The 70,678-nt window shown below is 45.7% G+C and overlaps 5 protein-coding genes across 12 annotated transcripts in view; 2 read left to right on the top strand and 3 right to left on the bottom strand.

The window, feature by feature from the left end:
• The window catches only part of helq (helicase, POLQ like), an 11,565-nt gene extending 7,839 nt beyond the window's left edge, over positions 1-3,726 (bottom strand). The window contains exons 1-7 of the mRNA XM_080476287.1: positions 2,998-3,726; positions 2,142-2,694; positions 1,078-1,256; positions 773-973; positions 482-554; positions 207-304; positions 33-131 (exon numbers count right to left, since the gene is read on the bottom strand). Coding sequence (XP_080332413.1) covers positions 33-131; positions 207-304; positions 482-554; positions 773-973; positions 1,078-1,256; positions 2,142-2,694; positions 2,998-3,159 — 1,365 coding nt within the window. The 5' untranslated portion in view covers positions 3,160-3,726. The remainder of the gene's footprint in view (positions 1-32; positions 132-206; positions 305-481; positions 555-772; positions 974-1,077; positions 1,257-2,141; positions 2,695-2,997) is intronic.
• A 201-nt stretch (positions 3,727-3,927) lies between these two features.
• On the top strand, positions 3,928-6,429 carry mrps18c (mitochondrial ribosomal protein S18C). The gene is made up of 6 exons (XM_080476484.1): positions 3,928-4,283; positions 4,448-4,491; positions 4,644-4,727; positions 4,853-4,910; positions 4,989-5,048; positions 6,321-6,429. The coding sequence occupies exons 1-6, from the start codon at positions 4,223-4,225 to the stop codon at positions 6,395-6,397; spliced, it is 384 nt and encodes a 127-aa protein (XP_080332610.1). The 5' UTR covers positions 3,928-4,222; the 3' UTR covers positions 6,398-6,429.
• A 12,907-nt stretch (positions 6,430-19,336) lies between these two features.
• LOC308117487 (uncharacterized protein) lies at positions 19,337-23,510 on the bottom strand. 4 transcript variants are annotated; one of them, XM_080476393.1, is made up of 2 exons: positions 23,438-23,510; positions 19,337-22,996 (listed from the first exon to the last, which is right to left on the bottom strand). In XM_080476393.1, the coding sequence occupies exon 2, from the start codon at positions 22,949-22,951 to the stop codon at positions 22,253-22,255; it is 699 nt and encodes a 232-aa protein (XP_080332519.1). In that variant the 5' UTR covers positions 22,952-22,996; positions 23,438-23,510; the 3' UTR covers positions 19,337-22,252. The 4 variants fall into 4 exon arrangements, with proteins under 4 accessions (XP_080332519.1, XP_080332522.1, XP_080332521.1 ...); XM_080476396.1 differs by having other exon boundaries at positions 21,231-22,960; positions 23,438-23,500; XM_080476395.1 differs by having other exon boundaries at positions 21,231-22,996; positions 23,300-23,484.
• Positions 23,511-29,247: 5,737 nt separating this feature from the next.
• Positions 29,248-39,221, bottom strand: abraxas1 (abraxas 1, BRCA1 A complex subunit). Its single transcript, XM_080477075.1, has 9 exons — positions 39,002-39,221; positions 36,554-36,644; positions 36,381-36,417; positions 36,053-36,119; positions 35,403-35,599; positions 35,149-35,268; positions 34,995-35,079; positions 34,583-34,694; positions 29,248-29,562 (listed from the first exon to the last, which is right to left on the bottom strand). Exons 1-9 carry the CDS (start codon positions 39,083-39,085, stop codon positions 29,306-29,308), a joined length of 1,050 nt encoding a protein of 349 aa, XP_080333201.1. The 5' UTR covers positions 39,086-39,221; the 3' UTR covers positions 29,248-29,305.
• A 679-nt stretch (positions 39,222-39,900) lies between these two features.
• Positions 39,901-55,139, top strand: gpat3 (glycerol-3-phosphate acyltransferase 3). 5 transcript variants are annotated; one of them, XM_080476265.1, is made up of 13 exons: positions 39,901-40,088; positions 44,511-44,669; positions 44,783-44,849; positions 50,187-50,472; positions 50,586-50,660; positions 50,770-50,859; positions 51,181-51,274; positions 51,346-51,461; positions 51,816-51,871; positions 51,946-52,031; positions 52,115-52,243; positions 52,619-52,698; positions 53,520-55,139. In XM_080476265.1, exons 2-13 carry the CDS (start codon positions 44,526-44,528, stop codon positions 53,620-53,622), a joined length of 1,326 nt encoding a protein of 441 aa, XP_080332391.1. In that variant the 5' UTR covers positions 39,901-40,088; positions 44,511-44,525; the 3' UTR covers positions 53,623-55,139. The 5 variants fall into 5 exon arrangements, with proteins under 5 accessions (XP_080332391.1, XP_080332392.1, XP_080332395.1 ...); XM_080476266.1 differs by having other exon boundaries at positions 39,947-40,121; XM_080476269.1 differs by having other exon boundaries at positions 39,976-40,088; positions 51,970-52,031; positions 52,115-52,165; positions 53,520-55,132.
• The last annotated feature ends 15,539 nt before the right edge of the window (positions 55,140-70,678 follow it).

Genomic DNA, 70,678 nt, shown 5'->3' with positions numbered 1-70,678 from the left:
TGTGTGTGTGTGTGTGTGTGTGCTGCCCTCACTTTGACCCTGAGCTGGCGGGAGAAGGTCAAGCCGCTCTCCTCCGTCGGCTCCACCTGGTAGATGGAGTCTCCCAGCTTGACGAACTCCTTGAGCTGCACCTGAGAACAGAATCACACGCCATCGAGTCGCCGTCGTTCTGTGGGACGAAGACGAGGCGACGCAGCGAAACTCACCGGACGGAAGTCGTTGGTGAAGTTCTCTGCTCTCAGAAACTTCTGGAGGTCTTTGATGTTTCCTAACGTGGCGCTCATCCCGATGATCTGAGTAGATTCTGAGAGGAAGAGGACGAAGAAGAGGAGAGGGAGAGGAAGATCAGAAGGGGGAAGAGGAGGAGGAGGAAGAGAAGGTCAATGACAATCAGACAGAATTTACATTAAAATAACAAAAACAACGTAACAGGTGAGGAAGATGAAGGTGAGAGGCTGGTGGTGTGTTCAAGGACACTCACTGCTCACGTACTGAACTTTGGCCAAAGTCATTTCAATGAGAGCTCCTCGACTGCCTTCACCCAGCATGTGGAGCTGCAACACACACACATTACACACACATTACACACACACACACACACACACATTACACACACACACACACACACACACACACACACACACACACACACACACACACACACACACACACACACACACACACACACACACACACACACACACACACACACACACACACACACACACACACACACACACACACACACACACACACACACACACACACACACCTCGTCCACCACCAGCAGGCCCAGCTGCTCCAGGCGTCCGGCCTCCAGCAGTGAGTTGACGAGGCTGTGAGCCTTCTCGATGGTCGCCACGTACAGAGACCTGCGGCTCCGCCTCCTCAGCGGCGGGAACCGCCCCTTACTGCCGGCGTACTCCTCCACCAAGAAGTCCAGCTCCAGACCTAGACCTGCCAGGCCGCGCACCTACACACACACACACACACACACAGTATTCCTCAGCTCTGTGCAGTGTCTCAGCCTGCAGTGTGTGTGTGTGTGTGTGTGTGTGTGTGTGTGTGTGTGTGTACCTTCTCCTGCACCAGAGAGACGTAGGGCAGGATGAACAGACAGTCCTTCTTCCTACACAGCAGCTCTTTCAGCAGCAGGATCTCAGCCACCAGAGTCTTTCCTCCTCCGGTGGGCAGAGAGTAGATCAGGTTCCTCCGCTGGGCGACGCAGTCCAGGTTCAGACACGTCTCCTGCCACTCTGGACACACACACACACACACACACACACACACACACACACACACACACACACACACACACACACACACACACACACACACACACACACACACACACACACACACACACACACACACACACACACACACACACACACACACACACACACACACACACACACACACACACACACACACACACGTGAAAAAACTGAACTTTTGTAGCATTTTGAACATGTGATAAATGAAAACTACACTCAGAAAAAGAAACTTTGTGAAAGCGATGTCTCTCCGAGGAGACGACAGAAACACTGCTCCTGGTGTCTCAGCATGCTAACTACATCATTATAAGTGCTACTGCTGTTTCCGTAGAAACAGACATCGGGTTCAGATCGCTGCTGAGTGAGGGTGAAACTTATCTGAAACAGAAATGCGAACACGAAGCGTTTTCTCATCAACCGTTGTCGTGGAAACAGGAACTGAAAGGTTCCTCTCCCAGAATCCAGATGGGAAAAATGAACATTTTTAGAAACCAGTTGTAGTCGTTGACGTTCGTCTTTAACGCGTCGTCAAAACCTTCCTGAAGGAAATTCCTCCTCACAAACTGGTATTTTCCAGCATTTGAATTTGGCGGGACGTCCCTGGTGTGTCTGTTGCTTTATTCTCACCCGTATGGAAAGGAGAGTTTAAAGATTCTTTCTGGGAGAATAATTCTTTTATTTTATTATCAATGTTTCGAGATGCTTGTTGTAGGACGTCTTCGCAAATAAATGTTACATCTCAAGCGGTTATCCTGTCAATCAAACAATCAATCAATCACTCCATCAATGGATAAACAAACAAACAAACAAACAAACAAACAAACAAACAAACATACTTTAAACCGAGCGAGCGTTCCATCTCACCGTACAGGGTCTCGATCCCTCTCAGTCGGTGCAGCAGCTCCTTCACTCGGCTCGGCAGGCCGAAGAACGGCCCGAGGTCGGTGGAGTCGTTGGACTCGGCCGCCGCCGCTTCCACGGCCCGCACGGCCTCGCTGATCTCCTCGGACACCACCGCCTCCTTCAGCACCTCCGCCCGGGAGATGCTACGGGGTGCCGCTGCGTTCCCCAGCATCGTCCTCTTCAGCTGCTCTGCCACGCTCAACCGGCCGCCGCTGCTCGCCGCCCGTGGCCCGGCTTCGACATGTCGAGAAGGCGTGGAGGTTTTCCCCCCGTCCTGCAGGCGGCTCCTCTTCTCCTCCACCTCCTCCTGGAACTGCAGCTGGCTGGGCGGGAGCTCCTCCAAGGGCTCCGGGTCATCACCAAGGTCGTCGCCACGGGACCGTCTGCCGTCGCCTTCCCGCCAATCGGCGGCATCTCTCTGGTCCCGCTCTGCGCGGTCCAGCTTGACGAGGATAGAGCTGTCCTCCAGGATGCTGTCATAGTCGCCGAACAAATCTTCAACGTCGCTGCAAAACTGTTGAACATTGATTAGTAAAATCACCACCAAACACAACGCTACCTGTTAGCATTCAGCGGCGCCAACATGAAAACGTTAGCATTAAAGCCGCTGACAAACAGTATTTTTTAATCATGTTTAGTTTCGGCCCATAACGTGTCCAGCAGCACTGACTCACTACTGCCCCCTAACGCACTGGAGGGGCATTACTTCAATTTGACATATGACCCTTTAAAATTAATCTTACAAGAGCAGAAGCATCACATTACTGATATTAGCAACGATTTAAGGCTGAAACAGTCGGGTTTTCCACGGACTGACCTCCTGACGTGAGCCCCGGTCCTCCACCATGACGCCCCGGGGACATGTCAGTGCCCCTCCTCTCTTCGGGTCAGGTGTCAGGTGAGACCTCGGTCCCTCTCTGGATCTTTTCCTGGCGCAAACCCGCTTAACTTTCAGCTTCAGTCCCCCGGAGCTCATCATCTCCCCCGGCCGGCGCTCCGGTCCATCATTACCGGCTAACACTGGACAAACCACCTGGTACACCAGCCGCTAGCTGCCTTTACAGACTGTCGGACCGGTGTTTCGGATTAACTGATTCCCCGGTTAACTGGTGAATTCCTTTGGCGTGCGTCGTCGCTCAAGCGAAAGCAAATGTTAAAATAAGTCTCACAAATCGCATAATACCTTAAACTTTATAGTGGTTAACCGGAGTTTATAAAGACAGCTACGGATCCCAGTTGCTTTTTTACATCTGCATGTAGTTACGAGCGGCAAATTGCGACGCAAGAGGACGACCTTCACCAGTTACCAGGGGAACCACTGAATCCAAAACACCCACTAAGTTAGACGTACAGTAACCTTTGTTAGCTTGCTGTTTACCACCGAGTCGATAAAATAGGAATCCCGCGTGTGTCCGGTTCATTTTTACAGGTGTTCACATAAACAATTACACTGAAAAAAACCCGATTTTTTTTTAACCGGCAAACTCCGCGCGACGCACATTCAAACCAACCGAAGCAGCAGCACAGGACTCTCGAGAACCGAGACGCCCCGCCCCCTCACTTCCGGCTTCATCTGAGCACAAAGCGGACCAAACTGCACAGAAACGAGCCAAAACATTAAAAACACGAAACTAACTCAGTTTATTACAAGTCTTCATGTTGTGTTTTCCTTCCTTATGCTCTTGATAAATCATCGTGCTGAATAAAGAAATTACGGTTAATCAAGACGTCGCAGTTGCTTCACTGTTCCGGTAGAGGAGGGAGGATTCATCTTGTCCTGGTTTAGCTTTGACACGGCGACTCGTTTCATAAGTAAAGCGTCACATTTTATCATTGTCTTAACGTTTAAATGATTTAAAAAAAGTTTATGTTAATATTAACGTTAATTTTAAAATGCAACAATAAGTTGACTTTTGATAAATGTTAACAAATAAATACAAATTTTGGTGTTGGAACTATGGTTGGAACTATTCGTGTGTGGTCGGAACTGTTGTTGCGAGCGGAGGCCGGACTGGTTAGTGGGTGCTCCGCTTCAGGTCAAAATGTTGTTAGCAGGATGTTTTCGGAAGATTAAAACTCTTTTTATCCAGCACACACACTTGGGTGAGTCCTGATAGGTCTGTGTTTGTGTGTGTCGGTCACAACGAGACAAACAACTGTGTTTGTTTGTTTCATCAAAGCGATTCTGTTGGAATGTCCTGCTAATGCTAACCGGAGCGGCTAATTTATGAGTGTGTGTGCGCACGCGTGTGTGTGTGTGTTTGTAGGTCTGAGGAGCCTCAAAACTACAACAACCCACAAAGAAGACATGGTGAGACAGAGTATTTGTTTGTTTATGTCTGTGTCTGTGTCTGTGTAAGTGTGTGTGTGTGTGTGTGTGTGTGTGTGTGTGTGTGTGTGTGTGTGTGTGTGTGTGTGTGTGTGTGTGTGTGTGTGTGTGATTTATTGTTTTGGTCTTTTCAGTTGCTGAAGATGGATAATCCGTACAAGCAGCCACAGAAAGGCTGCACGCTCTGTAACATCCGCGTGGACTACAGAAATATCCAGGTCAATTATTCATCTCACACACACACACACACACACACACACACACACACACACACACACACACACACACACACACACACACACACCCCTACCTACCTACCTGAGTGTGTCCTGTCTCCCTGCAGATGCTGTCTCAGTTCATCTCTCCACACACCGGGCGGATCTACGGCCGACACATCACCGGTGAGCGTCCGACAGAAAGCACTCAGCTTGAATCGTCTCTACGACGTCTCGTCTTTAACTTCTTACGGTTTGTTTCAGGTCTGTGTGGAATCAAACAGAAGGAAGTGTCCAAAGCCATAAAGAAAGCTCACAGCATGGGTACGTTCACAGGAAGTGTACTAGAAGTTTATTGGTAGTGTACTTTGAGAAAAAGCTGTTGATGACAGAAAGAGGGAGACCGTCATCAGGGACAAAGAGAGCCGTGGGAAACAATGTAGATAGAAAGAACCAGCAGATGGTGGGAATGCAAATTTATGGATGAAAACTGCTGTTAAACCCAAAAGAAGGCAAAGAAGAAATGTACTAGAAGTATGCAGGAAGTGTACTAGACCTTCACAGGAACTTCACAGGAAGTATACTTGACGTTCACAGGAAGTATACAGAAAGTTCACAGAAAGTATACGAGAAGTTTACAGGAAGTATGCTAGAAGTTCACAGGAAGTATACTAGAAGTTCACAGGAAGTAAACTAGAAGTTCACAGGAAATTCACAGGAAGTATACAGGAAGTTCACAGGAAGTATACTAGAAGTTCACAGGAAGTATACTAGAAGTTCACAGAAAGTGTACGTGAAGTTCACAGGAAGTTCACAGGAAGTATACTAGAAGTTCACAGAAAGTATACAAGAAGTTCACAGGAAGTGTACGAGAAGTTCACAGGAAGTGTACAGGAAGTTCACAGGAAGTATACGAGAAGTTCACAGGAAGTATACTAGAAGTTCACAGAAAGTATACGAGAAGTTCACAGGAAGTATACAGGAAGTTCACAGGAAGTATACTAGAAGTTCACAGGAAGTGTACGAGAAGTTCACAGGAAGTGTACGAGAAGTTCACAGGAAGTTCACAGGAAGTATACTAGAAGTTCACAGAAAGTATACAAGAAGTTCACAGGAAGTGTACGAGAAGTTCACAGGAAGTGTACAGGAAGTTCACAGGAAGTATACGAGAAGTTCACAGGAAGTATACTAGAAGTTCACAGAAAGTATACGAGAAGTTCACAGGAAGTATACAGGAAGTTCACAGGAAGTGTACGAGAAGTTCACAGGAAGTATACTAGAAGTTCACAGGAAGTGTACGAGAAGTTCACAGGAAGTGTACGAGAAGTTCACAGGAAGTATACAAGAAGTTCACAGGAAGTGTACGAGAAGTTCACAGGAAGTATACTAGAAGTTCACAGGAAGTTCACAGGAAGTGTACGAGAAGTTCACAGGAAGTATACTAGAAGTTCACAGGAAGTATACTAGAAGTTCACAGGCAGTGTTCAAACTGTAAAATCTGCCACCGATTAATTCCATAAGTCTTTTTCTTCCCAGTGAGAGAAGCAGTTGTTATGAATCGGTGTGAAAACAGAGGTTTGTCTGTCTCCTCTCCAGGTTTCATGTCAGTGACTCACAAACATCCTCAGTTCATGAAGGACCCCAACATCTGTGGACTCAAACATGTGGATTAAAGCTGTGCTACAATAAACCTTCTCTGCTCTCACTGCGCTTCCTGTTTGTTTGTAACACACACACACACACACACACACACACACACACACACACACACACACACACACACACACACACACAGGCAATTTTATGGGGGTATTAGTATAGCAAAACTATTTGTCTATGCGTATGGAGAGTTGTCTGTCTGTACCTCTGTCTGTCTGTACCTCAAACTGTCTGTCTATACCTCAGTCTGTACCTCTGTCTGTCTGTACCTCTGTCTGTCTGTCTGTCTGTACCTCAGTCTGTCTGTCTGTCTGTCTGTACCTCTGTCTGTCTGTCTGTAGCTCAGTCTGTCTGTCTGTACCTCAGTCTGTCTGTCTGTAGCTCAGTCTGTCTGTACCTCAGTCTGTACCTCAGTCTGTCTGTCTACCTCAGTCTGTCTGTCTGTAGCTCTGTCTGTACCTCAGTCTGTCTGTCTGAAGTCAGAGTTGTCAACGTGAACCTGAATCTGAAAAGTCAAATACAAGTTCTGTAAATCCAGACAACTCACCAGTTACGAGTCGCTCAGTTTCACAATTGACTTTTTTTACACGTGACTTTTGCTACACTTCTGCTGTCTGAAGGATTGGAAGTTGTAAAGGTTGGGTTTTGCTGCCCTGAGCTCAGGCTCACAGGCTCCTTCATGCTGCCCTGCGCCTGCCAGCCATCAGGAGGCGCTATGCCCCAGGCTCATTGAGCGTATGTGACACTGGGGACGGGGCGAAGACAACGATGGAATCCCGACCGCATGCTGTGAGTACATATCAACAATTTTACACTTTTTTTATAATTAGTGAAGCGATTGCTGGGCCGTCTCTAAATATCATATTCCAGGTGAATGTAAAAAGGTAAGTTGTTTGCGGTGTTTCCTTATTTAACTTAATATGTGAAGGTTTGGGAAACACATGCAACTCCATTACAAAAAAAGTGAGAAAAGACCAATAAGAATTGTCCCTAAGGTTAACTTCTGGGACTATTTCTACAACCAGGAACATTACTTTTAATTAAGTTTACTTCGGACGTGTGGGTACATAAAACAACAAAACAAAGATAAACACAAACCAACATAACAGCAAAGCAAAGAAGGCAAATAAAAAAGTAACATAACTAATAAATAATGGATCTGGTAGAGTTCAAAACTATTCCAGTTTTGTACGAAGCAAAGACCAACTTATTAGCAGGTAACATCCAGAAAGTGTTCAAGGATGAGGGATTCTTTCTTCACAAGCACAGCAGTCAGGGTGGTGGTGCGAAGGATTGAAGCACCGACAGGACGAGGAAGGTCGTTTGGGAGAGGATTCACTAGTGATTTCTCCAGTGATCCTCGCAGAGCGGCGCTCACCAGGACTGCACAGGAGAATAAAGGTTAGATAACTCAGAGTATCTTTAAACACAAAGTGAAGAACTTTCACAAGAACCTCGAGGGGCCGAGTCAAGGTACCGTGGGGTAACCATGACGATCTGGTGATGAGAACCTGGAATCCTGGTTCCTAAATACTGGATTCACTCATCAGCTTCAGGTGTGCATCCTGCTCCGTCCGCTCCACCCACGCTCCACCTACGCTCTCACACGCTCTCACACGCTCTCACACGCTCTCACACGCTCTCACACGCTCTCACACGCTCACACACAAAAACAAGAACCCAGCAGAAGACGTCTGTGGACTGTGACATGACCCCCCCCCCCCCCCCCCCCCCCCCCCCCCTAACGGGCGCCTCCTGGCGTCCCACCAGGCTCGTCCAGATGCTCCCGGAAAGTCGACCAACAGATTCCTTTCCTAGATGTGGCCCCTCGGCACCCACACCGCTCCTCAGGCCCGTAACCCTCAGAATCACTGTAGCTCCTCACACTAGTGAAGCTCCTCACACTAGTGTAGCTCCTCACACTGTAGGTCTTTACACGAGTGTAGCTCCTCACACTAGTGTAGCTCCTCACACTGTAGGTCTTTACACGAGTGTAGCTCCTCACACTAGTGTAGCTCCTCACATTGTAGGTCTTTACAGGAGTGAAGCTCCTCACACTAGTGAAGCTTCTCAAACTGTAGGTCTTTACACGAGTGAAGCTCCTCACACTACTGAAGCTCCTCACACTGTAGGTCTTTACACTAGTGTAGCTCCTCACATTAGTGTAGCTCATCACACTAGTGTAGCTCCTCACACTGTAGGTCTTTACACGAGTGAAGCTCCTCACACTAGTGAAGCTTCTCACACTGTAGGTCTTTACACGAGTGAAGCTCCTCACACTAGTGTAGCTCATCACACTGTAGGTCTTTACACGAGTGAAGCTCCTCACACTAGTGAAGCTTCTCACACTGTAGGTCTTTACACGAGTGAAGCTCCTCACACTACTGAAGCTCCTCACACTAGTGAAGCTTCTCACACTGTAGGTCTTTACACGAGTGAAGCTCCTCACACTAGTGTAGCTCCTCACACTGTAGGTCTTTACACGAGTGAAGCTCCTCACACTACTGAAGCTCCTCACACTAGTGTAGCTCCTCACACTGTAGGTCTTTACACGAGTGAAGCTCCTCACACTAGTGTAGCTCCTCACACTGTAGGTCTTTACACTAGTGTAGCTCCTCACACTATTGAAGCTCCTCACACTAGTGTAGCTCCTCACACTGTAGGTCTTTACATGAGTGAAGCTCCTCACACTAGTGTAGCTCCTCACACTGTAGGTCTTTACACGAGTGAAGCTCCTCACACTACTGAAGCTCCTCACACTGTAGGCCTTTACACGAGTGAAGCTCCTCACACTGGTGAAGCTCCTCACACTGTAGGTCTTTACAGGAGTGAAGCTCCTCACACTAGTGAAGCTCCTCACACTGTAGGTCTTTACACGAGTGAAGCTCCTCACACTAGTGTAGCTCCTCACACTGTAGGTCTTTACATGAGTGAAGCTCCTCACACTACTGAAGCTCCTCACACTATTGAAGCTCCTCACACTAGTGAAGCTCCTCACACTGTAGGTCTTTACACGAGTGAAGCTCCTCACACTAGTGTAGCTCCTCACACTGTAGGTCTTTACATGAGTGAAGCTCCTCACACTACTGAAGCTCCTCACACTATTGAAGCTCCTCACACTAGTGTAGCTCCTCACACTGTAGGTCTTTACAGGAGTGAAGCTCCTCACACTAGTGTAGCTCCTCACACTGTAGGTCTTTACATGAGTGAAGCTCCTCACACTAGTGTAGCTCCTCACACTGTAGGTCTTTACAGGAGTGAAGCTCCTCACACTAGTGTAGCTCCTCACACTGTAAGTCTTTACACGAGTGAAGCTCCTCACACTAGTGAAGGCGACCTCATCCAGTCACACAACTTAAAGCGCGAAGGTTCTTTGTGTTACAGACTGCAGACGTGTGAATGAAGCACTCATATGAAGATCATCACCAGATTAATAAGTGGTACAAATGTTGTGTAACAACACGTTTTGCCAGCACTTAGTGAAAAACGTGACTGGTTTAGAAAATAAAAGCCAAAGTTAATTTTATTTCTCTCAATCTAAAATTACAATACGCTCATTTTAAAAGCAGTCCTGGAGGAAGCAGAAGTTATGTGAAGCAGCCGACACTCCCCGACTTCTTGTCGTTACAGGTTGGTTGGTTGTTTTTTCTGGAACGTTGCCCGTTACCATAATTACCATCACTTTTGTTTTCTCTGTCTTCAGGACAAGCCTCAACTCCTGCCAGTGACATTGAGCAACATTGACTACAGAAGTAAAAAATAGGGACGTCCCGATCCGATCGGTAGATATCGGCTCGGGCTGATATTAGTGATTTGTGACTGATCGGGAATCGGCAAATCCAGCCGATCACCCCGCCGATCTAAAAAAAACAACAACAAAAAAAACACGGTCCGCTACGTCACCTAATAACCAGAACAATCAGGGACTAGAAGCTCGGGTGGAGCTGCAGAAGCTAGAAGCAGGCGGAGCGGGGCCATAGACCTATAAAACTAGAGTTATATATAGTGGGTTATGTGTTTATGTGCAGAAGTCTACTTCTAAATTTCTATGTGGTCTGTCTTCTTCTGTGTTTTTGTTGTGTTTGGTGAGTCACAGCGCCCCTAAAGGCCTGGCATGTGTACTACATGTCCTGAAGCCTCGTGTTGAGCCGTGTTCATAGTGAGGTGTGGACGGAGGTTCTTTGGGAGAAGGACAGGGAGGACAAAGATCGGTTCTTCATCGTGTGGATGTTCCTCAGTTTATAACAACAACTGAAGAGAAAGAAGAATTATGATTCAATAAGTGAGTTTTACAATAATTTCTAGGTAAACAAAGCTTCTGCCTATAGTACTTTTAGCTTCAGACGTCTTAGTTGATCCAAAAATACACTATTGAGTATATTTGCAATAGTAATGTGAGTATCGGATCGGGAAAGTATCGGTATCGGCCGATACTCAATTCTGAAAAATCGGATCGGTATCGGGGGCAGAAAGTGTGATCAGGACGTCCCTAGTAAAAACCCAAACGCCTGAACCAGGGATGAAGGACAACAGTAAATGACAGGATCATCAGCGTAGAGCTGGTATGATGCATTTGGCAGATTTTCACTCAAGTCATTCCCATAAATAGTAAACAAAAGAATTCCTGGGACAGAGCCCTGCGGCTTACCTTACCTGAGCTCTAAGAAGGAACAAATGGATCATTTGGATCGACTGGGATCTGCTGGACAGGAAGTCGACAAACCAGCGGACAGCTTGATCAAAGGTTCTGGTCTTTTTAATCCGCAGTCTTCAAACGGTCAATAAAGATATCGAGGGGCAACAGAAGTTTGCCAATCCAGTCTACGTGTGTTTTGTGGACAAGGCCGAGGACCGGGTCCCCCGAGATGCCTTGTGGGAGGAGCTTAGAGAGTATAAAGAACCGGAACCACGGCTGCTGGCGATCCGGTCTTTGTACTTGTAGACTTTTTAAGAGGGACTTGTTACTTGTTCAGGATGGACCTGGACTCATTGTCAGAGATTATGTCTCTGGTTTGGTCTGGAGCAGCTCAGGATTAGGTATTTAAAGACCGCAGCCGTTCGGCCGTTTAGAATCCGATTCGTGATCCACATGTTGGTCAGTGACGCACTGCGTCTTACCCAGAAAATATGCATTTTGATTGGATAGCGTGGCATAATTCCTCGGGATTCCCTCGAAATACGTAGTCGGGAAACTCCTCGTCGTCCGCCATTTTGAATTTTTCCCTTCCGTCAAGATTCTCTGGAAAGTACTATAAATGTATAAATCTCACTGGACTTCAACACATAAAAACTACATCAGTGGAATAAGTGACACTTTTGAAAGGTGAAGCAACGTATTTTTGACTATTTTGACTTTCCAATTCCGAAGTTTCATAACTTTCTATGGTTCAGTAAAGAAGTTGACTGAACAGGAGGAGGAGGAGGAAGAGGAAGAGGAAGAGGAAGAGGAAGAGGAAGAGGAGGAGGAAGAGGAAGAGGAAGAGGAGGAGGAGGAGGAAGAGGAGGAGGAGAAATAAGTGACAGGATTTGATTTGTTATTGACCAATTTTAATAAAAATACATGACACACGTTTTACCAAGTTATTAAAAAAAACATGTATATGGATAAAAAGTGACTAATACAATAAATATGGTGTGGTAGTAGGTAGTTGGTAGTAGGTAGTTGGTAGTAGGTAGTATGCAGTAGGTAGTATGCAGTAGTCTGGTAGTAGAGTGTGGCAGCTCCAATCTTAATAATATCAAATTTATTTCAGACCAGGAACAAACTGAAAATATATATTATTATTCCTTCAGATTGAAGAATATGAAGCGATACACCTTCCCTGAAAGCTTCATTGAGGTATCTTGATTATTAAAGAAACTACAAGTGTTTTTATGTAAAGAGTTTTTGGTCACAGATCTTTGCACCAATTACCTTTAAAAAAAAAAAAATTGCACTATAAATTCCTCATTCGTTAAGATATCTGAATGGTTTTGGTCTCATTTTCTTTGTTTCTTCCTGCTCTTTCCAGTGGGACCAGTGGTTCCCATTCTATTTGGTTAACCTTTTGATTTTTATTCACATACCTATCAGGGTCCCAGGTTCCAGGGTTCCCCCGGTTCCCCCGGTTGCAGGGACAGAGATCTCTGGTTTGTCTTTGCTCTCTGCACTGCCGCTGCAGTGGATTCCACTTATACAACCCCTGGCAAAAATGATGGAATCAACAGTCTTGGAGGATGTTCAGTCAGTTGTTTAATTTTGAAGAAAAAAAGCAGATCACAGACATGCAACAAAACTAAAGTCATTTAAAATGACAACTTTCTGGCTTTAAGAAACACCAAAAGAAATCAAGGAAAAAAATTGTGGTCGTCAATAACAATTTCTTCTTTAGATCAAGCAGAGGGAAAACATGATGGAATCACCCTGTACATTTCCATTGCCAAAACCAACACCAGCATAAGATCCAATCTGCTCATTAATCTGCACGACGAGAAAGAAGACATGAGACAGAAAACTTAAAGCATTATGTCTTGAAAACAGAAAAGGCACAGCAAAACCAATGAGGAACAAATGGGTGTCAGAAACCGTCAGGAAAAGCAGTGGTGGACTGGGGATGACTGGGTGAAGGTCCTATTCAGTCATGAATCGGAATCTGCACTGGGCAAGGTGTTGATACCGGAACTTTAGTTTGCTGCCGTTCCAATGAGATTCATGAAGACGACTGCCTGAAGATTTCCACAGTCATTGCTGGTATGAGGCTGCATGTCAGGTCCAGGCACTGGGGACATGGCAGTCAGTACATCCTCACTAAGTTCACAAGTTGACCTTGACATTTTGGACACTTTTCTTATTCCATCAATTGAAAGGATGTTTGCAAGATAATGCATCTTGCCATAGAGCAAAAACTGTGAAAACTTTCACCCTGCGCCTCAGTAGTTCCCTACTGCCGGCCATCAGGAGGCGCTATGCCCCAGGCTCATTGAGCGAATGTGACACTGGGGACGGGGAGAAGACGATGGAATCCCGACCGCATGCTGTGAGTACATATCAACAGATTTTGCACTTTTTTTATAATTAGTGAGGCGATCGCTCGGCCGTCTCTAAATATCATATTCCAGGTGTATGTAAAAATGTAAGTTGCATTTTCTTACATTTTACATTTACAGAATGAAGAAGCCCGTGAGTCTGAGCTCAGGGCAGCAAAACCCAGGCTTTACAGCGTAAGTGTAACAAAAGTCACGTGTAAAAAATAACAGCCAATTGTGAAACTGCGCAACTCGTAACTGCTGAGTTTTCCGTATTTTCAGCACTTGTATTGGAATACGTAGACTTTTTTTGTTATTTTTTTTGCACATTTTAAAACTATTTACTGACAGACAACTTTTGCAGATTCAGGTTCACATTGACAAATTGTTTTACACATTGGCAACTCTAACTTTAGACAGAGTTTGAGCTTGAGCTTATTTATTTAAAACAGGGACAACATATATTAATGAACATACACATGTAAATATGCAAGATTATAGCCAACGGCTAATTTCCACCTTTAGTCCCTTTGGCAGGTTGGTGTCAACAACATAAGGTCATAAAATCAACAAAACAACAGGAACAGGAACAGTTTGCCTTCATGGCCAGAATGAGCAGGAGGAGGAATTCCAGAGAGAAATCGTTCCTTGAGAACACGATAGGACAGAAAGGTAAAAAGAGAAAGAGGCAAAACAATGAAACAGTGCAGTCGAGTGGGTGGTATTCTCTCTGGGGGCAGTTGCTTTGAGTCCGTTCTTTAACTGAGTCTATGAAGTCGTTGTTCAATGTCCCTTGGATGTTGGTTGACTTCCTCCTCTAGCTGCAGCGCCTTCATTTCTCTGGGCACTGGACTCCTTCCTGTCAGTTTATTAATATTTGTCTCTTTTGCATTTCCTCTTAATAAAAAAAATTGCTTTTGCAAATTGAATTTCCTTTACCACTTTATTTCTAAGAGAAGTACATGTCTGTCTCTCAGTCACCCTTTTTGTTTAAAGCGATATTTTAAGAGCATAATCAGTTTTTTTCAGTAATGTCCGTATGGTTTCATCCAACCACGGGAGGGGATTCTTTAATGATGGTTTTGCTTTAACTCTTCTAGTAGGTGCAGACACTGTCTGGATAATAGTCATGAAGACATTCCAGTTCACTAACATGATTGGAGGTGAGATAATTATCCCAGTTGATATTGTTTAGCGCCTGTCTCAAGTTTGGAATCTCCCTCCTTGGTACTCTCATCTGCTCTGATATTGTTTTCTGAGTACAAGAGTACATCTAGTTTAGATAGCTTTCTAGAGAACAGAATGAAGTTATGCTCTGACAGACCTGTGATCATATTGAACGTCTTTTGAATTCTCTCACACTGATTGGAAAAGACCAGATCTCTGCATGTTTCAGAGGAAGTAGTCAGTCTTGTAGGACCTTTGATTAATTGAGTAAAGTTGAAATGAGTTAATAATGATTTTAACTATATCCAATTTGATTTGTCAAGCCAATTAATATTTAAATCTCCAAACAAGATAACTTCATTTTTCGTATCCCATTCCTTGAGTAGAGCCTGAAGCTCTGCATATTAAGCCTTAGAGGCTGATGGAGGTCTGTACATCCCAGTCAGCGTTAGACCTTTGTGGAGAGAGAGCCAGTTTAAGACATTCAAGGTTCTGTACACAGACCCATTCTATCTGTTTGTACTTTAACTGTTCCCTTACATAAAGTATTACCCCTCCACCCCGATTTCCCACCCGGTCTTTCCTAAAGATGTAGTAGGTGGGTCCAGCCATCAGTGAATTTGGTCTCAGACAAACACAAAGTCCAGGTTCGAGTCTCTTAACAGACCATGAAGTTGGTCTCTCTTGGGCAAAATGCTTCTAATGTTTAAATGTCCACCAAGTAGACCTCTTGGCTTCTATTGTGGGTCCCGGATTAGCTGGGCTTCGTTAAGGGTGCTCTATAGATTGGCAGATCGTTGTTTTTTGAACACAGGGCTTCTGGACAGATTGAGGTACAGAGAGGTACACCTCTCCATGTGCAGAGACAAATAGTTTTGCGACAATAATACCCCCATAGATACTCCTGTATCCTCACTTGCCTGTGTAGAGAATTTCTGAATAAATGCTGTGAAATACTGAGGATGAACAGAGATAAGATCTGGAGGCTCATCAGAGCCGATAAACACACTGTAGACGGCTGATCATCCACAGGAAGTGGATCTTTACTTAAAGGGAAAAAAACGACAACCCTGTGTTTATGCTTTAAAACCGCCTCGTGTGGATGATCAGCCAGCAACAGTGTGTTGACGTGAAGGCTGTGAGGTGTGGATGGAGAGGAAGATGATGTAATTGTTATGAATGAACGACCTGCTGGTCACTGAATCACTGCGAATCCTGAAGAGGACAGAACGTTCAGTCAGCTGATCACAGTCAGAAGGTTGTCATGGACCTTCGTCTGATCAGGGTACAAGGTGAAGAGAACACACACACACACACACACACACACACACACACACACACACACACACACACACACACACACACACACACACACACACACACACACACACACACACACACACACACACACACACACACACACACACACACACACACACACACACACAAGCAGCACGTTGGACCTTGATCATTGATCACACACATTCTAAACCAGGTTACCCGTCCACACCAGAGCAGCACTTTAAATTGGTTAAGGTGCTGCGACACACAAAGAACAAACGAGCTTCTGGAAGATTCCTGGAGCTTTTGGCTCCTTCACTCTTCCTTAGATGGACTTTGACTGTGACATTCTTCCTCCTTGATGATGAAGATGATGAAAGAAGAAATGTGAGGAAATAAAAAACTGTTTAAATTCAATTAAAACACGTTTTTCTAACTGATAAATCTGATTTAATCAGATTTTTTGTGACTTAATGTGGTTTATCGTGAGTGTTAGGGGTTTCATTCTGGGCGGTGGGGCTGAAGTTGAAGCACGTCTGTTTGATTATTGTTGGTCATTGTCTTATTGTACTGATTGTGTTATTGGGGGTGTGGGTTCTGATTGAGTCTACTTGGTGGCGTTAGTGCCCCACCTACTGGCAGCACAATTGACATGACTGTCAATTGTGGGGGGGCGTGCCCAGACATTCAGACATCGAGGGTTGGGGGGGGGGGGGGGGGGGCACCTTGTGTGGCGCGTGGAACCTCCGGCTGCTTTATTGTAGAGATAGAGATAACTGATGGTTGGTAGGAAATAAGATATTGAGCTATAAAATAGCTTCATGTCTGGTTTAGTGCCAAAACACTTTGTGTTCAGCTCTTAAGATATTCCATTAACATTAGAGGAACAGTTCCAGTTTAACATCTGAGCTCAAAAAAGCCTGAAACTATGGCTCTGACTTCATCACCTGCCTCCTCATCCTCCTCATCCTCCTGGATGGCTGCTGGATGACGAACAGCAGAGCTCTGCTTCCCTGGCTGCCAGCTGGAGCTCCTGTTCTTTCTTTCTTGTTGCTCATCCTTCCTTTCTGATCCTGCTGCGACCGCTAATGAAATGAGAACAACGGGGTGAATCAGTGACGTTACAACCAGGCTTTCTGTTTGACGTTTAGTACATAACTGACAGCAAGTTCATGATGGAGAAGGCTAAATGTTCCGCTATAACGTAACGTGTGAAAAGCTTCACAAATGGAACAGCTGACAAAGTGAGAGGTTAGCGGGAGACTGGAGTAGCAGGAAGAAGAGTGGACTCCTCAAAATACCTGGGTGTTCACCTGGACCACCAACACAGACCCTGTACAAGAAGGGCCACAGACCTCCACACTGTAAAAACTGACAGGTTTTATGGACTTATCTTATCTCCATGTGTCATCATGAAGTTTCTTTGTTTTCCAAAGTTTAACTTATAGTAATAAATTGTCTCTGTTTGCTCAGGAGGAGCATTCATTTAGCTCACACCCTTAAGTTATAGCCTACGTTGTAAAAAAAAGAAACCAGAAGGGAGGGGCAGTATATGAGTGGTAAATCTGCTAAATTGCAAACTAAATAAATAAATCAAATAAATGGTCAATTCTTGGTAAATGGCAAATCTGAATTGATAGCAGTGTCTGGTGCCAAGGGAAATTCAAAAACTTTGCCAACATTTTCTAATAAGACGGGACTATTGCCTACTGAAAACAACTATAATTCCAAGTGCAGTACTCACCAGATATCTTCAGCTGACAAGGACACAGTATTCAAAAGGAAGCAAAGATATTATTCACACAATATGTAAAGAAAAGACACCGGTCTACTTCTCGCTGCGGAGGCACCAGCCGCATCACTGACGAACAGATTACGGAGCAAACTCACCTCACTGAGTGTGAAGGACAGAAATGAATGAGGTGCGTTTGTATTCATTTTGATGATGCTTTGGCAGCTTTATTGTTAAACAGCATTACATGCTTCTCTGCATGCTGAAAGGTTCTGATCAAATATGGTTTATTTCTCTTTGAATTGGTTCAGTAATGGGCTTTTAAATAACCACAATATATTTGGTGTTTGGTTCGTTCAATATTAACTGGTCCTACAATTTGACATGTTTTTTTTTAATCCAATTCATCGATTAATCGAGAAGAAGAAAAAAAAAAATCAACCGATTAATCGATTACCAAAATAATGGTTAGTTGCAGCCCTATTTCTCGTTTTCTGCCATCATTTGTTTAACTATCCGATCCGATCCTCATGTTCTTTTGTTGTTGCTTCTTTGTTAGTTTATGTTTATATTCCGGCCCTTTGTGTGTCCCTGTCCGGCCTGCGTGAGGCCAATTATAAATTACAACATAACTTAAATAAAAAAAAATCTACAGTATGTTGTGCGTGCAATACAACTGGGCTGCTTTAATTTTGAAAAGCGTTACGTTCGTACTACTTCCGTACGGATGTACGCGTGTGCTAGCATCCCTTGCCACAGGTGAACTGTGGCAAGGGATGCTAGCCAAGTTAGCCTCAAATGTCAGCTCACGCCAAGAAAAGCAAAGTTGATAACGAATGGCGTGTTTTCAACGGGACATGGACTGCCTTGTCCTTCTGTCTTTACAGAAATGAAAGGTGAACGGCGTGTGCTTAATCTGTGGTAAACAGGTCGCTGTGTTATAGATTAGAATTTGAATCGCCACGACACGACCAAGCACGAGGATGAATACATAAATCTGTCTGATGCGTTGCTCGCAAAACTGAAAACTCAACAAAGACTTTTTACCAAACGTCAAAAATGACGTGACGTATGAGAAAACTGGTGCAGCCCAATTTGTCATGATCGGCTCTCCTGCAGCCCCTTAGGGGGGGGGTTATTGGCTGCAGGTGTGTTCCCTCTTCCCTACGGTGTTTTTCAGGTGGGCGTGCCTGGAGGTGGTGTGTTGTGATGAAGAGCTGGCTGGGTTAATTACCAGGATTCAGCACAGCTGCGGGTAGCAGGTGGAGGCGTTTCTGGAGGAGTGGTTCTACTATTTAAACGGGCTCCTCACGCCACTCGACGCGGGACCGTAAATCCACATGAGTCAGTAGTTGTGGCGTTTGTTTGTTAATACTATCGCTTGCTACCAGCTCATGCACTCTCTCTCTCTCACTCCTCATCATCAGAGCGACGTCGTCAACGCTCCACTCTCGGGCCCAGCCAGCACCAGCTCTTCCCACACCGCCTCGGCCGCCGCCCACTGGACCACAGCCTCAACCTGCTCTGCCCCGCTCAGCTCTGTACTCGGCTCTGGTGCCGCTTCCCGGGAGCACCCGTCCGGACAAAGACACGTCCCGTCGCTCCGTCAGCCTGACTCCGTTCCACGCCAACCTGACCCGTGAGCCACTCTCCCCAAGAGGTTTACTTCATCTCTGTCCTGGTGACTTCCTGCGCTTGAGCCTCTGTCCCTCTGCCGTAACACAATTGCTGTTTTGAGTGACCTTCGGGAAAGTGCTTACAACTTTTTACTTGCCCACAGTTTAATAGAAAACACCAATAAAGAGACACAAACTGATGTATGACAGAGTGCAGTACTGTAGAACACAAACTGACAAAATGTGGATCCAGTTTGTCACTGAAATATTTTGAAAACAAGTATTGAAGTACAATTCATGAACATTGAAATGTTCTTATTCCAGGAGTCTGATGGAGGGACAGCTTCAGGAACTTGCTCATCTGCACTGCAGTAGGGAAGCACCGAGCCACCGACAGCTCGACCAACACAAATGATTGGGACTATTTTCAGAGAGTTTAGCGTGGAGTAGGACGCAGCTTCACGGCGGTGTGAATCGTCTCCTCCAGCGGAGGAGCTGCTGTTCATTGTTTTGATGTCAGTTCTGTTCTCCTCAGCGAGCTGGAGTTTTAAAATGGTGGCGTCTGGCGGCAGAGCGGCGCCTCGCTGTACAACGGCTTCTAAAGGAAGCGTGATTGTTTCCTGGGCTGAAGGAGGTTCTAAAGACTTTTCAGACGTATCCCTTGAATAAAAGAACTATGGTTTTGGAAAGTCCTGACTCTGCGCCTCTGTGGGGGAACCCAGTGGTGGCATGCTTAACTGCCACAAGGGACTATGAGGAAGCACCCATGGTCTAATCTTTTCAACTTAACAGAGGTCAGAGGTCACCACAGCTGCTGTCCAGCAAACCATATCAAAGGAACAATGACAGGAACAACACAAAGTCCTGCTGTACGCCGACGACATCCTCCTGACATGAACTGACCCACTGGACTCAATACCTGCACTAATGAACTGTGATAGAATTTGGTTGAATTTCTGGATACAAGGTTGACTTTATATCTGAAATCATGGCAGCAGGCTTCTCATGAGTCTGAGCCTGACTTCATAAAACCTTTTGGCTGGGCACCAGATGTAGGCACATATCTGGGTTTTAAAAGTACAACTAAAATAGTCAACTTTAAGCTGAAAATGCCAAGCCCATGATAAAACACATTGAGGATAAGATGCTGGGCTGGAAGAAGCTTCCTATATCCTTTCTTGGCAGAGTCAATCTTATTAGGATGATCATTCTTCCCAAAATGACCGAGCCTCTATCTGTGTTCTTCTTCTCTCTGAAGAGAAGCAACATTAAAGACATAAAGCTCTCTCTGACTTTATATGTGCTGGCACAGAGCCAAACATTAAACTAGGTATTTTACAGCTACTGAAAGAACATGGAGGATATGGAGCCCCCCCATGTAAAGTAATCGAATGAGTGAAAAGCTTTGCTGGCTGGGAGCTAGCATGCAGATTAACAAAAAGAAGGATCAAGTGTTGTCGCGGGCGTTACCCCGGTAACCAGGGCAGATGTTGTTTACGGCACGTGACTACTGTCGTAAAGTCCAATATCTCTTATATGACAGTGTCACGACCTCCACCTCTGGCTCTGCCTAGTGCCAGCAGCCCCCCCCCCCCTTTCCTTTTTCTCAGGTGGGGGTGTGCTGCATGCTGGTGAGGTGTGGAGTGTAGTCTGATTACCTGAGTGCACTCACCTGAGGCAGTGTGTGGCTACACCAATCCATTAACCTCTCTCCCCATAAAGCTGGCTTCAGATCAAGACTCGGCGCCGGACCGTAAACTATTGACGGTTTGCTCTGCCGCCTTGCTCTGCTGCAGCAGGCCCTACTTGTGACTCCGTTCAGTGACGCAGCTCAACGGGAGGCTCCCTGTTCACCCTCCATCAGGGTGCAGCACCTGCCCTCCGTCCTGCTTCCTCACCGCCGACCACGCCCTCCTCCAGCTCCCCTCTTCGTACCAGGCAGTGTGCTCCCCCCAGTCCCTGGCTGGGCCTGAATACTACTTTTGAGCGTTACCTTAGCAGTGGTATCATTTCTGTGTACTACTTTGGTTCTGATTTTTTCCCGTCCTGGAGTATTGGCTTAGTTTGGCAGTTTTTTAGTTTGTTAGTTTGCTGAGTAGTTCAGTCCCCCCTACCCCACCTTTTGTTCTCCGTCTTCTTTCTTATCCTTTGAAACAGCTCAGCTATCTGTTTATTGGGTGGAGACCCTTACCACCTTTTATTTATTAAAGAACTCCTGAGAGAACTCCTGGTACCGTGTCTCTGTCCGCACCTGAGTCTCTGAGTGTGAATCGTGACACACGTCTCCCTTTCTCTACTTTTTTTTTAAACATTCAATAACAAAACAAAATTAACGTACCTTGTGAAAGATACTTTATGAAACTCTTTCATTAGCCGTGCCACTAACACACATTTTCTCAAAATGGAAACTGCAAAAATCAATTACAATCTTAACACTTTTCTTTCTTTTTTCAATCATCGAATGTGTCGGGCAGCGTTCTTCGTACACCCTCACAAATGGAGTCTTTCTCCAGGTCTGCACAGTCCACCAGACCGTGTGTCGCTGTCACCACATGCTGGAGGTGGGCGAGGATGAGTCTGTAGGAAGGGTAGGTTCAGCCTGTTGGACATGAGCATCAGGCTGCGGCCGGTGTGGTGATGGAGGTGGTGTAGTTCCAGAGGATGTAAGCACGCACAGCAGGTGACGACGGTTGCGTCTCAGAATCGCCCCCTTGTGCGTCTTGATGACATAAGATCTTGGGGGAGTGCTGTCGCCAGCTACAACAGCGGGTGAACCCCAAACATTCTGATGATCCAGCTTGGTGAGAACCGAATCGGCTGGTTTCAGAGGAACCATGGCGCTGATGGAAGCAGAAGGCTCGTTTCTGTTCCTCCCTCTCGTCCTCTCTCCTGGCCGCCGGAGGCTTGACCCAAGCATCAGAAGTGTCGTTTTAATCCTTCAGCTGGGCGCACATGAGAGCGTGGAAAGACCCTGTACTCGTGCTCATAGAGCCCCCTAGTGGTGAACATTATAGTACTTTTAAACAGCCAGTGAATAGAGAGCAGTTATTAAGGCGCCCGAGCGCCCCCTAGTGGCCAGCGCTGCTAGAGGACAGCCGGTCCAATTCCAGCTCCATCGTGAGAAGCTGCTGGAGAACCTTCTCACTCTGATCAGCTGACTGGACGACGGCCTCTGATAACTTCCCGTCCTTTTCCTGTCCGACTCCGAACACAATTGAGAAGAAACCCATTAATCCAGTCAGGCCTTCCTCACTCCTCTTCCTCAGCTCAGACAGTCGATGGATCATCTCCTGAAGCTCCTTCACAGCTTCCAGCAAGCGCTGAGCCCGAGTTTCAGCCTGTTTCTCCAGCAGCTCTGAACACCAGGTCTGGATTTCCTTCAAGGTCTGTTTCATTGGTTCAACCTTCTCCATGAACTCCGTCACCAGCCTCTCCACCTTCCTTGCAATGGTTCTCTCCTCCTCTGTGGTGACACGCTGATGGGGAGACGCTCCTCCTCCTCCGGCAGCCATCATATCCGGTCCCCCGAAGAGATGGAACAACGGTCCTCCAGCTGCAGCCGGAACTCCTGGTCCTCTCAACTCAGGTCTTATCAGCTTCAGTTCTTCAGAGATCTTCAGGAGAAGATTGAGGTTCTCCATCAGGACCCGTTTAGTCCTGGAGAGCTGCTTGATGAAAGAAGCCGAGGATCTCTGGAGGTTCTGCCTGAACTCCGACAGCTCTGATGGAGTGTCTTTGCTCTTCCTCCTACGTCGTTTTGAATCCATGAAGTTTCTCTAAAGTGTGACGAGATATTTAATCTTCAGGACTCACTGAGAACACACACACACACACACACACACACACACACACACACACACACACACACACACACACACACACACACACACACACACACACACACACACACACACACACACACAGCATGTGAGGAAACACAACGTGAACAAGAGGAAGTAAGATTATGTGTGTGTATTCATTTACACAGCAACGATTTGGTTTAAATGGAGATAAAATCTATATGAAGAAGAAGAACATTGAGCAGTGAGCCTTGAGCCTTGAGCCTTGAGCCTTGAGCCTTGAGCAGAAACCGAAAGTAAAACAGTCAGTCTGACCTGTTGATCTTCTACAATCTGGATCTTGAACAAACAAACAGAAGCTCTGAGCTTCACCAACACGAGCTCAGATTAAAACACGACTTAAAAACACACCGTCGGATTAACGAACATATTCGGATTAAGACACAATCTAACCTCCACGTTTCCTCAAGTTTCCGTCTGTTTCCAGGAGGTATGACGTCAGAGGTCCGCACACCAGCTGTCAGTCACAGCGAGGGGGCGGGGCTACGGCGAACGGCTGTGTTACATTATAAAAAGTCCTGATAAAACCACTTATCAATCTGGTTTAAAACCAGTTCTGGACCTGATTTAAAACCAGTTTCAAATAGTAAAGTACACAACCGTAAACCACTTCCCTAACCACCCAACCGGGTCTCTGATTGACTCACTGCTCTCTCTCCACCCGGGACAGAAACGCTCCACCTCAGTGATCTACACCTCCATTGACTCCCTCAACCCAAACCAGATGACCAAACTGAAACCGAGCTGGGTGGAGGACAGAGCAACGTCAATGTCAATATACAGCAATTTGTCTGCAAGTTCACTCCTCAATATGTGCTCGGCACGGCGTATTGCAATGCAAGGTTCTCCTCAGAGGCGCCACACAAATGCTCAACAGACAAAAATGTACCCAGGCTCCAGGCTCCAGGCTCCAGGCTCCAGGCTCCAGGCTCCAGGCTCCAGGCTCCAGGCTCCAGTGACCGTTGTAATAGACGTGAACAGTCACCTGCTAACCAGACACATGTTCTGGTCCTGTCCAAACCTTGCTATGGTCCTTGAGATGGAGCTTCTCCCTGATCCCTGCACTGTCCGGGTTCCCTCAATTACAACAGCTAATCTACCCGTGAGGAAACGCAGCGTAATGTCCTTCTTAACGCTCCTGGCCCGACGCCTTATCTTGCTCAAATGGAAACGTGCTCTCCCTCCTTCACACAACAACTGGCTGAAGGAGGTCCGAACCCACATTAAACTGGAGAAGATTTGATTTTCTCTCTCAAGCTCTAGTTCTGTTTCAATGAAACCTGGCAACCCTTTATAAAACACTTGTCCAGCATTACTATTCACCCAGAATCTAACTAGACCCCCCCCCCCCCCCCCCCCGTTTATTCTGTATGTCTCCTTCCGTTGTTTCCTTTTTATTTATTTTTGTTAACTATTTACGTATTCATTTGTAGGTCCGATTCTTTCTTTTTCTTCTTTGTGTTCTTTATTTAGTTATGTCGGGAGGGTGGGAAGGGACAACAGACAATCGTGGACTTTACTGTGGATGTAGAAGCAGATTGGGGTTCATTGATACTGCCTTTGTGTCTTTCTGGATCACACTGAATGACCCTCTGACTTTTCAACCCATCTGTTTATACACATTTTTCCTCTGTTGTACAAAAAAAACCCAAAAGTGAAAATGCCAATTAAAAGATAAAAAAAATAAATAAACAAATGACAGAAGTGAGTGGGCAAAGATAAATAAAAATCAGTTTCAGGTGTTTTTATTAACAGGCAGTTTAAGAGCTTCTGACTGAGAAAATCAGCCGTGGGTTGGAAAGTCAGGGTCTGTGGGTTCCAATGAAACTTTGCATATTTGTTCCATTTGATGAATTAAAACAAAAATAATTACTTTTATGCCCAAATTTATTTTGGTTGCCGTGGAAACAAGCTACCATTATTTATGCCATATTTTGGCTCTCGTGTGACTGGGAGCAGTTTGAATTTGGACCTTCTCAGGATCATATACAGAAGGGTTTTCAACGTAACAACAAACTATCCAAGTCTGTGGAAAGTACAACTCTTGTACTTTCCAGACAAAGGTTACTTTATATCAGGATATATTTTTTTACCCAGAAAATGTTAGTATTGTTTCATGAAGGTTTCCTCTATTTTGTAAGAATAAAACAATGAGCTGCTGGAACTATAGCGCCCACTACTGGACAACACCCATATGTTGTACTTAGAGAAGGACACGTGTACTATATATACAGTTAAACATTTTTTTACTTCATCCTGTGTTAAGAGGGATTGCTAACATCATTAAATTTTCAATATATTCCGTATTGCAAAAAACTATTGTTTTCCTCATAAATCCGCTTGCAAGGAAAAGAAAATGCAAACCACATGTTTTTGAAATGCGGTTATTTCTTCTTCTTTTTTTTTTTTTTTGATGTTTTGCAATCATTTCATTATGCTGTTGCCAACATCATGGGGTTTTCACACAGGAACACAGAGGGCAGATATGTGTTGAAAAAGTTATTTAACTATTTGTGTAATTTTGTGTAAAATTTGTGTAATTAGTTTTACATTATTTTTTATAAAAGTGAGCCGACCACCACACACTATTTGTCTGAAATTGTTCACCATGTCCACAATAATTGACATTGCAAGGATAGTACATGACAAAATGTAACTTAAAAGTTGGAAGTGATTCCTAATGTCTTGTGTGACACACACAAATGTGTGATCCAATTTTTGAAAATGTATTTTGTTTATATTGCGTGAAACTGTAAAAACCTGTAAATGGAGCATTTTTAATTTGAATATGTGTGAAGTTTGTTTTGGCTGTACTCCCAAATAGCGCCAGTAGGGGGCTCCTGCGCACCGCATAGTGAGGAGTGAGCCCTGTTCAGGCTGGCAGAAGCAGGGGAAGGACACGCCACTTGTTCGTCTCGCACCTTTTTCCTGATTGTTACAGGTTAGTCCACATCATAAAGCACAAATGATGCCCAGCCAACTTTAAAACTCTGTTGTGTCGTGAATTAAATGATTTTGTCTGAATATCGTACTTACTGCAAAACACCATAAATCTGTTTAAAAACCTTTTGCAATGTTTCTTACAATAAGGAAAATATTGGAAAATTAATTATGCTGGCATTCCCTCCTAATACAGAATGAAGTCAAATTTTATTAACTGTATGTGTATTACAGGTGTCCTTCTCTATATGTGTAAGGCCCAGGAGTGGTTGCCATAGCAACAACAGTTAAATTAATTTGCCAGTTTTTTTTAAAAAATGTTCACAATATTGAAAATACTGAACATTTTATGATGTTGGCGTTGCCTCGTAACACAGGATGAAGTAAAATTTTATTAACTGCAGTACACATGTCCTTCTCTAAGTACAATATATGCGTATAGCCAGTAGTGGGCGCTATAGTTCCAGCAGCTCAATGTTTTAATCTTACAAAATAGAGGAAAACGTCATGAAACAATACTAACATTTTCAGGGTAAAAGTTATATCCTGATATAAGTAACGTATGTCTGGAAAGTACAAGAGTTGTACTTTCCAATGATGTGTGTAGTTTGTTGTTGCGTTGCAAACCCTTCTGTAAATGTTCCATCCTTCTCACATTCTGGGTTTCCAGCAGGAGGTGTCAGAAAAGTGACCAACTGGCTCGTGTTCATAGCGACGTCGCTGTTTGATCCTTGGACGTCGGCTCCTCCTCTCATTGTGAAGCAGAATTCACCAAGCGTTGGATTGTTCACCACTAATAGGGAGCGTGAGCTGGGATTAAAGTGTCATGAGACAGATTAGTTTGACCTATACTGATAATGTGTTGTTGCAATAATAATCCTGAGAAGAAGGTCGAAATTCAGACGGCTCCCAGTCGCACAAGAAACAAAATATGGCAGAAATCATGGTCACTTGTTTCCATGGCAACCAAAATAAATCTTGACGTAAAAGTACTTATTTTTGTTTTAATTCATCAAATGGAATCTGAGAGATGTCACTTCCTGTTGTTTAGGCCCTTATAGCTGATGTTCTCAGTTGAAAGCTCTTAACCCATGTGGACCGCACAGTACGTGGTGGAGCGGGGCGGAGCGGAGCGGGAGGTTACGGTACGGCAAAGCGCACCCAGGACCAACTCCGTCACGCGGTCCCACCACAGAAAGTACGGTAACAATGTAGGCGGGGTTGTGAACGACTCGGAGAGCGTCCAGCGAAGAACAGGGTTGTTTTCTGTGACTCAGGTTAAACTTTCTGGTTGCAGCGTCCAGCTCCTGTTGGAGCTCCTCCTGTTCCTGACGGAGGAGCTAGTTGGAGCTCCTCCTGTTCCTGACGGAGGAGCGTCTGTATCTCGGTAAAAGGCCGCGATGTTGTGTCGCGCGCCGACGTTTCAATAAACCCAGTTACCAAATCAACCAGTGAGCGCAAAGCGGCGAATGTAAACAACAGGAGGCTTTACGGCCGAGGAAATAATTAAATATTGCGGCCAAGTGGAGCGTGACGATCATCACTGCCAATCAGCAGACGGCTGCGTTGGAGCTCCTCCTCACAGACCCGTTCCTCGCTGCCCGGTACCTCAATGGACGGGGAGCGGAAAATTGGAGCCGGCGGTCGCGGGTTCTTTCTGTACTAGTCACAACTTTTCAGTCGGACTGCGCGACTGGTTCTGTTAGAGTCAGTGGACTAGTTCTGTTAGAGTCCAGTGGACTGGTTCTGTTAGAGTCAGTGGACTGGTACTGTTAGAGTCCAGTGGACTAGTTCCGTTAGAGTCAGTGGACTGGTTCTGTTAGAGTCCAGTGGACTAGTTCTGTTACATTGTCTGGTGGTTTTGGACTAGTTTCAGGCTCGACTATTTCAGTCTAGTTTTTGACTGGTTTTGAACTGGTTTCTGTCTTGTTTTGGACTAAATTCAGTCTATTTTAACTGGTTTCAGGCTGGTTTTAAAGTGATTTCAGACTAGTTTTGAACGGGTTTCTGATCATTTTTAGACTGATTTTGAATGGGCTTCAGTCTACTTTTGAACTAGTCTGAGACTGGTTTGGACTAGTTTCAGACTGGTTTTGAACAGGCTTCAGTCTAGTTTTGACCTGGTTTTCGGACTGGTTTCAGTCTAGTTTTACAATAGTTTTGAACTGGTTTCAGACTAGTTTTAGTCTAGTTTGACTGATTTTGAACTGATTTTAGACTGGTTTTGGATTAGTGTCGGTCTAGTTTCAGACTGGTTTTGAACTGGTTTCAGACTGAACTGGTTTCATTAGTAAAGTCCCAGATGACTCAAAGTTAAACTGTAAAGAAAACAAGAAGGGACACCAGCGTCTCTTCTGTCTGAGAACGTTGTCCCGTTTCAATGTGGACAAACCTTGATGACACTATTTTATTGTTCTTTTATCAAATCCCTTTGATCTTTCTCACTGGTGGCTTGGAAACCTTCATTTACCAGAGGAACTCAGTCAGTCAGTTAATAAAACGGTCCAGTCGGCTGATTGGACACAGCTGAGCTCACAGTCGCTGTACAACAGGCAGCTGCAGCGGCTGAAACCTCCATCTCTGGAGATGACTCCATCCCCCGACCAGAGAGTTCCAGCTCCATCTCTGGAGAGGACTCCATCCCCTGACCAGAGAGTTCCAGCTCCGTCTCTGGAGATGACTCCATCCCCCGACCAGAGAGTTCCAGCTCCATCTCTGGAGATGACTCCATCAGTTCCAGCTCCTGCCATCTAGACGGAGATTTAAAGCCCCAAAACTGAAGACGAGCCGCTGCAGGAGCAGCTTGTTCCTGCTGCCATTTCCTGTTTAAATCAATCTTGAAAGCTCTTTACTCTTGGTCTTGTTATGAATTTCAACCAGATTTTTAAAATCTATTTATTGTTCCTTTTTTAACTTTATGAACAAGTTGTCATAATGATATTTTGGTGGCTCCTTCTATTTATTCATTTATTGATTTATTCACTCTTTAACCTGTCAGTGAGTCTGTGAGTGCCCGTCTATGTCTGTGTCTGTGTCCCGACTGTCTTTTACTGTCCTGCGTTTTAATATATCTGTATGTACTGTCAGACTCTCTCTGCTGCACAAAACATCTACCTACGGGTATCAATAAAGTTACTTTGACTTGGACAGCTGAATCAGTTGAAGCTAAAGATGTGACAATGGCGGAGACGTTGTCATTTGTTCGTCTTGTTGGAGATGTCGATTTGTTCTTACTTCAGAATCACTGAGACATGTTTTATAGAAACAAATGTTTTTATTAACAAACTGAACAACTGTGAACATGAAGGTAAACGTTTCCCATCAGCGCCTCCTCCGGCACTTCCTGTCCCTCCCCTCTGACTCCGCCTCTCGAGGCTTCTTCCGACAGGTCACTGTGCTTGGCGGGGGCTCCGGACCTGAGTTGACCCGAGTCGCCATGGAAACGTCCACCAGAGGAACAGGAAACCCGTCGGGCGTGACCGTCTGCGTGAGGAGCAGCGGCGCGTAGCCGAACAGAGCGTAGACCGCCTCCTGCAGCATCACGTTGTTCCGTTGGACCACTGCGCCGCTGCCAGGCTCTGCTCAATCACAAGAACACGGCACACTCTGTTCACACCGGATTCAAACTGGAATGGATTTAAACCAGTTTCAGACTACAATTGCACTGGTTTCAAACTGGATTTCAAACTGGTTCCAGATATTATTCTAAACTGGATTCACAGTACATTATAGGGCTGAACCATTGACTGCATCAGCGATAATATCGCGATATGATAACACAGGCTTTTCTAATCTCAAGGGCGGCGATTTGACTGCTCACGTGATCTGGTCACGTGACGGCTTGCGTGTCCTGCGCGTGTCCTGCGCCCACATGTACGTGGTGAGCGAGCGGAGCAGAGCAGCAGGGTGACAAGTCAAGTCAAGTGAACCTGTTGCACGATGGCCTCAGGCTCTACAGAAGCTGACACTACAGAAAGTTTAGGAGCAAAGAGGAGCAGCACCTCAGTTGTGTGGATTTATTTTGGCGGCACAACGTCAGGTACTGTGCAGAACCCGCCTCGCTGCTGCTGCTGCCTCACGAGGGAACACTACCAACCTTTATCAACACTTAAAAAAACACCACAAAACCATGTACCATAGTTGCACGGTGTTAGAGTAATTTTATATATAGTTGCCATATCCGTGCTTAATTATATTCATGTTCAAGTTCAGTTTTATTCCTTGTGTTCTTTCTTAGCAGCGCCGCTGAGGCGCACGCTGCACACTAATCATATGTTCTGAGCAGGTCAACCTGACCGAGGCTGATAAGCAGGATGAGCCATGTTATCCACACAGCTGCCTTCTCGACGTCCCATGCGCGGGGGATGTCCTTTGATTGTACTCATAGTTGATAAAACTGTTAAAACTCACAGAATGTTTGTTTCTATGATGTGTATCCTGTAAACCCTCCCCTTTGTTAAATTGAATAAAAACGCAGGAGAAATGATCTGGGGCCAGAGTGGATAGGAGGTGTATTTGGGTACACTCCTAGTCATTTCTCCTCGCGAGTAATCAAAGCTCATTTCTTGTCTTCTTCTTCTTCTTTTTCTTGCAGATTTAATAAATGTCCGTAGCCTAAACCTGACACACGGCTAAAACACCAGCGACCACTGCTTCAACTTCAAGTAAGCAAAGTACCAGCCGACAGGCTCACTGACAGAACTGTTGGAAAGTATTTCTCCGTATGAACATCATTCGAAACGGCAGCTGGAAATAACTCCGACCATAACGGAGTTCAGAGCAAAAGATATGACGCCCATTAGTATAGTGAGCAGGCCCGGGTTTATGGCTTTGATAAGCACAATGGATAAGCGGTACAGAACGCCCTCGCGCAGACATTTTAGCCAGGCTGCCATACCTGAGCAATATAGAAAATGCAGACAAACTGATTCGTGGTCAAGCCGTACAGCGGAGCCATACCAGAGTCTTACGGTGCTTTACATTGACGAAGACTTAAATCTCAAAGCTCGCTGCCTTCAAGCATCCTACTTCCTGGACGATCACACAGGGAAACATTGCAGCCGGCCTGAGAGAGGGGCTGACCAGCTGGGATCCACAGGAAGAAAAGCACATCTGCATCACGACGGACATCGAATATGGTGACGGCAGCACAGCCAGATGAATGGACCAGACTCCAGTGTTTTGGGCACCGATTACATCTGACCATCGGTCCGTAAATTAGTATCATGACGTTTATGCGGGCGTGCGCACGTGTGTGTGCACGTGTGTGTGCACGTGTGTGTGCACGTGTGTGTGCACGTGTGTGCACGTGTGTGTGCACGATTGCGACCGTGTGTGTGAGAGAATATAAGAGTTGGAGGGAGGGAGAGAATTTGAATGTGTGTGTTTATTCCAAAGTCAAATTGTATAAAAGACACTGTTCTTATATCATTTTGTATTACAGGACATGCACTCAGAGACGACAGAGTGTCAAGAGCAACAGGGCGGTGCAAGAAGGTGGTGGGGCAATTCTCCCACAGTTGCAAGAAGAAGGCAGAATGACTCGGGATGGGAATCGAGAACCGGTTCTGACTGAGAACCGGTTCCAATGGATCAATTTAATGGGAATCGTCCACCTTATATGTGTTCGATTCTTCTTAACGATTCATTTCCAGCACGACGTCAAGTCGCGTTGTGGTACGTAGCATGACGTCACACTGCGACGCAGAGCTCCTCCACCCAGGAGAAAAGATGGAGGAAGAAGGTCTGAAGTGGGAGACGATAAAGGACTAAATAATACGACACGTTAATACATGTTCACTCACCACGTCATGAGTCCACAGCCTCTCGCCTCACAGCCACAAGGTCCAGGTAAAAACTAAAAAAAGGTCTCGGTGCAAATCCCGGCAGGAGCCTTCCTGTGTGGAGTTTTCATGTTCTCTCCTACTAATCAGGGACTTTCAATAAATTAACTCCGTCAATCTGTCCTGTGTAGTGAATGTCTGCTCCAACGAGCCCACAGCATAGACATATGCCAGTAGATCTTATCTATATGTGTGAGCCCCTAGTTGTCACAGTATTAAACGCTCTACTAGAGTATGTCTACTAGAGGTCTACTACTGTATGTCTATGTATTAGACCATTCTGTGTGGAAAATCCCCTCAAAGCACCAACACAATATGAAAATTCCCTGCAGACCAGAGAACTCGTTTCTCCTGCTACGTCACTTCCTCCTTTCTCTCCAGGCTCCGCCTCCCAGAGAGGCTTAACTTGTCAACGGCGCAAAATTTGAAAAAGAGTAAATTCCAGGGGGCGATGAAGGCAAATACACATTTGACTGTTCTTTTTTAAGGGAAAAATTATAATTCAAGTTTCATCTTAGGAAAAAGTTACATTTTTCCTTTTGGTGCAGAAGATTGTAAAACTACTTTTCCCCTCAAAACAAAACTCAGGAATCGTTAGAAGAATTGATAAAATCTTATCAATTCCCATCCCTAGCGATGACTGAAGCCCAGAAGGAGCTCAGACTTCCTGAGCACAGTCTCATCACCGAATGCCCAACAAGATGGGGATCTAAAGAAATGATGATTGCCAGGGTGCTAGAGCAGCTCAAAGCCATATCTCAGGTATTGTCAGGAGACCAATCTGCACGCTCCCTCATCCCAACCCGGCAGGAGTCTGTTCACAAGGCACTGCATCCTCTCCTGGACTCTACAGACGCTCTCTCTGGAGAGGAACATGTGAGCATCTCCAACCTCAAACCAGTTCTTCACCTTCTGGCCACATCAGTCCTGGTTGAAGATCAAGAGGACACTGACCTGACGAGGACAATCAAAACCAAGGTCCTGGAATACCTCAATGATAAGTACAATGACTCCAGCACCCAGGAGCTTTTGGCGGCTGCATCCTTCCCGGACCCCAGGTTCAAAACCCAGTAGATCACCCCAGACAACATTCCTACCATGAAGACCGACTCAAGACCAAAATGCTGGAATCAGCAAGGCCTGAATATAACCAGGTTAGTAATAATGATCTATTATGAGATCACAAAAACACTTTTTCTTTCTTTCTAATCTAATTTCATTAATAATTGCTGCTTTTCTCACCTGGGAGGTGATGAAACCACTCAAAGTGCACACCCTCTGGTGAAACGGTGAAGAAGTGTCCTGGCAGCTTGTGAAAGACGGCTGTGGCCTCTCCTGCTTCTCCAACGCAACTGAGGCGGAGCTCAACAGTTACCTCATGACTCCTGCCATTGATGGTTAGGGTTAGGGTTAGGGTTAGATCAACTTTGTTCCTCCACCAGGGCTCCCCAGAGCCTCCTGGTGCTCAGGGGAATATAGTGAGCTGCACTCGCTCCTCTTTAAATCCAGCCACAGTTGACATGCTGGTTTTCCTGGCATAAAATGTCTGAGCGACTGAGAACAATCCAGAAGAACCTTTCTGGCTGACAGTGCCAAACTCAGTTTGCACTTTAGTGTGTAGTGTGCTGCTGTGACTGAGTGAAATCCTACTCTGCTTTATTTGGTCTTCATTGGGACTTTGAGTTCCATAAGAAATGTCCCAGTGGTTAAAACAGATACTTGGTCTTACTTTTCCTGCATTTTAGTTTGTGTGACGTTACCGACTGAAGATCAGCTTTTATATATGTATACTTTACTTATTTATAGACTGTCTCGTTAAGTTCAGACTGTTTAAGAAGTACAGTCCACATATTTACATATCAGGTTTCATGAAACATGAAAGTTGGACATGTTGAAGTGGTGAAGCCACAGATGTGTTTGAATCATTGTTGTAATCTGCACTTCAGTTTGTGTGATTTAATACTGAGTTACACACTTGTGTTTACACACTTGTGTTTACATACTTGTGTTTACACACTTGTGTTTACATACTTGTGTTTACATACTTATGTTTACATACTTGTGTTTACACACTTGTGTTTACATACTTATGTTTACATACTTGTGTTTACACACTTGTGTTTACATACTTGTGTTTACACACTTGTGTTTACATACTTGTGTTTACACACTTGTGTTTACATACTTATGTTTACATACTTGTGTTTACACACTTATGTTTACATACTTGTGTTTACATACTTGTGTTTACACACTTGTGTTTACATACCTGTGTTTACACACTTGTGTTTACACACTTGTGTTTACATACTTGTGTTTACATACTTGTGTTTACACACTTGTTTGGCAGAATTTTGTGAAGTTGTTGTGGTGAACTTACTAGACTGCAAGTCACAGTATTTAGTACGTTTACTACTGTAAATGAAGTAGAAGATCAATAAATATATCTCATCTTCCATATTCAAATTTCATATTAATACATGCTCCATTCTACTTTAACATAAACCTCGCCTATAAGAAAGAACATGTTATGTATAATAAATCTGATAGTTTATTATAATACACATTGATTTATTGCTTGTTTGTTGAAAAATACATGAGAAGAGACCTTGAAAAAATAATCGCATATTAAATCGCAATATTGAGGAAAATTAGATTATTTTCCAAAGTCGTTCACTAGACAGAGTACATTACACAGAGTACATTACACAGAGTACATTACACGCTGGTCAGCTGTGGGACTCGAACCCGGTACCTTTCTGTGATGCTCTTGGCTGCTTCTCTCTGAGCGCCGTCCTGAGAGCCGAGACTTGTGCTTGCAGCGTTTCCACCCGGCGCTCGCTGTGCTCCAGCTCTCTGCACGTCGCCTGCAGACAGAAAACACAATACGGTAAAAGTAACTGAGTACTGCAACAAAATGAGTAACAGGGTTAATGCTTTTGTTAACGATGAAAGTAGCGGCAGAGCGGCCGTCTCTCTGTCCTGCTCAGCGGGCACATTGTTAGCTTTAGCAGGAGCGAAGAGCTGCTCTGTTACTATTTCACTAATCTGCTGTTTACAGGAGGCGGAGCCTCATTAATCCAGAACGAACTCCTGTCAGCAGTATTGTGGGACAACGCCCCCTGCAGGTCAGGCACCAGGTGCATTGTGGGACGGCGTCTCCTCACCTGCAGCTGTTCCTGAAGTGTGTCGTTCATGCGCTTCACCTCCGTCACTTCCCTCAGCACCCCGTCGGAGCAGAAGAACCTGGAGCTGGAACACAGTCTGAGCTGCAGGTGGCGCCAACACGGCGGCGGCGTGGAGGCGTATGCAGCGTCTTACCTGTGTTTCCTCATGGTCAGGCTGTAACCGGCCGCCGAGCACGGCGCCGACGCCTCCCAGTAGCCCTGCTGCTCCAGCTGCCCCAGGTTAGTGACCAGCACCGGAACGTTTAGCAGCCGCCTGCACAGAGACGACAGCCAATCAGGAGCAGGGACACACACACACACACACACACACACACACACACACACACACACACACACACACACACACACACACACACACACACACACACACACTCTCTTTGAGCTGACCTGCTGCGGCAGAGAAAGGCGGAGTACTCCATCTTGTGGGTGGAGCCTGTCGGAGTCACCTGGCCAGGCGTCAGCAGCAGGAAGAGCAGCTGAGGGTTGGACAGCGCCCCCCGTAGGCCATCATGGACCAGCTTCTCTCTGAAGGTCATCTGCTGCTCAGAGTTCCTGCGCTGCCGGTACCACCCGATCACACTGTCCTGCTCTTACACACACACACACACACACACACACACACACACACACACACACACACACACACACACACACACACACACACACACACACACACACACACACACACACACACACACACACACACACACAGTGAAGGTATGCAAAACACCTGGATCCTGGAGTGAGATTAGAGGGAAACATCAGGCAGCAACACACTCTGAACACACACACACCCTCGACTCACTCACACACACACACACACACACTGAACATATACACACACACACACTCCGAACACACTCTGAACACACACACACACACCCTCGACTCACTCACACACACACACACACACACACACACACTGAACATATACACACACACACACTCCGAACACACTCTGAACACACACACACACACACACACACTGACCGGCCACGTCCCCTCATGGACACGCCCCTTCCTGCACCTTCACTCACCTGTTTATTATGAAGAAGCAGCTTCTGCAGCTCCTCCATGTTCACCTGCCCACTGCTGCTGTACAGACTGAAACACCAGTACTCAGTTACACAGCAGTACTCAGTTACACAGCAGTACTCAGTTATAACAGAACTCATTTACACAGCAGTACTCAGTTACACAGCAGTACTCAGTTATAACAGTACTCAGTTACACAGCAGTACTCAGTTACACAGCAGTACTCAGTTATAACAGTACTCAGTTACACAGCAGTACTCAGTTATAACAGAACTCATTTACACAGCAGTACTCAGTTATAACAGTACTCAGTTACACAGCAGTACTCACTTGTTGAGTCGTTGACAAGCCAGATGTTTCTGGATATCTGTCAGAGAAGCACCATCAATTACTTTAATACTACTGAGTAAAAGTACTGTGACTAATAAAAGTACTCAAATGCAGTACAGTAACACACAAGTCCCTCTCAGAGTAATAGTACTGCAGTAGTTTAGAGTACTTACTGTAAACCTCCTCGATGTGGATGTGATCGGCCTGAGAGTCGCTGATGGTGACATGTTCATGGAGCCTGCTCTCGCCCAGGATCAGCCCCTCCTACCGGGAGAGAACATCTGGATTAACATCTGGATCAGCCCCTCCTACCGGGAGAGAACATCTGGATTAACATCTGGATCAGCCCCTCCTACCTGAAACTCAGAGTTCATATTTTCTCCAGTCGTACTTAAACGCATCCCTCGGAGCACCATGACCACAACATCTGTCTCACTATCGTCACAGTTTAAATGAGGACAGTTCTTAAATGAGCTCCACCAAAGAACCGGTTCTCTTTCCACCGTTAGCGGAGCCAGTAGAGCTACGTCACTGTGACACTCCAAAACGTGATTCGTCACTGATTTCACCAATTCCGCTCTGACAGCCTCGTCCAGGAACCAGGAGACGGACTGTACCAGAGGTTTAGTCCGGGTCGCTCCATCTAGTCTGACCTGAACCTCTGATGAACCAAAGAGCCAGAAGACATTACGTCTCTTTGTCTCTCTATTGGTGTTTGTTCACGTCCGTCTTGTTTTAGTCCAGAGCCCCAGAGTGGACATAGAGGGGAACAAATAACGCTTGTTTGAGTTTGGCTCTTATTTTTCACCATTCCAACATTCCAGAGTGACTTTCTGCTCCTTTCACTTTATTTCTGGACGTGTCTGAATCAAAAGCTTCAACATGGAGGAATGGAGGTGTAGAATGATAGAACGGAGGTGTAGAATGATAGAATGGAGGTGTAGAATGATAGAACGGAGGTGTAGAATGATAGAATGGAGGTGTAGAATGATAGAACGGAGGTGTAGAATGATAGAACGCTGCTCTACAGCCGTTTCCATGGTAACCTAGGTAAACACTGATTAAAGTTCTCTTTCACATGAAGCCATTAAAAGGCTCATTTTATTGTGAAAAACTTCAAGCTTTCATTTGCAGTAGTTTGTAGTTTGTTTAGTAGTTCCTGAGGAACCAGAAGTCTGGCTTCATTATAAAGAAGTTCTGTGGAGCATCTCATAGCAGAGCGCCCCCTGCTGGCTCATGCTGACCTCAGCCTGCCGTCAGAACACCAGACAAGACCTGGAGGTGAACTTAGTCACAATCATGTCACCATGAAAAGCCTGAAAAGAACTGGTTCTAGATTATGTAGATTACGCAGCTGACAGGACAGAGCAGGAGCTCTGCAGCTCGAGAACCACGGCTCCACGATCGCAGATTAAATGATCTCTTTCCCTCATATTATTAACTTCAGGGAACCACGTATTATATCGTTCCCACGGATTATTATTATTTGTTTTCTCTAGAACCACTCTGGGCTCCGTGTCTGTTGGAGTTTTCAGAAAGTGGCTTCAGGGCCACAATAGGACATAAAAATTTAAAATGTAAGTTTTTTTGTATGAATTTCGCAGACATTGCATGGACGTCTTGTCTGAAAGTAATTTGAACGTCAATGAAAAAAAAAGTGACTCCACCATCAGAATCTTTTTTTTTAAAGTTCCAGATGACCAGAGCTCCAGTCCTCAGCACCATCTTATACAACACAGTGCTGAATATTAATACTAGTTTATAGACTTTACCTTCAGACAGAAGCTCCACAGACCTGGATCAGCTTCTGTTGCTGCTCCTCAGAGTCCCACACATGATTCTTTATGAGGAAATCCAACATTTACCAGGTTTCCTTGTTTGAAATTGAGCAGCCGTCTGATTTAATGGGACGTTTAAGACTAGCGCCCCCACACGTCAATGGTGAGGAGAAGAACTGCATGCAGACCCACAACTTTATTAAAGTGACAGAGTGAAGATTCACCCTCATGCACGAATCAAAATTAATAAATAGTCTCATTTTACACATGATCATGATCAACTGAAAACAAACAAAAAGGAAATGCATAGGAAAAAACTGAATTTTACCAATATTTTAGAGACCCCCCAAAGATTCACAAATCATGTTTTAAGGGGGGCTCCTGTCTCATTAAGGGGGGCTGTTGTGATGTGTTGTTGTGATGTGATTGAACATGGTAATATGTGGTGAATCTGGAGATAAATGAAGTTTGGTCACAGTTACGCCGAATTCACCAAAACATGTGATTGATGACAAAAATGTAAATAGTTTCCAATAGAACTGGACGTTTCGTCGTTAATGCGTCTTTTCTCTGTGAAAACGGAGGAAGTTTAACGGAGTCCGGCGCGTGGTGACTGGCGGGTTTCAGCCTGGTGGGAAAGTTACAGGAAGAAGCACTTTGGAAGTTTTAACTTCACTCTGAGGACAAACTGAACTAAGGTCATCACTGACGCCACAGAGAAACAACTTTTAAAAAACGTTAAAGTGTGTTGAGGAGGCGGTTTGTCGGCCGTTTGCCGTCCGCAAGCTCGGGTTTGATCTGCCGCCAGACTCCGTCGGGAAGCAGCGTGAAGCTTCGACTCACCACGTCCGAGTCCGCGTTCACATGCTGGAAGGAAAGAGAGGCGAACACGATCCCGGGAACGCGCACGCAGGGTTCGGTCGCCATGGCCCGCGTCTGGTCAGAGTCCGGTCTGGGTCTGGTCCCGGGTCTGGACCGCAGCAGTAAGCGCAGGAAACAGCTGCGTTTTTCCTGCGCAGCTCGGAGCGCACTGCGGTAACGCGCTCTGCGAACTACATTTTGCGTGTCTACATGACTTTTTACGGTAAAACCGACAGTGAGTCTTGGTGCGTTCCTGACACCTTTTCCCCTCACTTTCTACTTTGTCAAGTAGAATCACGGCAGTATTCTTTTCACAATAGCAAGTTTAATTCACACCCAATACATATATTGCTGTACAGGCAGGTTTTTGAAAATTCCCCCAAAATAAAAAAATAAATGTATTTGCACCCCACCCCGATTTAAAAAAAAAAGAAGGTCTAATCTCCAATTAAATAAGGTTAAGAAAAAAGGGGGAAAAGAAATAAAGAAGCTAATACAGCTTTTGTTTTCAGAAGAATGCACCACAGTCTGGTTCTACGGGCCCCCAGGTACCCGTGTGTTCATTTTAAAGTAGATTCACTGTAGCATTTTTACACAATTACACAGAAATGCAATTAATTAAGTCTGAGCTTATCTTAGTATGTATTTGGTGGGATTTCAAGTGTGTACTTGTGTAGGAATGTCCAGTCAATCTACTTTGAAATTAACACAAGGGTACCTGGGGGCATGTAGTAAAAGAACAAGACAGTAATAACAGTTGTTTGTATTTCAACTATTGAAAACTACAGCAAAAACACAACTGAGGTGTACCTGAACGCACCACGAAGGCTTGGCTTTCTCGGCTTCTCTCGGCTTTACCGTACTAAGTGATATAAACAGGCATTGTGGTTTGAATTCTACCGCAGTCGGAGCGCTCCTGCGCGGAAGGAGCCGCGGAGGGCGGAGCCTCCGAGTCCGCTTGAGTCCGGGGAGAAGCCCGCTGCAGCAGGACGAGAGAGCACGGGACGACCCGCAGAACCAGAGACCCGCAGAACCAAAGACCCGGACCCGGAGAAGCCTTCCCACTCGGGTCAGTCACGGTCCAGGTCCTGGTTCCGTTCAGGTTAGTTTAGTGTAGTAATCAGCCTGCTGGAGTAACGGTGCAGCTTCTACTCGAGTAACATTACTATAAAAAGTTTTACGTTACTTCAGAAAGTTTCGAACTTGAGAATAAATCTCAATTTTATAGTAAAATACGTTTTTGTAAAAAGTAGAAATTTGACCGTTTCATGTCTTTTATTCAGTAAAGATTGATTTAATCCATTAGTGTCACCAGTCACTGACACTTTATTGTTTATGTTCCGAAAGAATAATCAAGATAATTCAACCTTTAGCTGCACTAAACACGTTTTATTAAAGTTTATTTGATATTAAAAAAAAAAATCAAAACTTTTACTGAAGCGATAAATGTTTTAAATTAAAGAACTATTTCCATCATCAGGTGTGGAGGTAAAGGTTCTGGAGGCGTTTCACAGTCTCACTAACTATTTAACAGAAAAGCACATGATCAGGTCAATATATGGATCAATCAATACACGGTGAGTGCAGGTTGTGTTGTTCTTCATCTGGACCAGGGGTCTGCAGCCTGCGGCTCCTCGAAGCATGGAAATAAACATTTCTCTTTTATTTGCTCTGCTCACTGATTTAACAAAATGAATAAAAGGTCTAACGCCTGAAACAGCCAGGATGGATGCAGCGGCTATAAACGGATAAAATAGCTGAAACTAAAAAAAGATAAAACATTCTGGAGAAATGGTCACACTGAAATCATTCATGTTTCTCGTTTATCTTTTTATTTCAACAAAAGAAAAAAAGGTTGATTCAGCTAAAACTGCTCAAACTGTTAGGAAACGCACAGCAGCTATTATTATAATATACTATATAACTAGTATATTACTACTATATATATAACTACTATATATACTCTGTAACTACTGTATATCTACTATATATTCTATATAACCACTATAATACCATATAACTACGATATAACTATTATATATACTATATAAATACTATATAATTAGAATAGTTAAATAGCTAAAGGGGCCAAAATGCATAAAATGACTAAAGCAGATAAATCTATGAAAAAAATAATCTCTGCAGGTGGAGGTGCTGCAGGTGGAGGTGCTGTAGGTGGAGGTGCTGCAGGTGGAGGTGCTGCAGGTGGAGGTGCTGTAGGTGGAGGTGCTGTTGGTGGAGGTGCTGTAGGTGGAGGTGCTGCAGACTGTGGAGGACGTCAGCAGGAGGTCTCTGGTCCTCCACAGGGCGTCTGAGTCTTCAGTCTAGTTCAGGCGTCCTCAATTATTCCCCCCGAGGACCAAAATCAGACCAACACGCCAAACCAAGGGCTGGAACAGCCGCACGTTTTCACACGATGTCAGTAAAAGTGGTTTTAATTACAAATGTCAGCTACTGTTACCATTATTATTATTATTATTGTTACCATCATTATTAATATGAGTAACAGTACTCAAGGTGGTTGTAGTCATAATCTAAGTCTGGGATTTTCAAAGTTTGTGTTGAGGGTACACAGAGTCAGAGACAGAGACAGAGACAGAGACAGAGTCAGAGACAGAGACAGAGTCAGAGACAGAGTCAGAGACAGAGACAGAGTCAGAGTCAGAGACAGAGTCAGAGTCAGAGTCAGAGACAGAGACAGAGACAGAGACAGAGTCAGAGACAGAGTCAGAGTCAGAGACAGAGTCAGAGACAGAGACAGAGACAGAGTCAGAGGAGAGATTTTCAGTTTGTTACTTTTTAAATTGCATAATTGTTGTTTCAGTGCTGCTTTGGTTTCTCTTCTCATTTCATCCAATTATTGTTTTTAATTATTAGAGTTAGGGACGTCCTGATCACACTTTCTGCCCCCGATACAATCCGATCTCTCAGAATTGAGTATCGGCCGATACCGATACTTTCCCGATCCGATACTTACATTGCTATTGCAAATATACTCAACAGTGTATTTTTGGAGCGACTAAGATGTCTGAAGCTAAAAGTACTATTGGCAGAAACTTTGTTTACCTAGAAATTATTGTAAAACTCACTTATTGAATCAAAATTCTTCTTTCTCTTTAGTTGTTGTAAACTGAGGAACATCCACACGACGAAGAAAGAACCTCCGTCACCCCTCACTATGAACACGGCTCAACACGAGGCTTCAGGACATGTAGTACACATGCCAGGCCTTTAGGGGCGCTGTGACTCACCAAACACAATAAAAACGCAGAAGAAGACAGACCACATAGAAATATAGAAGTAGACTTCTACACATAAACACATAAACCGCTATATATCACTCTAGTTTTATAGTTCTATGGCCCCGCTCCACCTGCTTCTAGCTTCTGCAGCTCCACCCGAGCTTCTAGTCCCTGATTGTTCTGGTTAGTAGGTGATGTAGTGGACCGAGTTTGTTTTTGTTGTTTTTTTTAGATCGGCGGGGTGATCGGCTGGATTTGCCGATTCCCGATCACTAACAAATCACTAATATCCCTAATTAGAAGTATAAAAACTGCTATTTAAATAAACTTACTATTGTTTTAATTTTTATTCTAATAAACCAGTTAGAAGCCAAATAAACAAAACAAATGAATTGACTGACCAATCAGTGAGAAAAGTGATGAGATGAGGAAATTCCTCTGATGTTTGTTACATCAGAACGTCTGTTTCTCATTCTGTCTCTTTAAGTCAGAGATCAGAGGTGAAGAACCCTCCTCCACCCACTCCTCCACCCACTCCTCCACCCAATCCTCCACTCTTCTAGTCGCAGTATTATCAGACAGTTACCAAGATCATTCCCATCGTTCCTCCACATTCCTGACATTCTTCATGTGACCTGATGCATCTGAAGATGGTTCTTAAATGGGCGGAACGTTCCTGATATTCCTGATGACGGTGAGACGGAGGCTGATGTAGTGGAAGTTGTGGTTGGTGCGGGTCAGGAGGTTCCATGAGTCCAGCTCCTCAGAGGAGAACCTCTGGGTCACCTGGTCATCCACCACGCTCTCCAGGCCCGTCTTGTAGAAGTACAGGACGTCGCTCAGCGCAAAGTCGCCACTCGACGCAGGACGAGACCGCCGCCGCTTCAGCTCCTCCGCCATCGAGCCGCCACCTCGCTCGATGATCCCTGGAAGAGTCCAGAACCTGGGTCAGCTTTTGGAGGAACCAGAACCTGGGTCATCCTCTAGAACAGGGGTGTCCAACCTCAGTCCTCCAGGGTCTCTGTCCTGCATGTTTAGCTCCTCCCATTTCTAAAACACCTGATCGCAATGAGGGGCTCCTTATTGGGCTTTTTCACAACCTTGGTGATGACATCATCATTCTGTCTAATGGACAGGGGCCCTCCAGGACCGAGGTTGGAGACCTCTGCTCTAGAGGAATCAGAACCCAGGTCCTCCTCTAGAGGAACCATAACCCGGTTCAGCTTCTGGAGGAACCAGAACCAGCTTCTCAACCTTTTTGGTTTCCTTGACCCCCTGCATATTTAAGATCAACCCTGAAGCCTGGGATTTTCAAAACTTGTGTTGAGGGTCACATGAAGAAGCACATCCTCCTCTCTGATCAACTCCATGGAGGTTCTCTGAATGCTGAGCGCTCTGGAGTGTGTCCACTGTTCAGTAGCTGCTGGGAGAAGAACTGGGGGGGTGGAGTCATGGGGGGGTGGAGTCATGGGGGGTGGAGTCACATGTTTTTAAACTCAGTAGCAGACCTGACTTGTTCTACACCCTGGGCGAACACCCGCCTCCACCAGACGCACCTGAGACGGTGAGTCTCATGTCCTCAGGTTCACGGTGCGTCCTGGCAGCTGGACACGTCTCTCATAGCAAAACCCACAGCTAGATAGAACAAATTCTCCCGATTCAGCACATTCCTGACAGATCAATGATAGAAAACTACGACACGCAACGACTCACAGCAGCCTGCCGCAGCGCACAGCTCCGGTCTGCTGCAGGTCAAGTATGGGTGGGTAATATAAACTAACCTGTTCAGTCTAGTCTCAGTTCAACTGAAGCTTCTTGATCCTCTTTGTGCTTTTTCATGCTGCAGCTCGTGTTGCTTATTGCTTTAATTTTGACTTCCGGGTCGTGAAATTAAAATCCGTGGACGTCCGAGGAGAGCGTGCATTGATGTAATTAGACGCTCACAGACTCCGGCTTCGTCTACGGTGTGGGATGAGGTCCAAACTAGTTAGAGCAGCACATTTTCCCCCACAAATTCCACTTTATTTCACCTTGATGTGCAGCTGATGGGCCGGCGCCGGCCACACAGGAGGGGGCCGCCTATTGAGGACCCCTGCTGTAGTTTATTGTTCAGGTGAAAACCAGTGTGTGTGTGTGTGTGTGTGTGTGTGTGTGTGTGTGTGTGTGTGTGTGTGTGTGTGTGTGTGTGTGTGTGTGTGTGTGTGTGTGTGTGTGTGTGTGTGTGTGTGTGTGTGTGTGTGTGTGTACAGACGATGAGCTGACTAATGGAGGGTGTGTGGAGTTCTGTCGGGGGTCTCCTCCACCTCTGGCTCTTCAATGTGGTCTTCCTCATCCTGCTACCCGCCATGTTCGGGGTCTCGCTGGGCGTCACCGGAGTCTACATCCAGGTGCTGGTGCACATCCTGGAGGTGATCCGCCTGTCTGTGTCTCTGTGTGTGTGTGTGTGTGTGTGTGTGTGTGTGTGTGTGTGTGTGTGTGTGTGTGTGTGTGTGTGTGTCTGATGATGTGTGTGTGTTTGCAGTGGGCCACCGTACGGATCCAGAGAGGCCGCCAGACAGAGTCCAGCGTACCGGTTCCTCTGCCCAATGGTGAGTCCTTCGTGTGTGTGTGTGTGTGTGTGTGTATGTGTGTGTGTGTGTGTGTGTGTGTGTGTGTGTGCGTGCGCACCACGTGCTGTCTCCTCATCATGTGACTGTGTGTGGAGAAACCTTGAGGCTCCTGATTGGTCGGCTGCAGCGTGTGATGTCGGGACGCCACATGGCTCGTCTCAGGATGATGATGCAACCGCAGATTACATAATGTTTGTCAAACAGAGGACACACACACACACACACACACACACACACACACACACACACACAGTCTTGTGTCATTATGTACAAAAATACTGGAAAAACATTTCATGGAAAAGTTTTCAAAAACATTAAACAGCCACAATCTGCTGAACCTAAACCAACCTCAAAGTAACTAAAACTACAACAAAGTAACTTAAAAACAACCCTCAAAGTAACTACAACTACAATATACTAGGGACGTCCTGATCACACTTTCTGCCCCCGATACCGATCCGATCTTTCAGAATTGAGTATCGGCCGATACCGATACTTCCCCGATCTGATACTTACATTGTTATTGCAAATATACTCAATAGTGTATTTTTGGATTAACTAAGATGTCTGAAGCTAAAAGTACTATTGGCAGAAGCTTTGTTTACCTAGAACTTATTGTAAAACTCACTTATTGAATCAAAATACTTCTCAGAACGACTTAAGAACTTATTTAAACTTTATTCAGTCAGAAGAACAAAAACCCAGTTATACTCTGCAGTCTTGTTTCTCTTATTTATCTTAACTTAAACTACTTCACCTGCATTTTGTGGCAAATAAAACAAAATAAAAAAGAAACCCAGAGAATCAGTTTGACTAACATATAAAGTATAAAAACTACTACATAAACAGTATTCAGTAAAACCAGTTCCACTTCAAAGTGTCTTTGGCTGCTTGGGTTGGAAATAAGTCCTAAAAAGTACAAATACAATAATAAAAATAAATAAATAAATGTTAAACATAAATACTCTGAGGCTCCAATGTAACTTCTTTGTGTATTAAATTCCAGTTTACCTTAAAGCAGTATGAGAGGTTTGACCTGAATGTCACTAAACATTTACATTTCAATGTGAAGTATAAACACTTCATTCTACTTCAAAGTGGTAAAACCTGTATGACTAAAGTACTCTGAACATAGTACTCTCAAAAACTTATTCACAATATCCCAGTCTCCCTTCAAACTAGAGGAACCTTCTGGGTTCTTGTTTCACCATATCGCTGCCCTGTGGGGACTGAGCCTTTATTTTAAATCCTTTATTTTAAAATTCTTTATTTTAAAATCCTTTATTTTAAAATCCTTTATTTTAAAATTCTTTATTTTAAAGTGGAGTTTGCTGCTTCAGTGCGGCTTTTTCTTAGTTGTTGTTGTAAACTGAGGAACATCCACACGATGATAAAACGATCTTTGTCCTCCCTGACCTTCTCCCAAACCTCCGTCACACCTCACTATGAACACGGCTCAACACGAGGCTTCAGGACATGTAGTACACATGCCAGGCCTGTAGGGGCGCTGTGACTCACCAAACACAATAAAACACAGAAGAAGACAGACCACATAGAACTTTACAAGTAGACTCCTGCACATAAACACATAACCCACTAAATATAATCTAGTTTTATAGGTCTATGGCCCCGCTCCGCCTGCTTCTAGCTTCTGCAGCTCCACCCGAGCTTCTAGTCCCTGATTGTTCTGGTTAGTAGGTGACGTAGCGGACCGAGTTTTTTTTTTTTTTTTTTTTAGATCGGCGGGGTGATCAGCTGGCTTTGCCGATTCCCGATCACTAACAAATCACTGATATCAGCCGATCCGATATCTACTGATCTGATCAGGACATCCTGACAATAAAGTAACTTAAACCAACCTCAAGGGAACTAAAACTATAAGAAAGTAACTTAAAACAACCTCAAAGGAACTAAAACTACAATAAAACAACTTAAACCCTCAAAGTAACTAAAATTACAATAAAGTAACTTAAACCAACCTCAAAGTAACTAAAACTACAAAAAAGTAACTTAAACCAACCTCAAGGGAACTAAAACTATAAGAAAGTAACTTAAAAACCCCAAAGTAACTAAAAATACAATAAAGTAACTTAAAAACAATCTCAAAGGAACTAAAACTAAACTAAAACTGTTTCTTTGGGGGTAATTGTTCCTCCAGGGGTAATTCCCAGTGTGTATTTAATTGCCCCTGCAGGGGCAGATGGCGTCGAGGCCTCGTGATGCTCAAACAATCAGTCAGTGTTTCAGGATTTAATCTCATCAGGTTTCACATGAACAGGAAGCTCCGCCCACCAGCTCAGAGGACACACACACACACACACACACACACACACACACACACACACACACACACACACACACACACACATACACACACACACACACACACACACACACACACACACACACACACAGCAGGAGGATCAGTACGTCTGACCGGTTCACATTAAATTAAATTAAATTAAATTAAATTAAATTAAATTAAATTAAATTAAATTAAATTAAATTAAATTAAATTAAATTAAATTAAATTAAATTAAATTAAATTAAGCCAATACCTAGACCTGTACCTGGTAGATCTAGATCTATCAGGACCAGTACCAGGGAGCGCCTTCCCGTCCAGGTGAAGGTTCCTCCAGAGCAGTGATTCTCAACCGGGGGTCCGCGGACCCCTAGTGGTCCAAGGTGTAATTGCAAGGGGTCCGTGAAAATCTACCATCTCTTAAAAGAAGATCCTATGACAGGTCCTCAGGAGGAGGAGCCTCCTGTCTGGCCCGCGGCCCATCAGCTGCACCTCAACGTGGAATAAAGAGCAATTTGTGGTTAAAACATGCTCTGCTCTACCTTTTTAATCCTCATCCCACACCGTAGTTGAAGCCAGCATCTCCGCACGGACGTCCACGGATTTCAATTTCACGGCCCGCGAAACCCCCGTCATCCAGCAGTGAGTCCAAACTTTAGAAAAAGAACCAACCTGAGCTGCAGCAGGAAGAGGTGGAGGAGGAAGAGCTTCAGCTGAACTCTGACTGGACTGAACAGGTCACTCTGATATACCCGGTCTGCAGCAGACCAGAGCGGTCAGCAGAGTGGAGCAGCACCTCAACCCTCTGCAGCTTTAATACCAGCGAGCCTCCAAAGTCCCACAGCCGCAAAACAGGAACAGAAAACATGAGGTGATACAAGCCCTCTGGGTCGACGCTCTGTCAGCATCGGTCCAAGAGAGCAGCAGCAGCATCGCTGCTCTCTTGGAACCTTGCCAAAGCTGAGAAACTATTTTCTGATGCTGAGTTAATTTAAAAAAAAGCGCAATTAATATGGTTGATGAGGTTTTAAGTCACAATGAGAATAGAAAGAAAACGGTTGAGGAGCGGTTAAAGGAGCGTTCACACACAACGACAAGTTTGGCACGAAACTCGAATCCTGACCAGGGATCAGGATTTTGAGCTGAATTCTCGGATTCAGGGTGGAGGCGTCGCGCCGCCACCAACAGTCGCCACCGTCAGTCGCCACCGACAGTCGCCGCCACCGACAGTCGCCACCGTCAGTCGCCACCGACAGTCGCCGCCACCGTCAGTCGCCACCACCGTCAGTCGCCACCGACAGTCGCCACCGACAGTCGCCACCACCGTCAGTCGCCACCACCGACAGTCGCCACCACCGTCAGTCGCCACCACCGTCAGTCGCCACCACCGTCAGTCGCCACCACCGACAGTCGCCACCACCGTCAGTCGCCGCCACCGTCAGTCGCCACCACCGTCAGTCGCCACCACCGACAGTCGCCACCGACAGTCGCCACCACCGTCAGTCGCCACCACCGTCAGTCGCCACCACCGACAGTCGCCACCACCGTCAGTCGCCGCCACCGTCAGTCGCCACCACCGTCAGTCGCCACCGACAGTCGCCACCGACAGTCGCCACCACCGTCAGTCGCCACCGTCAGTCGCCACCGACAGTCGCCACCGACAGTCGGCACCACCGACAGTCGCCACCGACAGTCGCCACCACCGACAGTCGCCACCTTTTAACCAGTAAGAGCAGGAAACATGGCGGATCACGCGGTGTTGCAAACTAATATGACCAAAGCTGCGCTGTGGCCTCCTGCTGTGCGTCGCTGTGCGTCGCTGTGCGTCGCTGTGCGTCGCTGTGCGTCGCTGTGCGTCGCTGTGCATCGTCACTTTCATTAATCTGTCAGGAATGTGCTGAATCGGGAGAATTTGTTCTATTCAGTTGTGGATTATGAGAGACGTGTCCAGCTGCCAGGACGCTCCGAGCACCAGAGGACATGAGACTCACCGTCTGGTGGAGGCGGGTGTTCGCCCAGGGCGTAGAACAAGTCCGGTCTGCTACTGAGTTTAAAAACATGTGACTCCACCCCCCCATGACTCCATCCCCCCATGACTCCACCCCCCCATGACTCCACCCCCCATGACCCCACCCCCCATGACTCCACCCCCCATGACTCCACCCCCCATGACCCCACCCCCATGACTCCACCCCCCATGACTCCAACCCCCCCCCCCCCCCCCCCCCCCCCCATGACTCCACCCCCCCAGTTCTTCTCCCAGCAGCTACTGAACAGTGGACACACTCCAGAGCGCTCAGCATTCAGAGAACCTCCATGGAGTTGATCAGAGAGGAGGATGTGCTTCTTCATGTGACCCTCAACACAAGTATTGAAAATCCCAGGCTTAAATTATTACTACTACCTTGACTACTACTACTACTATACTAACAATGACAGTAGTAATCATGGTACCATCAGCTAAAACATCTGCAATTAAAACAACTTTTACTGACATCGTGCAATAAACCGGCGACTGTTCCGGCCCCTGGTTTGACCTGCTGGTCTGATTTTTGCCCACAGGGGTAAATAATTGAGGAGCCCTGTCCTATTACATTTACAGGGGTGGGGGTGAGGGTGGGGGTGGGGGTGGGGGGGGTCCTCAGGGTTGATCTTAAATATGCAGGGGGTCAAGGAAACCAAAAAGGTTGAGAAGCTGGTTCTGGTTCCTCCAGAAGCTGAACCGGGTTATGGTTCCTCTAGAGGAGGACCTGGGTTCTGATTCCTCTAGAGCAGAGGTCTCCAACCTCGGTCCTGGAGGGCCCCTGTCCATTAGACAGAATGATGATGTCATCACCAAGGTTGTGAAAAAGCCCAATAAGGAGCCCCTCATTGCGATCAGGTGTTTTAGAAATGGGAGGAGCTAAACATGCAGGACAGAGACCCTGGAGGACTGAGGTTGGACACCCCTGTTCTAGAGGATGACCCAGGTTCTGGTTCCTCCAAAAGCTGACCCAGGTTCTGGACTCTTCCAGGGATCATCGAGCGAGGTGGCGGCTCGATGGCGGAGGAGCTGAAGCGGCGGCGGTCTCGTCCTGCGTCGAGTGGCGACTTTGCGCTGAGCGACGTCCTGTACTTCTACAAGACGGGCCTGGAGAGCGTGGTGGATGACCAGGTGACCCAGAGGTTCTCCTCTGAGGAGCTGGACTCATGGAACCTCCTGACCCGCACCAACCACAACTTCCACTACATCAGCCTCCGTCTCACCGTCATCTGGGGTCTGGGCGTCGCCGTCCGATACGGCGTGCTCCTCCCTCTCAGGTCAGACCGCCACTATAGCTCCTCCCTCTCAGGTCAGAACGCCACTATAGCTCCTCCCTGAGGACCTCCTTCTTTTTTGAGATTGTAATGAAATTGTGATGATTGTTCTTCAGAATCACTTTGGCCGTCATTGGACTTTCCTGGCTCGTCATCGGGACGACGTTGGTGGGACTCCTTCCTGAGAGCAGGTACCTCCTCCTGCTCCTCCTCCTGCTGCTCCTCCTCCTCCTCCTGCTGCTCCTCCTCCTCCTGCTGCTCCTCCTGCTGCTCCTCTCTGATCCTCTCCATATGTTCCAGTGCTAAGCAGTGGCTCAGTGAACTCGTCCATCTGACGTGTTACAGAATCTGTGCCAGAGGACTTTCAGCCACCGTCCGTTACCACAACAAGTCAGTCAGCCCCTCCTCACTCACACATTGTACCGATACTCTACTGATACTGTACCAATAGTGTACAGATACTGTACTGATACTCTACCGATACTGTACTGGTACTGTATTGATACTGTACCAGTACTCTACCGATATTGTACTGATACGGTACCAATACTGTACCAATACTGATACGGTACCCATACTGTACCAATACTGATACTTTACCTGTGTCTGTACCTGTATCTGTGTAAGTCCTGTCTCTGAATACATCCTTTCTCTGAGTATTTCCTGTCTCTAAGTACTTCTGTCTGAGTACTTCCTGTGTCTTCCCTGCAGAGAGAACCGCCCTCAGAAAGGAGGAATCTGTGTAGCCAATCACACGACTCCAATCGACGTGGTGATTCTGGCAAACGATGGCTGCTACGCCATGGTGAGCAACGTCTTCGTGGCCCGCGGCCTGCTCCCTGAGGGACTCCTCTTTCTGACGGGGGTTGTTCACAGGTGGGGCAGATCCACGGGGGTCTGCTGGGGGTCATTCAGAGGTCCATGGTGAGGTCCTGCCCCCACGTCTGGTTCGAGAGGTCCGAGATGAAAGACCGCCACGCCGTGACCAGCAGGTGGGTGGTAACAAGTCCTCCACACGGCGAGCAGCACAGAGCTGAGACTCCGCCTCCAACCATCTCAGCAGGTCCAGAAGGTCCAGGAGATCCAGGATCAGAAGAACCAGGACATGGGAGGATGAGACAGACCAGGACCTCTGACCTGGTTTAACATCCATCTGCTGATTACCGTCTCCTGTCACATGATCAAATCACAACGTCATAATGTCAAGATGTCACCATAACGTTATGATGTCACACTGTCATGATGTCACAATGTTATGATGTCACGTCATGATGTCACAATGTTTTGAACTCAGTGAAATTGTTTAAGTCTGGATGAGTCAGTGAAGTTTGTTTCACCCCCTGCAGGCTGAGTGCTCACGTTGCAGCCAAGACCAAACTGCCCATCCTGATATTTCCTGAAGGTTTGTCTGATGATGATGATGATGATGATGATGAGATGAAGTTAGTGATGATGATGATGAAGGTGTTCTAACAGGAACTTGCATCAACAACACCTCAGTCATGATGTTTAAGAAAGGAAGCTTTGAAATCGGAGGGACGATTTACCCAGTGGCCATCAAGGTAGCGTCCTCTTCTTCATGGTGATGTCACAGTAGCGTGAACCAATCAGAGCGGGGGTGTGACTTCCTGTCCGTGTGCTGCAGTACGATCCCCGCTTTGGAGACGCCTTCTGGAACAGCAGCAAGTTCAACATGGTGAGCTACCTGCTGAGGATGATGACCAGCTGGGCCATCGTGGTCAACGTGTGGTACCTCCCCCCCATGACCATACAGGTAGGAACACCTGGGACAGACACACCAGGGACAGGTACACCTGGGACAGGTACACCTGGGACAGACATACCTCGGACAGATACACCTGGGACAGGTACACCTGGGACAGACACACCTGGGACAGGTACACCTGGGACAGACACACCAGGGACAGGTACACCAGGGACAGGTACACCTGGGACAGATACACCTGGGACAGGTACACCTGGGACAGACACACCAGGGACAGGTACACCAGGGACAGGTACACCTGGGACAGGTACACCTGGGACAGACACACCTGTGACAGACACACTTGTGACATACCTGGGACAGACACAACTGGGACACACCTCATGCTGTCTCTGTGTCTCCATGTTGTCTCTGGTTCTGCAGGACGATGAGGACGCCGCTCAGTTTGCTAACAGAGTGAAGTCTGCCATCGCAGAACAGGGAGGACTGCTGGACCTAGCCTGGTGAGCTACCAGCTAATGCTAACAGTCTGAATCTAACTCACACCTGGACACACCTGGACATACCTGAATATACCTGAACATACACCTGGACACACACACCTGACCACACCATGACACCTGAAAATACACCTGGACAGACCTGGACACACCTGAACACACACCTGAACACACACACCTGAACATACACCTGAACACACACACCTGAACATACACCTGAACACACACCTGAACACACAGACCTGAACATACACCTGAACACACACACCTGAACACACACCTGAACACACACACCTGAACACACACACCTGAACATACACCTGAACACACACACCTGAACACACAGACCTGAACATACACCTGAACACACACCTGAACACACACCTGAACATACACCTGAACACACACCTGAACACACACACCTGAACATACACCTGAACACACACACCTGAACACACACACCTGAACATACACCTGGACAGACCTGGACACACACACCTGAACACACCATGACACCTGAAAATACACCTGGACAGACCTGGACACACCTGAACACACACCTGAACACACACACCTGAACACACACCTGAACATACACCTGAACACACACCTGAACACACACCTGAACATACACCTGAACACACACCTGAACACACACACCTGAACATACACCTGAACACACACACCTGAACACACACACCTGAACATACACCTGGACACACACCCAGCTGAACTCACCTCCTCACTTGAGGAGGGAGGGACAGTCTGACCTGATGGGACAGGAAGTGATGTTGCTGTGCGGTGGCTGTGATTGGTTGTTTCAGGGACGGCGGCCTGAAGAGGGGGAAGGTGAAGGAGTCGTTCAGGGAAGAGCAGCAGAAGATGTACAGCAGCATCGTGGTTGGAGACAATGGACTGCAGACCTGATCATCATCATCATCATCATCATCATCATCATCATCATCATCATCATCATCATCATCATCATCATCATCATCATCATCATCATCATCATCAGCCTCTGACAGAAGCTGATGTCCTCCAACCTTCTGCAGTAACACATCTTCACCAGCAGGTGGAAGCAGGAGACTATCTTCAGACAACCTGCTGCTCTTTTCCTCCTCTTCCTCCTCCTCCTCCTCCTCTGTCACTGCAGCAAACATCTTAAATATGTCCGAGTTCATTTCATTGTGATGGAAAACACACACACACACACACACACACACACACACACACACACACACACACACACACACACACACACACACACACACACACACACACACACACACACACACACACACACAATGAGAAATGTTTATGTTTTAAATTATTTTGATTAAAAATGGAAAAGGTAAATAAGAGTATAAAAACTTTAATAGTCGCTGAGTTTAAATTCAATCATTTGATGACAAATAGAAGAAAATCAGAAAAGGAAAAAGAAGTTTGAAATATGGATCCATAAAAAGATAAAAGCAGAAGAAATTGTAAAAAGTTTCCACCCTGGAAGTTTCCAGGGGTCAAAGGTCAACGTCTGAACGCACAGAGAGTAACCTGAAGTGAGTCACTTCTTGTACTCTGATTACTCTGTTACTCTGATTACTTGGTGTCTTGCAGACTGAAGTTTCTCCTCATTTTATATCTTTTGAATCTTTGTTTTCTGTTTGTGTCGTAAACAAATGAATCAAATCATCTTGTAAATAATCTGAAGGAGGAAAGAAACGATAAAACTCATTTTTGTCTCAAGTTTGTTTTTATTAAAACCTTTTATTGACTTTTGATAATTTTTTACTTTTAGAGTTTTTCTTTTAGTAATTAGATCGAGTCTCGTGTACTAACTAAATTTGACTTCTAAGAAAAGTTGATTATTCGAATGAATAGAAATAATTGATTAAAAAAAGATAATAAAGATTCACTTCAGTTTGATTTCTACAGAAACCTGCAGAAACAGACTCAGAGGCTTTATAAATCCAGAAATATAATAGAAATACTTTGTTTATCGGAGCAGGACGAGGGAAATTATATATCTTGTCCTTTCTAGTTTGTGTGATGAGAAACAACTAAATGACTGAAAATATGAATAAATTCTGAATCAGGTTCATTTATAATTAAGCTCCTTAAACATCAGTGAAATGTTTATTATTTGATCATCATTAAATGATATTTTCAATACAGAAAATGTATTTCCCTGTGATTTTAAAGTGTATTTTATTTCCCAGGAAACTAGAAGTATTCTGAATGAAGAGTTGATCATATTCTGAATTGCTGCCGGTGTTCCAGAGCTGAGTGATGATCAGATCCTCCATGTGAGGGCAGAATGTGTCTGAGCGCCGTCACTTCATCCTCAGGATTTATGTGCTGTAAAAAGGACATTTTTAATCATCTTACTGCTTCTCTAACAGGATGAAATGTGTCCCGGCCAATAAAACACACCTGAAATCATCGTTTTTAAAGATTTGTGAGCTTGTTGGAGGAAAAAAAAACAGAAATCATTTCAAATAAATGAGTTAAAATGTGATTTTCTGCACATTTCACTAAAGAAATGTGAGTACTTAAATACAGATGAAACATAATTAAACAGAAAAATAAAATGGTTTTCAATTTAAATTCTGAATTTTAGAGGAAATCTTAACAGAATAAAGCCTGATGAATATGCTGTCAACACCTGAATAAAAAATTATTTAATCCTGCAAATTATTCCAAATAAACGTTAGGTTTATTTTTGTTTATTTACAAACAAGAACTTTAATCTTGGTGCTGCATTCAGGTGTAAACAGGACGTCGGTTCATCCTCTCAGGCAGATGAAAGAAATATTACTTAAAGTAACAAACACCTTCCAGTCTTTAATAAGTGAAGAAATTAGGGTGAACATTTATAGTAGAATACATTTTATTGTTATTTACATTTCGAAATCCCGACAAAAAAAATGTTTTAGATTCAACACCAGCGTGTTGCGTTCAAGTGTCACCCTGAAAAGGTGAATATATGGAGCTGGATTATGGTAAATGACTTTTGTAAAACAGTCTAGAAATGGTCAAATACCTTTTTATTTTAATCCTTAAAACCCATAAACACTAACGTGTTGCATTCAGGTGTAATCAGGACATTTTAAAACTGTAAAATGTTGGTGAAAGAGGAAATCTTTGGTCACAATAATCCAGTAAAATTGGTCCTGAGGGATTAGAAATGATCAAATGAATTTCTTTAAAATGATGAACAATCTGCGTGAATTAGTGATGCATTCGAGTGTAATCAGGACATTTTCAAACTATTCTGGAATTAAATAGAAACTCATTAAATTTAAAATCACTTTAAAACCATTGACAGTTTGAATTAAATAAGCGTTTTAAGACCTTGTTAAGTGAATAAATGTTTAATTATCAGTTGAAATTTTCAGATAGAATTCTGTAAAAATCAGCCAAACACAAAAATGATTTTTATTTACAAAATCCTAAACTGTATTATTCCGTGTTGCATTCAGGTGTAATGAGGAAAACAGTATTTAAACCATTCTGTAGTTAAATGTAGGCTCATTTAATTTAAAATCACTTTAGAACAATTGATGTTTGATTATATACGTGTTGCATTCAGGCACAGTGTGGACATTATAAAATCTTGTTATGTGATTAAATGTTTAAATATCAGTTTTAATCTTCCTGTAAAATCAGTCCTGAAAGATTAAAAATGACATTAAGTGATGTTAAATAAATTTATTTTGAATCTAGGTGTAATGAGGACATTTTGTGTTGATAAAAGAGGGAATCTTGATGAAATTAATACAATAAAATTGATCCTGCATGATGAAAAATCATATAAAAAAATAATAAAGACCATTTATTTAAACTCATGTGCAACAGTGTGTGGATCAGTGTTGCCTTCAGGTGCAGTGTGGACATTTTAAAAGCAGGTTAAGTCATTAAATGTTCAAATACGATTGAAACTTTCCTGTAAAATCAGTCCCGAAAGAATAAAAACGATATTAAGGCAGGGGTTCTCATCCCTGGTCCTGGAGGGCCGGTGTCCTCCATGTTTTTTGTTTCTCCCAGTTGCAACACACCTGAAGGCCTCGGTACTCGGCTTTTTCACACGCTTGACGATGACATCATCATCATCAGATTGAGGTGTGCTGAAGCTGGGAGAGCTAGAACCTGCAGGACACCGGTCCTCCAGGACCAGGATGGAGAACCCCTGTATTAAGGTGAAAATGAATCTGTGTTGCATTCAGGTGTCACGAGGGCGTTGTAAAAATCTGTTCAAATTAAAAGGTCTGATTTCAATTTAATTTAATTTAATTTAATTCAATTTAATTTAATTTAATTTAATTTAATTTAATTTAATTTAATTTAATTTAATTTAATTCATTTTAATTTAATTTAATTTAATTTAATTTAATTTAATTTAATTTAATAATCCTGAGCTGTAGTCTGGATTGTTCTGTGTTGCGTTCAGGCATCACAGGAATGTTACTGACCCATGTTTTAGGAGGTTAAATATTAAAATGTTGGGAAAAATTCAATATAATCAGAGTGGAAAGATGTTTTAGTCCCTCAGATGATTTATTTCTCATTGAGGAGCAGCGGGGGGGGGGGGGGGGGGGGGGGGGGGGGCGTTCAGGTGTGACGGGGACGTTTTTAAAGTGTGACACAGGTGATTTAGTGAGGAAATGAAGATTAAATTCTGTGGATTTGGCAGCGGCAGATAGAAATAGAGATCAGCTTTAGTCTTTAAAGGCATGGACAGCAGTGTGCTGCGTTGGGGTGTAATGAGGACATTTGAGGCCTTGTCAGAGGCGTTTAGACGGCGTGTGGTTAAAACCCTGGGGGCCGGGGGGCGGGGGTGGGGTGGGGGCGGCGGGGGTGTGGGGGTGGGGGGGGGTGCAGAGCGTCGTCCTTCACAATGAAAGTGAAACGTGTGAGCACGGAACATGTTTACTGTGACGGAGCTTTAATAAAGAAAACAGGCGGTGTGTGAAATAGCAGCGAGTTACTGTTCCACACACACACACACACACACACACACACACACACACACACACACACACACACACACACACACACACACACACACACACACACATCAGGGTGTTTGTTCTCCTCTAACAGGATGGTGAATTATTAATGGGATCTGAGGCTCTAACCTGATTGTGGAGGTGGGAGTGTTGGCGAGCGCCGCCGCCGCCGCCGCCGCCACGTTCGCTCTGATGTTTGTGTCTGCACATCTTTATATCCAATTTAATGGGAGCCACACAGATTGAAGAGGGACATCATAAAAGCCACTGCACTGACCCCCGCACACATCTCCCTAGGCCGCGCCTCCTCTGGCCGCGCCTCCCCAGGCCGCACCTCCTCAGGCCGCGCCTCCCCCGGACTCCCTCAGCCTTGCCCGATGGCCTTGCTTGGCCTCCTTTGACCTTTACCAGATAGACTCGCCTTACCTGACGGACTCACCCAGCCTCTATTGGCCTCGCCCCACGACCTCGCCTGGCCTCCCTCGACTTCACTCGATGGCCTTGCCCGCCAGCTTTGCCCGGCCTCCTTCGACCTTACATGACGAACTCGACTCCCTTGACCTCAGTCGACGGACTTACCTGACAGACTTACCTGACGATCTCGCCCCCCATGTTCCACTATGCAGACTGAATTTGCTGCGTGTGACGCCATGAATACAAACCACCACTGATTTAGTCTCAGACTGCATGACGATAGAACCAGGACCACCAGGACCAGGACCACCGGGACCAAGACCACCGGGACCAAGACCACCAGCACCAAGACCACCAGGACCAAGACCACCAGGACCAAGACCACCAGGACCAGGACCGCCGTATTAGCGCGTTTAGGCATTTTAGCACTTGGGCGCCATGACACCATGAGGGGGCGCCATAAAACCCGGAGGGGGTGCTGTGACACCAGGAGGGGGCGCTGTGACACCAGGAGGGTCTGGGCGCTGCTCATTAGCATACGGTAATGAAAGCGTCTGTAATTGGTCACAATTGATTCCTCTGATTGAGCCTGAGCGTCTTCAGGTGGAGGCTGATTGATTCCTGCTTAAATTCCACAGTATTCACTTGTTTGTTCTGACCAGGCCCCGTGTCCGGGGTGGGGGGCGGGGCCAAATGAAAAATGTCCTTCAGGGAGGGACGTGAAGGTGTGAAATTGCAGACTCCTCTTTGCCCTCGGCCCCGAGCCTCCGAAGGTATTTCTTCTTTTATTGACAGCCAGCTGAACCTCGGGCCGATGGCGGCGTCAGCAGCGGCGGTGGCGGCCGCCTGCAGCGCTGATTGCTTTTGTTTCCAGGTCACCTCTGATCCATCGCTGCAACTTTTTCAATTTCTCTGAGCGGCTGCTGGTCTGATAGCAGGAGGTGCAGGAAGCTCCTCACAGGAGGAGGAGGCTCCTCAAGGGAAGCTCCTAACAGGAAGCTCCTCACAGGAGGAGGAGGCTCCTCAAGGGAAGCTCCTAACAGGAAGCTCCTCACAGGAGGAGGAGGCTCCTCACAGGAAGCTCCTCAAGGGAGGCTTCTCACTAGAGGAGCAGGAGGCTCCTCACAGGAGCAGGAGGCTCCTCACAGGAAGCTCCTCAAGGGAGGCTTCTCACTAGAGGAGCAGGAAGCTCCTCACAGGAGGATCCTCACAGGAGGAGCAGGAGCCTCCTCACAGGAGCAGGAGGCTCCTCACAGGAAGCTCCTAACAGGAGGAGGAGGCTCCTCACAGGAGGAGCAGGAGGCTCCTCACAGGAAGCTCCTTGCTCCTCGCCGTCAGGCTCCACAGTCGCCACGCTGCTCATCCACGTAACTTCATCAAAGCAATAATCAAATCAAAGTCGAGCTTCATTAATGTGAAATTATCTCGGCATGGAGATTAATTGCATTAAACTTCTGTGTGTGTGTGTGTGTGTGTGTGTGTGTGTGTGTGTGTGTGTGTGTGTGTGTGTGTGTGTGTGTGTGTGTGTGTGTGTGTGTGTGTGTGTGTGTGTGTGTGACGTGCGGCGGGATGATGGATGGCGCGGCCTCCGTGATGAATGGAGAAAGCAGCGGAACTAAATTGAAAGTGTACTCATCCGTTCTGCGAAGCACAACTAATGACAAATTGAGCGTGTCGCAGCCAACAATACAAGCTGAGGTTAGAACTCCTCCTCCTGATCACCTCCTCCTGATCACCTCCTCCTGATCACCTCCTCCTGATCACCTCCTGCTGATCACCTCCTCCTGATCACCTCCTCCTGATCACCTCCTCCTGATCACCTCCTCCTGATCATCTCCTGCTGATCACCTCCTCCTGATCACCTCCTCCTGACCACCTCCTGATCACCTCCTGCTGATCACCTCCTGCTGATCACCTCCTCCTGACCACCTCCTGATCACCTCCTGCTGATCACCTCCTCCTGATCACCTCCTGCTGATCACCTCCTGCTGACCACCTCCTGATCACCTCCTGCTGATCACCTCCTCCTGATCACCTCCTGCTGATCACCTCCTGCTGATCACCTCCTCCTGATCACCTCCTGCTGATCACCTCCTGCTGATCACCTCCTGCTGATCACCTCCTGCTGATCACCTCCTCCTGATCACCTCCTTATCACCTCCTGCTGATCACCTCCTCCTGATCACCTCCTCCTGATCACCTCCTGCTGATCAAACGCAGGGCAGTTCACCGTTCTTTACAAAGACATCAGAACTATATTACCTATTAAAGACATTAAACCTATAAAGAAGCTTCACCAGGAACATCAACCAGCCGGAGGACGTGATGACCTTTACCCTTTCTGGGACTCCAGGTAAAGCCTCTGCTTCCACTCCTGCGTACAGGGAAATAAAACCCTGTAAATAATACTCGGAATTTATTTTCTTTTGTTAAGTACAAAGAGTAAAACTGCCTCAATTCTCTCCTTCGGTACAAAGAGTAAAAAACTGTGTATTAAATACACTCTAGCACGTTTACGAATAAATTATAATGTCACAAAAATGTAAATTTGGAATCCCCTCCCTCACCATAGTCCGTGGTTGTGGTCAGTTCAGGGGATTTAAAAACAGCATTGAAGTTTTAAAGATTTAAGAAACAGCATAAAAAACAGAATAAAAAAAGTAAGCGATTTATTAAGATAAATGTAATAAAGTAATTCAAATCTATTGTTTATGTGAAAGCCTGTAAAAAGCAAATAAGAATGATTAAAGTCCTGATTCAAAATAAGTGAGTGTGTCAGCATTCTTCAGGTGTTCAGGAAGTTGGTTCCATAATTCCTTTTAGCTAAATAACAACAACAACAATAATAGTAATTATTATTATCAGTATTAATTGATTTCTTTCTTTATTTTTATTGTCTGAACAGAAATAATGAGGATTCAGCAGACGATTTGATTTATTTTTTCAGAATTGTTTGACAAATATTTTCCTTCTTTGTTTGTGTCAGTTAGTTGATTATTTGTTTCATTGGTTGTTTCTTTGGAGTGTTTGCCGTGTTGCACTGTGATTGGCTGATTCGGGTTCAGCTGGTCAGGACACCTCCAACTCTGCAGTGCCCCCCCGTGGAGCTGATCACTATTCCTGTGAAGGAGGAGGAGCTCGCAGAGCAGAGCCGCCATTAACAAACCCAAACAGGCGCCAAAGTTACAGATGATCAAACTCCTGTTAACACGGCGGCTGGCGCGGCGCCGAGAACTATCCTGCCATCTGGGAGGATACAGCCACCGTGTGTGTGTGTGTGTGTGTGTGTGTGTGTGTGTGTGTGTGTGTGTGTGTGTGTGTGTGTGTGTGTGTGTGTGTGTGTGTGTGTGTGTGTGTGTGTGTGTGTGTGTGTGTGTGTGTTCCTCCTTCCTGTTTGGAGACGCTCCCACTTTCTGCGACACTTTGCAGCGTTATCACGTTTCATCAGGTTTCGTAAAAACTCGTAAAAAATTGCTGAGTCATCGTTTCACTCGACCACGCATACGAAAATTAAAACAAACAAAATAACAAACACGAAATTGGCTCTTATTGTACTGTATGTACACGTTTCTCTGTTTGTAACGCATTCTTAAAACTTGTAAAATCTGATAAAAATAAAGTTGATTAAAAATGAAGTTGGAATTTTAATCAAAATAACTTCAGTTGTAGTTAAATGTTATTGTTAAATTTCGAATAATGCTTTTCTTTAATTTTTGGAAAGTAACAAATATTCCCAAGAATTTTGTTTAATTGATTTAATAAATATTTTTTATATTTGATAACTACTGTGTTTCTAACCTTTGACCGACATGTGATTTGCAAATGACTGCATTTCATTTTAAATCTGCAGGTGCCTTGCTCGGCGGCTGGATGTTTGTAGAAGCTCCACCACCAGGTTTATTTTTAGATTTCATGTGCTCAAAGGACCGCTATGCTATCGCTATGCTGTCGCTATGCTATCACTATGTTGTTGCTATGCTATTGCTATGTTGTTGCTATGCTATCGCTATGCTATTGCTATGCTGTCTCAATGGTACCGCTATGCTGTCACTATGCTATCACTATGCTGTCACTATGCTATCACTATGCTGTTGCTATGCTATCACTATGCTGTCGTTATGCTATGACTATACTGTCGCTATGCTATCACTATGTTGTTGCCATGCTATCGCTATGCTATCGCTATGCTATCGCTATGCTATCGCTATGCTATCGCTATGCTATTGCTATGCTGTCTCAATGGTACCGCTATGCTATCACTATGCTATCACTATGCTATCACTATGCTGTCGCTATGCTATCACTATGCTGTTGTTATGCTATGACTATACTGTCACTATGCTATCACTATGTTGTTACTATGCTGTCGCTATGCTATTGCTATGCTGTCTCAATGGTACCGCTATGCTATCACTATGCTATTGCGATGGTACCGCTATGCTATCACTATGCTACATTATCACTATGCTATCACTATGCTACGTTATCACTATGCTATCGCTATGCTAGGTTATCACTATGCTACGTTATCACTATGCTATCACTCTGCTGTTGCGATGGTACTGCTATGCTATTGCTATGCTATGACCATGCTACTGCTATGCTACCACCATAATTGACCGTTCCTGCAGTCAATCAACACGTTAACATCAGGACCAGTCAGAATCTCTCAGACAGGAAGTTGGTATGAAAAATAGTCAGAGCGAAGCTCCATGGTTGTTTTATTAATTGATTTAAATACAGTATGATTTAAGGGAGGCTGGAGACGTGAGAACACCAGCTCTGTGTGTGTGTGTGTGTGTGTGTGTGTGTGTGTGTGTGTGTGTGTGTGTGTGTGTGTGTGTGTGTGTGTGTGTGTGTGTGTGTGTGTGTGTGTGTGTGTGAGAAACAGGAAATGTCCACTGAACAGAACAATCTCCGTCGCTCGGTTCGATTCCTGCTTCATGTCTGGCTCCAACACGCCGGTCGACACACACCACGGCCTCCTGAGGCGTGTGTGTGTGTGTGTGTGTGTGTGTGTGTGTGGTGGGGGGGAGCAGGTTCATCTCACCTCTCTCACCAACCACATCCAACAGGAAGCAGCAGAGCCTCCAATCTGCTCCTCAGCAGCCGTGTAGAACGCAGCTGTGTGTGTGTGTGTGTGTGTGTGTGTGTGTGTGTGTGTGTGTGTGTGTGTGTGTGTGTGTGTGTGTGTGTGTGTGTGTGTGTGTGTGATGGATGATGTTTTAATGCTGCTGAATGTTATTCTTACTGATCAGGGAAAACTATAAATTGTGACTTTATTGCAGATGATGTTGGGCTGTGCAGCGGCGGCAGCGGCGCGGTGGTGCAGCGGGTGGTGCGGCAGCGGCGGGGAGTGGCAGCGGTGCGGTGGCGGGCGGCGGCGGGGTGAATAATGGGCGGCTGCAGCAGATGTTGCTGTGCAGAAAGTGATTCCTGGATGAGATTTGTGGAAGATTAATTGTGTGCAGCTGTTTCATGGCTCGCTGAGATCTTAATACATTTATGATCAGTGTGACACTCCGAGCGGCGGCGCCCCCTTCTGGTTCCTCATTAGCCTCTACAGGAGGACGCCATGGTTCCTCCTCCTCCTCCTCCTCTTCCTCCTGGATGACTGAATTATTCAGAAATGTGCAGATGAGTTGTTTTCATTTTTCCAAGGCGGAGGTGGAAATTGGAAGTGACCCAGCGTGACCTCCGTCTATTACTCACGTTAAATTGCAGCGAGTGTTCACTGAGGATCTTTGTGCCGCCGCGCCGCCGCTGCAGCACCGCTGCGACCCGTGCTCCGCCCCTTACAAAGCCTCATTTAAATATTCTGCGCAGAACAAAAGCAATCATGTCGGAGCGCGTGGCCAGGGCCTCGGAGGGTCTGAGGGTCTGCGGGGGGGCGGGGGGTGGGGGTGGGTGTGTGTGGGGGGGGGGGGGCTCTGGGGGAGAGGAGGTCCGTACACGCTGCCGTTCTCGGCCGTGGCAGACGAAAGATATCGTGGCTAAATGTTTGGTCCCGCGTTACACCGTCAGGCGGCTCAAGAACGGCCGTCGTCATGACAACCGACGACACCAGACTTGTTTACCTGGAGTGTGTGTTGGAACATGAAAGACCACCACAGGAAATGCTAACGTAGTATGCTAATAGATGCTAATAGGTGCTTGGATGCTAAGAAGTACTTCAAGCTCCAGTTGCTACATTACAGGTAGTAACTTTACTCTCCAGCTAGTAACTTTACTCTCCAAGTTGTAACTTTATTGCCCAGCTAGTAATTTTAGAGGTAGTAACTTTACTCTCCAGCTAGTAACTTTACTCTCCAGGTAGTAACTTTATTGTCCAGGTAGTAACTTTACTCTCCAGCTAGTAACTTTATTGTCCAGGTAGTAACTTTACTCTCCAGGTAGTAACTTTATTGTCCAGGTAGTAACTTTACTCTCCAGCTAGTAACTTTACTCTCCAGGTAGTAACTAGTTAGATCAGCAGACTTTCTCAGGTTATCATACAGTATGGCTCATAAGATTGCTCAAATCAGTCTGGAGGAGCTTTAACTCCTCCTCTAACTCCTGTGTCTCCTCCTGCTCCTCCTCTAACTCCTGCCGCTCCTCCTCTTCCCCCTCGCCTCCTCCTTCTGCTCCTCCTCCTCCTGCACCTAATCCTCCTCCTCTTGAGCCTCCTCCTCCTTCTCCTCCTCTTGCTCTTGCTCGTCTTCCTCTCCTCCTCCTTCTCTTCCTCCTCCTCCTGCACCTCCTCCTCCCTCTCTTGGGCCTCCTCCTGCTCCTCCTCCTCCTCTGTAATGTTTATCAAACACAAACCTCCCAGTGGTTTGATTCCCGTGTGGAATTACGACGTCCTCCATGTGACTCACTCACACACACACTCACACACACACACACACACACACACACACACACACACACACACACACACACACACACACACACACACACACACACACACACACACACACACACACACACACACACACACACACACGGGGCTCGGCCTTCACCTCCTCAGACGTTGAACACGACATAACTAAAACAAAGTGTTTGATCTGATTGATGCGGCTCCGCCTCATAAATATGTAGACAGATTTTTAATTTATTCTCGAGACGCCGCCACTTCATTACTGACGGCGTCTCGACACCACCCAGTCCTAATGGAGGACAACGCTCACTCAACGCGTTCTCCTACTCGACCCCAACGCACCGCGCTAACTGTGAGGGCCTGACCACACACACACACACACACACACACACACACACACACACACACACACACACACACACACACACACACACACACACATACACTTTAAACATGTGGGTCCAAACATGGAGGCGTGGCACTCCACTTAATCTGACATAATCTGAGTCCCATCACGTTAAGTCTCCTCCTCCTCCTCCTCCTCCTCCTCCTCCTCCTCCTCCTCCTCCTCCTCCTCCTCCTGCTGCTCCTCGGACTCTGACAGTAGCAGAATGTTGATGTTGAGCATCAGATTTATTCACCAGGAGCAGCTCGGGGGGGCGGAGCTGGCGGTGGGACCGTGACCCCATACATCACAGATTAAGAGGCCGGCTCGTCCCACCAGCCCATTAAAAGTAAATAATCCTGTGAGGAGCGACAATTCTTCATCGTGACAGGGAGGAGAGGAGGGGAAGACGAGGAGCAGGAGGAGCAGCAGGAAGAGGAGAAGTGGTGGAGGAGGAGGAGAGGGGAAGGAGGAGGAGGAGGAGCCGGAAGAGGAGTGGTGGCGGAGGAGGAGGAGGAGAGGTGGTGGAGAAGGAGGAGGAGGAGCCGGAAGAGGAGAGGAGGAGGAAAAAGAGGAGGAAGAGGAGGAGGAGAAAGAAGAGGATGCAGAGGAGAACAGTGGTTCTGGCAGTTTTTATATTGGTTGCAAAATTCTAGGAATTTTCAAAGTTGGAAACTTTCAATGGGAATTAACGCGAATTTCTGGGAAGAAAACAGAAATTTACAGAATTGAAGGTTGGCCACCAACAGGGAATTTAAATATAGTTGGGGAAAATATATCGTAGAATAATCTTGGTTAAAACAACCAGATTTAATGCAAGTGCACTCCTCCATCACATGCACACAGCACTGCTGACTGCAGGGCTATTGAGGCCACGCCCCCTGCACTCCTCCATCACATGCACACAGCACTGCTGACTGCAGGACTATTGAGGCCACGCCCCCTGCACTCCTCCATCACATGCACACAGCACTGCTGACTGCAGGACTATTGAGGCCACGCCCCCTGCACTCCTCCATCACATGCACACAGCACTGCTGACTGCAGGGCTATTGAGGCCACGCCCCCTGCACACTGTGCACTCCTCCATCACATGCAGATGATTGCCTAAACCCTGGAGCCCAAAGCAGTGATGAGCAACCTGACTCCTTGAACTGACTCACGGGTTTTTGAGTCGTTCATCCAAGTGAATCGTCAGTTGAGTCAGTTGATTCAGTTGATTCAGTTGCGCATGCGCACCATTTCCACCCGCTTCAGGACCTGGAGGTTCAGCTGAACTGCTACGAACCAGGGGGGAGCATCATGTAGAAATGCGGAAACACTTCTGAGGAAAATATACAATAAGTACACAGTAGTTTTTAGTGGCCCTGGTCTCTTTGTTCTGGATGATGTGTGTTGTTTCTGAGGTTTATTTGAACCAGGAAATAAATAAATGATTAAACTGAATAAGTACCAGGCATCCAGAATGACAGATATACAGTATATATTAATATATACTATGGCCTATATTGGTGAGAAAAAAAAACAACAAAAAAACAAACTCGGTCCGCTACGTCACCTAATAACCAGAACAATCAGGGACTAGAAGCTCGGGTGGAGCTGCAGAAGCTAGAAGCAGGCGGAGCGGGGCCATAGACCTATAAAACTAGAGTGATAGATAGTGGGTTATGTGTTTATGTGAATGAGTCTACTTCTATATTTCTATGTGGTCTGTCTTCTTCTGTGTTTTTGTTCTGTTTGGTGAGTCACAGCGCCCCTAAAGGCCTGGCATGTGTACTACATGTCCTGAAGCCTCGTGTTGAGCCGTGTTCATAGTGAGGTGTGACGGAGGTTCTTTGGGAGAAGGCCTTCGTCGTGTGGATGTTCCTCAGTTTACAACAACAACTAAAGAGAAAGCTGCACTGAAGCAGCAAACTCCACTTTAAAATAAAGGATTTTAAAATAAAGAATTTTAAAATAAAGAATTTTAAAATAAAGAATTTTAAAATAAAGAATTTTAAAATAAAGGCTCAGTCCCCACAGGGGAGCGAGATGGTGAAACAAGAACCCAGAAGGTTCCTCTAGTTTGAAGGGAGACTGGGATATTGTGAATAAGTTTTTGAGAGTACTATGTTCAGAGTACTTTAGTCATACAGGTTTTACCACTCTGAAGTAGAATGAAGTGTTTATACTTCACATTGAAATGTAAATGTTTAGTGACATTCAGGTCAAACCTCTCATACTGCTTTAAGGTAAACTGGAATTTAATACACAAAGAAGTTACATTGGAGCCTCAGAGTATTTATGTTTAAGTCGTTCTGAGAAGAATTCTGATTCAATAAGTGAGTTTTACAATAATTTCTAGGTAAACAAAGCTTCTGCCAATAGTGCTTTTAGCTTCAGACATATTAGTTGATCCAAAAATACACTATTGAGTATATTTGCAATAGTAATGTGAGTATCGGATCGGGAAAGTATCGGTATCGGCCGATACTCAATTCTGAAAAATCGGATCGGTATCGGGGGCAGAAAGTGTGATCAGGACGTCCCTACTTTATACATTCGATTTTATAGTTTAGTTTTTTTTCCTCCAACATTCAGATTTTCTTCTTTAGTGGTATCAATAAATAACGTGATGTTCATAAGGCAGAACTAATTATAGAGGACAATATTAAATGTAACACAATACACACTGCAGTCGTATTTTAACATCATTTATTGTGTATTTATTTATGTATTATTCATGTATTTATTTCTACAAGCTTTGAGAAACAAACAATGTGTTTTTTTTCTCCGCCGTCCCTCAGAAGTTTTCCGAGCGGAGCGCCGCTGCAGAGCTTCAGGTGACGAGGTGAACGGAGCAGCTCAGAGCTGCTGAGCGATTCAGAGGAGGTGAACGACTCTTTCGAGTTTCGAGCTGACTCGATCATTCCAGCTGAACCACTGAAGCGAGGTGACTCGATCATTCGAGCTGAACCACTGAAGCGAGGTGACTCGATCATTCCAGCTGAACCACTGAAGCGAGCTGACTCGATCATTCCAGCTGAACCACTGAAGCGAGGTGACTCGATCATTCCAGCTGAACCACTGAAGCGAGGTGACTCGATCATTCCAGCTGAACCACTGAAGCGAGGTGACTCGATCATTCCAGCTGAACCACTGAAGCGAGGTGACTCGATCATTCCAGCTGAACCACTGAAGCGAGGTGACTCGATCATTCCAGCTGAACCACTGAAGCGAGGTGACTCGATCATTCCAGCTGAACCACTGAAGCGAGGTGACTCGATCATTCCAGCTGAACCACTGAAGCGAGGTGACTCGATCATTCCAGCTGAACCACTGAAGCGAGGTGACTCGATCATTCCAGCTGAACCACTGAAGCGAGGTGACTCGATCATTCCAGCTGAACCACTGAAGCGAGGTGACTCCGGCATGCGTGCTGAACGCCTCATGTGACTTTAAGGAGCCGGTAGCTGCTGTGCTCAGCAGGTATTAGCGTTAGCGACGTGGCTACTATCGCTATCAGCTACTTTTAGCAGCTATTAGCAGTAGCAACACAGCTGACTTTCCCACAGGGCGACTGAAGTGAGTAATGTGATATATTTATATATTTACAGTTAGACTAGCAGCAGCACAACAGGGACATTCATGTTTTCCTCTCTGCAGCAGGGAGGCTGTAGTGAGAATGACTCAGTGAACGAGTTAATGAACATGATGACTCGTGAGTCACCGTTCAGGAAAGTGACTCGCGGGTTTTGAACGATTCGTTCATAAATTCCCAATAATTCCCATAAATTCCATTAATTCCCATAGCAAGTTTCCAATTTGGAATATTTCAAAAATTCCCCAGCTTAACTTCCGGAAAGTTTCTGGAAAGTTTCTGGAAATTTACCGGAAATTGTCCGCTCCTTTGCTACCCTATTTACAGATGATGATTTTTTTCATCGTGACCACAGACAGTGGGCTTGGAAGTGTCCACACTGTGTTTTATAAGTGTGTGACCTGGACAGTGAATCCTGTTTGTGTTGTGAACAGGACATTGGATCCTGTGTGTTGTGACCAGGACATTGGATCCTGTGTGTTGTGACCAGGAGACAGTGGATCCTGTGTGTTGTGACCAGGACATTGGATCCTGTGTGTTGTGACCAGGACATTGGATCCTGTGTGTTGTGACCAGGACATTGGATCCTGTGTGTTGTGACCAGGACAGTGAATCCTGTGTGTTGTGACCAGGACATTGGATCCTGTGTGTTGTGATCAGGACAGTGAATCCTGTTTGTGTTGTGATCAGGACAGTGGATCTTCTGCTGATGAGCAGCCCGGCTGCTGTCCGTGGCTCTGTGCAGTGGAGACGAGTGGATTATGGAGCAGCTGTTAAAGTGCGCTGGTGACGGATGCTGGTGTCGCCATGACAGTGGCGCTGGATGAGTTATGTGGCCTCTTTAGGCGCACGACAACACGTAGACGCAGGATTTAAACGCTGCCATTTATTTGCCATTTGGCGTTATTAATATTCATGATCGATCACGAGCGAAGAGGCGGCGCTCCGACGTTTCGTGATGGTTATTAACGACGACCTGCGCTGGCGTCTCCCTCTCACGCTGCTCCAGCGCTAATGATCAAAAGTATTAATCCCACAGTTCCATTATTAATATCCTGGACGGAGATAAAAAGTAATATTAATGTAAGGCCAACATAAAGACAGAGTCATTATTTAAGTGCCGTCGTCGTTTGTCTTATTTAAGCGCAGCTGCGATAAGGTTTTATTTTAATTTAAATAAAGACATTAATTCCTGTAATGCTGAGTAATCAGAGCCGCGCTCTGCGCTGGAACTGAAAACCTTGTTAGGCTGCTCGTAAATCTCCGGCTGATCGGCGTTATGGATCACCGCTGATTACACTCACATTGTGTGTTTTACTGCCGCCGGGGCAAAACGTGGAGCTCCGGGCGAGAGCCACGGTCTGATTCCCTGCGGGGCCGGTGGGGGGTCGGGTTACTTCACTCACTGGAGGACCAAACCTCTGCACATCTGGACTGACCTCTGGAGTGACCTCTACACATTGGACTGACTGGACTGATGTCTGACTGACCTCTGCACATCTGGACTGACCTCTGGACATCTGGACTGACCTCTGGACATCTTGACTGACTGTTAGACATCTGGACTGACCTCTGCACATCTGGACTGACCTCTGGACTGATGTCTGACTGACCTCTGCACATCTGCACTGACCTCTGGACATCTGCACTGACCTCTTGACATCTGGACTGACCTCTGCACATCTGGACTGACCTCTGGACATCTGGGCTGATCTCTGACTGACCTCTGGACTGAC

Source organism: Lipophrys pholis (genome assembly GCF_963383615.2).
Source record: "Lipophrys pholis genome assembly, chromosome: 12".
Taxonomy (NCBI): domain Eukaryota; kingdom Metazoa; phylum Chordata; class Actinopteri; order Blenniiformes; family Blenniidae; genus Lipophrys; species Lipophrys pholis.
The sequence above is the reverse complement of the archived record's forward strand: the minus strand, read 5'-3'. Positions and strand labels throughout refer to the sequence as shown.

Coding starts and splice junctions, on each gene's coding strand:
- gpat3 (XM_080476265.1), top strand. CDS start 44,526: ATGGAGGGTGTGTGGAGTTCTGTCGGGGGTCTCCTCCACCTCTGGCTC. Junction 50,661..50,769: donor GGACTCCTTCCTGAGAGCAG/GTACCTCCTCCT, acceptor CATATGTTCCAG/TGCTAAGCAGTGGCTCAGTG. Junction 51,275..51,345: donor ACGATGGCTGCTACGCCATG/GTGAGCAACGTC, acceptor GGTTGTTCACAG/GTGGGGCAGATCCACGGGGG.
- abraxas1 (XM_080477075.1), bottom strand. CDS start 39,085: ATGGCGACCGAACCCTGCGTGCGCGTTCCCGGGATCGTGTTCGCCTCT. Junction 35,269..35,402: donor GCCTTTCTCTGCCGCAGCAG/GTCAGCTCAAAG, acceptor GTCTCTGTGCAG/GCGGCTGCTAAACGTTCCGG. Junction 34,695..34,994: donor CACTTCAGGAACAGCTGCAG/GTGAGGAGACGC, acceptor TTCTGTCTGCAG/GCGACGTGCAGAGAGCTGGA.
- mrps18c (XM_080476484.1), top strand. CDS start 4,223: ATGTTGTTAGCAGGATGTTTTCGGAAGATTAAAACTCTTTTTATCCAG. Junction 4,492..4,643: donor CAACCCACAAAGAAGACATG/GTGAGACAGAGT, acceptor TGGTCTTTTCAG/TTGCTGAAGATGGATAATCC. Junction 5,049..6,320: donor AAAGAAAGCTCACAGCATGG/GTACGTTCACAG, acceptor TCTCCTCTCCAG/GTTTCATGTCAGTGACTCAC.
- LOC308117487 (XM_080476393.1), bottom strand. CDS start 22,951: ATGGATTCAAAACGACGTAGGAGGAAGAGCAAAGACACTCCATCAGAG.